This window comes from Coenobita brevimanus, chromosome 19 (genome assembly GCF_032717465.1).
Source record: "Coenobita brevimanus isolate Jiangsu-jjx chromosome 19, ASM3271746v2, whole genome shotgun sequence".
NCBI lineage: Eukaryota > Metazoa > Arthropoda > Malacostraca > Decapoda > Coenobitidae > Coenobita > Coenobita brevimanus.
This window is the reverse complement of record NC_136972.1, coordinates 30,368,882-30,440,970: the sequence shown is the minus strand read 5'-3', so window position 1 is coordinate 30,440,970 and position 72,089 is coordinate 30,368,882. Positions and strand designations below refer to the sequence as shown.

The following is a 72,089-nucleotide window of genomic DNA, read 5'->3' as shown; positions in this document are numbered from 1 at the left end:
GTAGGTCAATGGTGGTGGGTGTGGGTGGGTATAAACGGGTACGAGTGGGTATAGGTGATCTTGGATTGGTCTAGGTGTGTGTGGGTGGACGTAGATGGGTGTGGGTGGGTGTGGGCATTTGCAGGTGTGTGGAGGTAGGTGTGGGGCTGTGTTGATGAGTTTTGGTGGGCGTTAAGTGGGTGTGGTTGAGCGGTTGGGTGTAGGTGGGAGTGAATGAGTGTGAGTGGGTATAGATGAGTATAAGTAGATGTAGGCTGATGTGTCTGGTTGTAAGTGGTGATTATATGCATTTTCGTGATTATTTGCAGCTTTACCCAAACCGGTATAATGTTACAAGTTACTGAATGACAAGAAGAGAATAAACAGCTAACGAACGGGAACTTGAACTCTCCTAAGCTTGAGAAAATACGGCAAAAAGTCAGAAAGTATTCTCGGTTAAGGGGGATCCCTGACACTACCTCCTTACTAGTATTTTTCCTTACTTAGCACGTTAATATATCCTTTAGCATTATTTATCTGTCAGTGTAAGGCAAATATTGAAGACATTCAAGAAAATAAAAAGCTTTGATAATAAAAAATAGGTATTTAATGCAGAGTTCTAGGGATCCTGGTCACATAAGAAAAGGAAGGTGTCATTGGAGAAGGATTTACTAACATTTGAAGACAAAATATACACGGTGTGAGCAGAGTCATTGTGCACACTATTCTGTAATGTGCAGCACCGGGGCTCACACACTTCTCACTCTGCCACACTTCACACTGTCACATTTTCACGCTGCATTACCTGACTTTCATTTCACAGTCTCACACAATGCCACATTTCACATATATGCTTTGCCATCACACATCGCACTGCCACACATTCACACGACCGCGTTCCTTTCCTTGCGTGTCATCTCAATGCCAAATTTCACACGTCATACACTGCAGTCACGCCTCACACTGCCACACCACAAACTCCCACACCACACATTCCCACACCTCACACTGCCACGCCTCACACTGCCACGGCACACATTGTTATCAAAGGCTAACATTCTTTCGTCTGTGTTGTGGTGTAGCCGTTGCGATGCCTTAGAGACAGGAAATAGCAGTTTATAGGATGAGGGTAGGAACGGGTGTAGGGGCTGAGGCTCGGAAGGGTGACCACATTCTCTCTCTCTCTCTCTCTCTCTCTCTCTCTCTCTCTCTCTCTCTCTCTCACACACACACACACACACACACACAAACATACCTTCTCTTTCACCTCCTGATTTCCCATCTTTGGCAGCGTCTTTAACCCATTTTACAACAACGATGTCTTTTATATTATACTCTAAGCCACACTTATACAATTTTATTCAGTAACTTTATTTAACTATAGTGTGAAAGGGGCAAATTTTGGACGAATTTAGCCCCTCCAGTTCCAAAAATTTCTCCTTAGATGGAAAGAAGTTAAAAATCTATTATTATTTTATATATTTTTGCATTTTTGATAGAGAGAGAGAGAGAAAGAGAGGTCATATGGTTTGCATAGTAGGTTAGGTGTAAACTGTCTGATAACACTGATAAGAACTGATAACCGGGCAATGGCCTGTCGCAAGACTCACTCTCTGATCACCTCTGGATGAGATAATCGCAAGATGCGTCAGTACAGAAGGTTCGGTATGTGTTCGTGAGGTGGCATGAGAGGATGTGGGGGAGTCATGGTTAGGGGGGATTTTAATGTGTGTATTGTAGCGGCTGGCATGCACACGCTTAACAGAGGTTCTTCTCTACTCCTTCATGCTGTTTTTATGAGAGAGCTGATTTAAAGAGGACAGAGGCAGACCAAGGGAGCTATTCTCATACAATTAGGAAGCTTGCTAACACCTCTTCCATACCTATTTGTTTCTGATTCTGCTCCTTTACTGCATTCTTGTGTTTTATTTATGCAACCTGTGTCGATACTGGAAAAAGAAGGCAAACCAGGGAAAACTAATGAGTAGTTTGGAAAGTAAATCGTTAAGGAGGAGGTGTTAGAGAGCCTCCTTACCCTACGAGAATACGTGACCAAGAGCAAGACAGATTCCGACAGCAAATAAACTGAGAATATTATGTAAAATTACTTGATGCGGGAGCTTCACGGCCCCTTGGTTAATATTTCTGGTGTGGTGTGGTGTGGTTGGGTGATTTTGTGTGGTGTGGCGTGTTAGGGTGATTTTATGTGGTGTGGTAGGGTCATTTTGTGTGGTGTGGTGTGGAGTGATGTGGTAGGGTGCGTTCGTGTAGTGTGGTGTGGAGTGATGTGGTAAGGTGCGTTTGTGTGGTGTGGTTTGGTGTGGTATGATAGAGTGATAGGGTGATTTTGTGTGGTGTGGTGTGGTAAGGTGATTTTGCGTAATTCTTATCTCATCAGCAGGTATCAGTGCAGTTCACACCTTTCGTCCTCAAACCAACGCCAACCATAATGACAAGCTGGTTTAAATGGGCTGTTAATCTGTCCTTGGTTTGTCGTTTTGAAATTGTGTGTGTGGGGACAGAGGAAATAGGTTATTCTCTCTCTCTCTCTCTCTCTCTCTCTCTGTTCACTCCGATGACCTATTTAACATTTTTGCCTCTTTTTACTTCCAGACGATTTTATTCTCCTCAATCGTTAAATAAATGAATAAGCAAGTAAATAAGTAAATAAATGAATGAATAAACAAATATAACATCATAACAGCTCTGCCAAATTCCTAGAAGTGTCCTGCTACCAACTCGTTGCCTTGCGCGTCAATACTTCCACGTCCTCTTCCTTCCCTGTGCTACTGTTCTGCTGTTCTGTGGTGTTCTGTGGTGTTTTCTGTGTGCTTTTTGTGTTTTCTGTTCTGCCTTGATCTGCTGTGGCTGGCCAAGGACACATTACACGCGCGTCAATACTTCCACGTCCTCTTCCTTCCCTGTGCTGCTGTTCTGTGGTGCTCTGTTGTGTTTTTGGTGCTCTGTGGTGTTGTTGTTTGTTCTATAGTGTTATGTTGTGCAGTCTTGTTCTGTAATGGCTTTCTAAGAACATATTACCTTCCACGTCAATACTGCCGTCTTCACTACCTCTCTGTGCTGTTATACTAGTGTTCTGTGGCTGTTGTTTGCCGTTCTGTGTGGATTTTGTTCGCTATTTAGTGTTCTGCTGTGCCCTGCCTTGTTCTGTAATGTTCTCTTATCGTTCTTTCACCTTACCCTGGCCTGGATTTTCGTTCTTTTGCAGGTAATTTCACGTGTTTTGTTAGCTGTCTCTGGCTGTGTAGTGTTCTGCAGTTCTGTTTCTCATTTTGTAGCATTCTGTGGTGCTATGTAGTGATGTCATTTGTGCTGTAGTGTTCTGTGTTGTACCTTAATGCTGTTCTGTCTTATTCCTCGTTGTTATGCTGTTCTGCACGTATCTTATTGTTGTTCTTGTCTTTTCTGTGTCCGTAATTTCCTTCTATGTTCTGTTGTTCTATAATCGTTCTTTGTTCTGCCACGGTCGAGGTTCCGCATAATAGTTCTGCAGCCGTATTCATAACCTTTCTCAGGATACCGTAACCCAGCTCTCTAAGCGATTTACTCACTACGCTACCCCTTAATACCCGCTTGTACCGCTATTGATGCAGCTATGTCAATGACGAGACAAAGGTGTGATAGGTATACTCGGTAAAATAAATCGCAAAGGAAGAGATGTTATACGAACCTCCTCATGCCACTGAACATATAAAAAGCACACAAAGTCCCGATAGTAGTTGTAGTAGTAATGGTGGTGGTAGAAGTTAGTAGTAGTAGTAGTAGTAGTAGTAACAACACTAATAATGATAATAAAACTGCTATGAAAAGTACAATTCATAGCAGAAACTGGTCTAAGCTCCTTTATAAAAACGAGCCCTCTGCATCAAAATTTTCCTAGTTATGTACAGCCAGACTCAAAATGTGTCTCCTTTTGTCAGATTTCTTCGCTCTTTTTCGAATTGGATCTCCCTTGCCCAGTTCTGGTATATAATGTAACCTCTCTCTCTCTCTCTCTCTCTCTCTCTCTCTCTCTCTCTCTGCCTTTAAGTGGGCTGGTCATGTGGAGAGGATAAAGAATGAGACTGGCTAGTGAAATCAGTGATAATGATGATGATGGTAGTAGTAGTAGCATAGTAGTAGTAGCAGTAGCATTAGTAATAGTAGTAGTAGTAGTAGTAGTAGTAGTAGCAGTAGTAGTAGCAGTAAAAGGTTATGGTAGTTTTTAACCTCATCTGGCCTTTTTACGCTTCTTTGATGCACCAATAGAGGTGAGTCAGGAGCACATACAGCCCATAAAATGAAATGATTTGCATTCGCCTTCATAATATTCTTACGCTACGTGTACTAAAATCTACTGATATCTACTTAAAAAAACAAATTTGTTTAATTATCTATCTGTCTGTATTTATCTCTATCTATCTATACATCAGTCCGTCTGTCTAAATATCTATCTATCCATCTGGCTACCTGACTATCCATCTATTCATCCATCTATCCATCTATCTATCCATTTATCTGCATCAGCAGCCGCTACATAATCTCTTAATTCATTCAGCAAGCTGACTTTTTTCGCTGTCTTCTGTAGTCTCTCTCTCTCTCTCTCTCTCTCTCTCTCTCTCTCTCTCTCAGCACCTGGTACATAATTCATATCGCCAAGCTGATTTTTTTTTTTCGCTATTTTCCGTAGTTCGTTCACCTTTACTTGGCCCAGATTCTCGTCCGTTTGCAGCTTATTTCACGTGGCTCAGTGGCAGAAAAAGACAATACTACGGCTCTACATCCCTTCCAGAGCACTTCTTCGTGACTAGCACCATATTCTAAGGTTCGGTTCTCAAGTTGGAGAGATGGCAGTTTTAGGCCAAGTGAGAGAGAATAGCGTAAGGTAACAAAAGCATGTAGTATCAGTCGTCTAGTTACCTCAAATGAAAACGAATTGAGTACAGTGAGGTGTAACATGCAAAATAAATCGCTAGGAAGAGGTGTTTGTAAGCTCCCTTACTCTAAGATAGCACGGGCCGAGGTCAGACGATTTTCTTGACCTTGGATGAGGCCTCGCTGGCAGAGGGTCGATAAAGTGACATAGCCTGACCTGCCGAGAGGGATGTTGTCCACGGTCGGGTTCTGTCCTATTAACCCCTTCCTTACAGACGATTTTATTATTCCTGCCTCCAGACGATTTTTTGGTTTATTGTTCCTGCCTCCAGACGATTTTTTGGTTTATTGTTCCTGCCTCCAGACGATTTTTTGGATTAATTTTGCTGCTGCCTTCAGATTATTTTTGCTTATTTTTTGTCTCAGGATGATTTTTTTTGGTTTATTGTTCCTGCCTTCAGATGATTTTTATTTTTTTGTGTCTTCAGGCGGTTTTTGGCATACTTTTATCTCCAGACGATTATTTGCCGCCTCCAGACGCTTTTTCTAACCAGGGTGGCGTCTTTTTAGTGGAAGGGTTAAAGGGGATTACATCAAACACCTGCAGCCGCTAGTCTCCTCCACGCTGAATAAAATCGTCTGAAGGCAACAAGAATATACTAGAAAATGAGTAGTGAGACTGAAGGGGTTGACATTCTTCTATTCCGTCGATTCACTCGGCTAATTAAATCATATGGCATCAATTTAGAACGGAATACTAGAGTCATCCCGATCACTGAAGGGTTATGGTGAAGTTGTCAACACTCTGAGGCTGCTGCGACCTACTCTGAATGGAGAGAGAGAGAGAGAGAGAGAGAGAGAGTTGTCCCGACCATTAGAGGGTAAAACAGAAAAGGTTGAGTCAAGAAAATACCCGGCAGAGAATAATATTTTGCCTCGGCCGCATCATCAACTTCACATTGATTAACCCCCTCATGACTTAACTGTATAAAATAGATCTTAATTCTACAGAGTACGTATACAACAGAAGAAGGTGGTGGGTCTTGCTACACATCTTAAGTCAGTGGTTGCAAATGCGTGCCTGTCATAAAAAAAAAAAGAGAGAGAGAGAGAGAAAATAATAGTGTCTTGCCACAGGCCCTTTTTCAAATAGAGGCGCAGTAATATACACTTGCTAGATATGGTATATACGTTAAGATGTAAAGGAATTCATAAGATATATCACCTACAGGAGGGAGATGCGGCACCAGAGCGACATAGAAGCACATGGATAGCAGCACTTACCACAGCCTGGGATGATGACACACCACCGCCCTATCACTGGGTCGTATTGGGTCGGTGAGTGATGACAAAAACACCCACCTACACTGCAATCTCTCTCTCTCTCTCTCTCTCTCTCTCTCAAGTTCACAACCTTTTTTAATACCTGTCCCTCATTGGTACATTAGTGTTTACTCTTTTCAAAACCGAATTAGCATGAATTTTTTAGCCAAAAAATTAGTGCGAAAAAAAGGTACGACTTGTGGTAATAAATAAACGCTTTTGTGGATTTGTTTAATGTGAGAAATGGAGTTAGATAGTTTATAAATGCAATCTCCTGACCTTGGGATGGTTGCGTGCGGCGGGGTGTGTGAGCGTGTAGGAGGGAGGGTCGCGTGTCTTGGCTTGTATCTTATTTTGCTTTGGGGATTGATGTCTATTAATTAGCGATATTTATACGTGTTACTTGGCTATATTTATGTTTATTACTTAGCTATATCTGTGTGTAACTATTTTTGTGCATTGACTGACTGCATTAAAGTGCATTATTAATATACGAAGGGCCAGGAGACGTGGTGGTGCCCTGTACCCTGAGTGGAGTAGCTGCGGTGTCCATCCAGGGGTCAAATCTCCCCACATTTCCCTGCACCTGGTCGTGGGAAAGGCTCTGGTCCGACCATCGTGAGGCGCCATAAGGGGACTCCTGCCCTACACGGTGTTTGCCCCGTAGCTACAGTTGTTGGAGGGAGCCACAGATATAGTTGCTTTCTGTGGCGGACGATTTTGCTCTGCCAGACATCTACCGCTAGAGAATATAATCTACTTACGCCTTAGAATACCAGCGAAGGAATATCTACCGTAAGAAAAAATAATCTACTTACGTCTTCCAATATCAGTGTAGGAATTATCTCTCATGGACTTGTGTAATCGGTCGTTATCATACATCTCGTCCTGTTCTACATTACTCAGGTTTAAAGGTATATACTTATCAATATTCTTACCTCCTATGACTCAATCTCAGCTGACTGTAATCCTGGCGTTACCTGGAACAGAATACTAGAATTATCCCCATAGATAGATTAGATAGATAGCTAGATGGATAGATTGTGTGTGTGTGTGTGTGTGTGTGTGTGTGTGTGTGTGTGTGTGTCGGGGTCAAGCATACGGATTAACTTAGTAAATAAGCTTGTGTTGGGCATCTGAGTCTGGGATTTCCGTTATATATCTGATCCTGGATGCTGGCTGAGGGCTGTTGGCCTTGGAATGTCCTAGCACCTCTTCATTAGCGATTTATTTTGCTTATTGCACCTTAATAACCTCCTTGACGTTACTGATGCATAATATAATGACATTTTGAGGATATAAACAACGTACAAAGATATATCAAAGGCGTAAGAGGCAAAATTAATTGTTAATAGGGAAGAGGTGGACCGAAATCTATGCCAAAAAAACAATACCTATCCTATTTTACGCTGCAATGGCGTAAAGAAGAATATCAATGACTAATGAGCAAAGTAAATCGCTAAGAAATAAGTACTACGAAATCTTCAAACGAAATGGAAATACGGATGCCCTCTCCTGCGGCGACGGGACTTCCCTCCTTCGTGACGTCATCCACGCAGCTCTCGGGACATGAAATTTTCCTAGAAGCAAGACAGGTTTGAAAGAAGAAGAAGACGAAGAAGAAGTACACTCACTAAACATATACTCTGGTTTAGTCATATAATAAGTCAGAGGAAGAGATGCTGTTTTCTTCGTATTTGACGCAATTGAATTAGTTTCCCATCTTCAGGCTTCTCTCAAAAGAACATGGGGTGCAGTTTATTCATTCCTAATACACTGCTACTAATGAGTGCACTCGGACAACCAATCAGCTGCCATCTTTCAAAAGCTTTTAAGGCTCTCTTTCTCAGGTTAGATCGAATACACTATAGCATGTGATATTTCCTACAATCAGTTCCTCAGATTTAATTTGTTACACCTTAATCTATTTATCTATCTTTCTATCTATCTATCTACAGCCAGACACCTTAATCCCGTAAGGGGTGGCTAGAAACAAATCGCCTCCATGTCGCCCTGTCACCTGCCATTTCTCTGCCCTCCACTACACATACACCTTCCTTTCTCATATACCTCTCCATTCCTTCCCTGTATCTCACCCTCGGTCTTCCCCTCCTTCTCCGCCCCTCCTCCTCACTCACATACACTCTCCTCGTTATTCTCTCACTCTCCACCCTTTCCACATGGCCAAACCTTGATATTTCGTTTATAATATGGGCGAAACTTATGTCGGTTTGATAATTGCATGAAAACTGAGAGATTGGATTCATGTCGGTTCGAGTGCCATTATTTTTCGAGGTATTTCGCTTTCTGAACTAAAGCAAGGGAACGCGTTGGGCTTAAAGACGTAAAGCCTATGGAGAGATCATCTGAAAGCCGACGAAATGAGTGTGTGTGTGTGTGTGTGTGTGTGTGTGTGTGTGTGTGTGTGTGTGTGTGTGTGTGTGTGTGTGTGTGTGTGTGTGTGTGTGTGTGTGTGTGTGTGTGTGTGTGTGAGAGAGAGAGAGAGAGAGAGAGAGAGGACAGAAAGCAGGTTGAAGGCCAAGAAGATCAATCTATATGGTTAATGAGTAGGCCAGGAATGGAATCAGACATAATGGACTGATGCTCTCTCCCTCTCTCTCTCTCTCTCTCTCTCTCTCGAATTACTTTATACTGTAGTGTAAGAAGTGAGGCAAAGGAACTGATGCTTGATGAAAATGACCTCTCTCTCTCTCTCTCTCTCTCTCTCTCTCTCTCTCTCTCTCTCTCTCTCTCTCTCTCTCTCTCTCTCGAATTACTTTATACTGTAGCGCAAGAAAGTGAGGCAAAGGAATTGATGCTTGATGAAAATGACCTCTCTCTCTCTCTCTCTCTCTCTCTCTCTCTCTCTCTCTCTCTCTCTCTCTCTCTCTCTCTCTCTCTCGAATTACTTTATATTGTAGTGTAAAAATGTGAGGCAGAGGAAATGATGCTTGATGAAAATGACCTCTCTCTCTCTTTCTCTCTCACTCTCTCTCTCTCTCTCTCTCTCTCTCTCTCTCTCTCTCTCTCTCTGAAGTTGAATATCTCCCTTAGTGATGTTGTTTTGATCCTGTGCTGATATGGACGTAATCCCGGTAGACTGCAGGCTGAAGATGGCATTTTTCTGTAGTGCACCATTCTCCTTTCAGGGGACGGAGTGAGAGAGAGAGAGAGAGAGAGAGAGAGGGAGGGAGAGATAAGGGACGTGTCATTGCCCGTGCTACTACATGAAGGTGCTTCTCTCTTAGATACAGAAGGCTTCACTCCTCTCACAGTGACAGCGGCATTCTGTAGTCTCCATGACCTTCAGATAATGATAGTTGCCGATTATCACGCCTTATCTGTCTTATTTATCTTTATTATTTTCGACAAACATTGATATCAGAGAATATTTTTTTCCCGCCAAACGTTACAACAGCCACCACTAACGAATCAAACAGCGCAGCCCAGTTGATCAAAGTTGTACAAGCGTGGTTAACTAATGTCACCAGCGAGATCTCTGGCAACGCGCGAGTGAAAGTCAGATGTCAAGCAAAATCCTCAATTATTATCAAAACAATGGCATAATGCAAACCTTGTTTAACACTATTTTATTTATCTCGACGTTCTGAAGTAAACGAAATAGTCTACAACTCATTTACTTCCTGACCAAGATCCTTAACCACTCTTCTTGGTTAATGGCCACGTGTAGTCAGACTGGAGGGTTGTTCTAACCAAAAACTGTTACCTCTTCATATTCAGTGCTGAGTTGTAGCAATGATTAACACTAGAATATGGTGCTAGTCACGAAGAAGTGTGCTATGGAAAGGAGGTAGATCTGTAGTATTATCTCCTTGTCACTGAGCTACGAGTGAATAAGCTGCAAAATGATGAAAATCTAGGCCAAGTTAGGGAAAAGATTAGAGTAACAACTAGATTTCCAACCTCCTAAGGCCCACTGAATTTCATTTTACCACGACACCACCCAGCTTGTGAAAATGGCCCAGTTCCGTTACATGAAAACGGATCTATAGTTAGGATGTGATGTACTCTTCCTACCACAGCAGTTACCATGATTCATAGCCACCACAGTATCTATAACAACCGTGTGTATCGAATCCTGTAATGTGGCCTTGTTCACTGTGTTTACGTATTCAATATAAACATACCCTACGAAGTGACAGCGCTAGGCAAGAGTGAAGGTAAGATGACACAAAATATCATCAAGAATTTCCTACCAATGCAACCTCATCTCCGACCACACTTGCATAATACCACGGCTCTACAATCTTTCTGTGGCACTTCTTCTTGACTTGCACCATATTCTAGTGTTAATCGATTGCTATAACTCAATTGCCGTAAGACAATACGAAGGCTCTACATCATTTCCATAGCACTTCTTCGTGACTAGCATCATATTCTAGTCCTAATCTACTGTTTAATCTCAATGACAATAAGACAGTATGGTTCTACATCCTTTCCACTGCACTTCTTCGTGACTAGCACCATATTTTAATGCTAATCTCTTGTTACAGACTGACAGCGCTAAGGCTCTACATCGTATTCATAAGACTTCCTCGTGCCCAGCATTATATTTTAGTGTTCGTCTGTTAAAAGCTCAGTGGCAGAATAAGACAATCCTTTCCGTTGCACTTCTTCGTGACCAGCACCAATTCCAGCATTAATTTCTTGTAACCCCTCAGCATTCAAGATGGGGACATGACAGTTTTCGGCCAAGTTAAAATAAAAGGAGTATTACACAAGTCCTACACAACTTCTCCACTACACTTGGCCAGAGATTAATTTCACTGAACTGGCTCACGTGTATATCTGTAATTTCATATGCAGAGGTTACAACACTTGTGCTTACACGTACATATACATGCGCACTTAAATAGACATACATACATACATAAATACATAGATACACACACACACACACACACACACACACACACACACACACACACACACACACACACATCTGAATAATGATAATGAACGATGTGTTGGGTACTGGGGCCATACATCATTGTACAGGAATTTTAACCACACACACACACACACACACACACACACACACACACACACACACACACACACACACACACACACACACACACACACACACACACACACACACACACACACACACACACACACACACACACACCTGCACAATGATAATGAACTTTGTGTTGGGTACTGGGGCCATACATCATTGTACAAGAATTCTCACGGACCCAGAACTATTCTCACGGGGCCGTACCTATTCTCGAAGGACCGGAACTATTCTCAAAGGGCCGGAACTATTCTCACGGGGCATCTTTCTCCGTTGTACACAAATTCCAAATTGAGCATCTTTTGCTATTTTTCACCTGACCAGATTCATACCCATAAAAGATCATTACTGTGTGTATCTGACGTTACGTAGTCATGTTTTCAGATAAGATTACAAAAAATAGGTCATCGTGTGTTTGAAGTTACGTTGTCATGCTCTCAATTGTGGTCTGCCAAGGGTGCAATTAACCTCTATTCACACTCACCCACGTACTAATTACTAAGGCTATAAACTCAGTAATACTTGGTTATGAACACAGTTATAAGGTGTTCGATGAAATTAAAAGGTTAGGAAGCTTTTAGAGATCTATAAAGAGTATTGGATCGCTCGTTATTGTGTTGTAGGGCCGTATTCTCGTTGTCGTAGGCTTCTTAACATGTTTTCCCCGGCGACTTATTTTGTTTATTCCCTACCCTCTTTACCACTATGGCTTCTTATTACCTCTGTCAAGGAGGTTATGTTTTCACCCCTGTCCGTGTGTTTGTTGGCTGGTTGGTTTGTGAGCAAGATTACACAAAAACTACTGGACGGATTTCTGCGAAACTTGGTATAATAGAAGAATGGACCTTGGACCACAATACAACATTAAATTTTGGTGCGGATCCGGATAAAGGTGTGGATCCAGGATTTTTTTTTTTTTTCGCTTTCTTTAACATTGCGAAAAAGGGCGTTGGCGAAGGTATGCGCACTACTGAGTGCCATTCTAGTTTTTACTATTTTTGCTCTCTTCTAACAATTTTATTCAGCTTGGGACAGATTTTTTGATCTGAAGGGGTTAGATGCAGGCTTCATTAACCCCTTCATTGCCATGGATTTCTGATCAGCTGAATAAAATTGTCTGTTACATTCTAGTTCGTTCACATTACCTTGGCTGCAGTTTTCGTCCTTTTGCAGCTTATATCTCTTTCCTCAGTAGCAGAAAAAGGCAGTTCTACGGCTCTACCTCCTCTCCATGCTCTTCTTCGTGACTATCACCCTACAGTAATCTACTGTGAATCTCTTGTGACAGAGCACTGGCAGAACAAGACAGTCCTACGGCTCTACATCTTATAACTTCTTCGTGACTATCACCCTATTCTAATGTGAATCTCTTGTGACAGAGCACTGGCAGAACAAGACAATCCTACGGCTCTACATCTTATAACTTCTTCGTGACTAGTATTATATTCTAGTATTAAGTTCTTGTTACAGTTCAGTAGCAGAATAAGACAACACTACAACTCTACAACTTCTCCGTAGCACTTCTTCGTGACTAGCACCATATCCAAGCAATGATTCCTTGTTATAAATTAGTAATCGAGACAGAGATAAACTTAGGCCAAGTAAAGGTGAAAAAAGTTTTGTTTTCGGAGTTAAGGTGGAGAGATATTTTTGGCCAGGTTAAGATGGAGAGAACGTGTGTGTGTGTGTGTGTGTGTGTGTGTGTGTGTGTGTGTGTGTGTGTGTGTGTGTGTGTGTGTGTGTGTGTGTGTGTGTGTGTGTGTGTGTTTGCCAATTTGGGTGCAAAGAGTATATTTTTGGCCAAGTTAAGGTGGAGAGAGCATTGTGTGTGTGTGTGTGTGTGTGTGTGTGTGTGTGTGTGTGTGTGTGTGTTGAGGGGGTGCATGTGTTTTGCCAAGTTAAGGTGAAAAGGGTACGTCTTACTTCAGTTTTAGCGAGCGTCTACCACACATACACAATAATCGATTACACTGTCGCCAAATGCACTGCTACTATGGCATTTAAAACCTACCTCAGTACTACTACACCGTCTGTATCTAGTCTTACAAGGTCCTTAGATAATTCTCTGAGGAGCATTCCGATTATAAGACCTTGAGTACAGTATATCGCATTTCCTGTTTTTATTTTAGATTGTACGTGGATCATGAAGGCTTAAATCTCATCGCAAAGTGGAGTGCAAGCCCTTATTTTATGAAGGTCTTTTACGAAACGCCTGTGGTTATTGGGTACTGTTAGCTTGCATCCCATATTACAGAATGCAGTTAGCAGCCACATAGCAGGGCCAGATATGTTCCTTCATTGTCAGTTACTTCAGAAATTAACGTCAGAATTTGGGGCCTGTTCATTTCAACTTTTGGATGTCAATGTCACAGGGTAAAGTCAATTATTCGGCCTTCAGACCTGTTGGTGGGCGAGGGTGATTCATTCTCTCTCTCTCTCTCTCTCTCTCTCTCTCTCTCTCTCTCTCTCTCTCTGTTTATTATTATTCGTGTATGTCACTTAGGACAGGTACCGTTACTGTTTGTGCTGCGTCACTGTAAAATCACCATTGTTTTCACTGTTTCCCCTGTATCACTAGTGTTATTCTCTGTTATCAGGCACTGTAACTTCTTCCTGTATCACTGTAGTTATTCACTGTTACCAGGCACTGTTACTGAATGTGCTGTATCGCTTCATAATCACTGTTCCTTCCTTCTATCGTGACGTCAAGCTAGTGATCACGGAAGCGCGCATCACGGTGACGATGTAACTTGTGATACATGCACAAACTCTAGGTGACTGGGGATTTCGTGACACTTCTTCCTTAGCGATTTATTCTGGATAATTCCTCTACATTCACTTGTATGTTATTTGTATCTTCAATACTGACATGGTTTACATCAATAACAGGGGGTATGAGGCTGGTTCACGTATCCATGCAGCTCAGGGAAGATGCACTCCCCCACCCTACATCATCCTAGGTCACCCTTGGGCAAGATGTTATCACCCATAAGCCCACCAGAAAGGTGGATGGTTACCACGGACCGGCAAGCTACTACCATGGAAGTGACGAGGAGGCAAGGCATGGTTGCTGGCCTTGCGCAACACTTCCGGCGGGGAACTCAGCCACATTTACCTGGCTGGGACAGTATACACAACTCATCCTATTTGGAGCTATGCCTCCTCCATTTCACCTGCACCTCGCCATGTGGAAGAACTCTGTTCCGGCCCTGGTGAGGCCCCATCTCCCAAAGGAAGGAGGCTGCTCGCTTGAGATCGATGGGTCTGCTCGGCCAGATAGACCAGTAGACCACGGAGTGTGAACAGGACAAGGTGGAACAAACTGAGTACACCAGTCTGATCAGGATTTCGTCTGTGTGTGTGTGTGTGTGTGTGTGTGTGTGTGTGTGTGGTACGAATGAGAACTGCTACCAGGTGCCTTCTTTATAATCTAAAATATCCTGATGTATGCAGCATTCGAACGCGTGCCAGAAAAGTGAAAAAAAAAAAAAATGAAATACCACACCAAACGCTAAGGAACTAAAATCTGGAAAAAAAAAAAAAAAAAAAACTTAATCCAGCCTCTTACCGACAAATCTGGTATTATGGACTGTTTCTCCACACTTGCCTAAATAAACTTGGCAATGATTATTTTTATTATTATTATTTAGTGGGGGAGGGAAGGGGAAGAGGAAGGGGACATCTAGGCATGTGTATTCTTAATAATAATGATGATAACGTTGATGATGATGATGATGACGATGACGATGACGGTGATGATGATGATAAATACAGTAATATGATGATTAGTAGTAGCAGTAGTAGTAGTAGTAACAGGGCAGGATTAAAAGAGAAGGGGGAGGGGTATTAGGAGTATAGTCCTGGACCCGCCCCCCTAAAAAAAAAGGCCCCCCACAAGCAATTTCCTGTCCCTAAAATAGAAAGAAATGCAGACATCGCCGTGTGGGCTGAAAAGGCTGGTGTAGCTTAAAATGCAGTGAGTCTATGGAGAAGAAGGTGGGGTCTAAATATTAAGGACATTTCTTTACTGAACCTTGGTGCCCCCTTCTCCTTAAAAAATATATATATATATATATAAGTAATAAGTACTATATTGTTCCTCAAGCTCCTATTACTCAGTTTCAGCCATATAAAAGCCTCTGGAGTTATCTGAAATAGATTAGTACTGTAGATTGCACACCATCATGAGTCCTTTACACACTACACTCATATCTTTTACTTGAAGATAATCATTTTTATCTCCTGCCCATTTGTGTAATTATTGCGATATATATTTTTACAGGAGACCGAGGACGACGTGGAGGTATGGCGTGGTACTGGAGTGATATCTGAATGAAAGGGTTTGATCTGGAGAAAGGGCAGACTGATAGCGAACGACAGCGTGGCATGGTGAAGTGTCCACCCCTTCCAGGATGAAGGTCTCTGGCTATAGATAGGCGTAAAGGAGAATCAGCTTTAGCTTCTAGTATGGCATGACGTATTTTAATGATTTATTCTTGCAGCATCCGGACGATTTTTGACTAATTAAGAGAGACTATGAACTGGAGAGGTTAGATGTACAGTAGCCTACATTTACCCTTTGAAGATCGGGACAACTCTGATATTTCAATCTAGCCAACGCTAGACGATTTATTCCAGCTGGGTCATAGGAGCCTCGTATTAGCCCGTCGCTGTCAAGAAGCTCTCCCCAAAGCTGAATAAAATCGTCTGGAGGTAGCAAGAATGAAATATAAGAAAATTACACAGGAGATACAAGATTAAGTTAATAAAACCTGTGTAAATGACGACTGGAGGTTATGAACAGTGAAGGGAAAGCCGCGTTGCATCACCTGCAGTGACTCGGGAGAATTTTAGTATTGTTGTCGGTCTCCTTTTCAAGCTACCATTCTCCTGCTTCCTTTTTTCTCTCGGCCATTTTCCATCAACAGCAAAATCAATTCCATCAACAGAGGAATTTAAAGTTTACAGTTTTAAGCAACGTTTATCATGGTTAATCTGATGGTTTTGTTGCAAACCAGATTATTCATTAGGTGTAGCCACGTTTCTTGTATCTGTTGTTAAACAAACCCTTGTAAATGACTTCCATGCATATAACATGGGGATGAGAAAAGCAACATTGACACTGAACTTATTTCTTTGATTTTTCTCCTTAATCTTTGGATTTCAATGCTTTTCTTGGGAAATGGAAGTAAAGGCAGATGGCGGGAGTTCTGTATGTTTCTTGTTTTGTGTCTTCTGCTTATGAGCTACTATTTTTTATGTTCATATTTTTAATATAAAATAGTATGATTTTCCCAAATAATACGTTTATAATACAACAGAATGATATATAATGAAAACAAAACAAATTCATGAAACAGACGCAGCCCGTCAGTCCCGCAGGGTTTGTTGCCAGACGAGAGAGAACATCTACGCCATCTATATACTAATTTCATCTTCCGTACTGTTGTCATATGGGAGATGGCCACGGGTTGTGCTTGCCTTATGCATTACATATAAGCGGATGGCAGTTTGCCTCAAGTTCCCACGGGCTGACATGGGGTGTATTAATGTAAAATATTGAAATTCGGTGGGAGTGAGGGAGTCCTGGGGGTTGTTGGGGGTGGTTAGTGTGCTGTGGTCCGCGTTGCTGTGAACATCTCGTCCTTGCCCACTAACCTGCCCTCTTCTACTTTCTCTTTTCCCCGTAACAAACAACACACTAACTCGTAACTGCAAGCTCAAGTGTCGAAAGTGTACGTAGAAGCCAAACATGGAATTTGAGGACTATGAGACTCTGCCAAGTGGGACTGTTGGGGTGCATATGACCGCCGGGGCCCTGGCAGGAGTGATGGAGCATTGCGTAATGTTTCCAATTGATTCAGTCAAGGTGGGTTCAGTCAACTGTCAGCAGCGTGGTGGAAATGTTGGCCAGGATTAATGACATTTTTTCCCAGCAGGAGGAGTGGATCCTGAGCCTTTAGAGGGAGGCACCAGTGGTACGGTGGTCAGGCCCACCATTTGCAATTTCATACGCTATTTCGAATTTGGAGGGAGAATAACGCTGAATTTGATGACAGATTCATTGTTTTTTGTTTCAAGATCAGTTGTTAAATCATAGTTAGTTGTGGATGTATGGCAAACTAATGCTACAAGTTTTTGGTACCAACATGTACTGGAGGTGGGTTGTCAGTTGAGTAGATAATATTTCCACGACTCAAGTTTAGCAAGGACTCTGATTATTATTGCTTGATGATGACCTGGATGTGAAAATGTGACATATTACAGTGAACAAGCCCAGAAAATTATAGAACTGAATGAACACCTATGTATGTGTGCTTGTGAATTGGCCCAGAAAATAATACAGCCGATAAACAGAAATGGTACACTGCAATAATGTGATTGTTGATGTGAGACTGGCCCAACAAGAAACACAAGCTATATATAACAGACGTTAGGAGTGAGACATGCTGAAATTTTGTGGAGGCAACGCTGCAACATTGCAGAGTGAACTTGTGTACAGGTCACAGTCAGATACACACGAGTCTGTGCATTAGCTTATGTAAATTCTTCTTGTGCCAGCTTGTGATACCATGCAGTTATTTCTATGCTGGGAAGTTAGACATTGCTGACAAGATATTCATGCAAATACTGTATACCATAGTTGATAAGCTTCATGTGTTTGAAGGAATCATGTCCCTTTTCAGTGTACAGTTGTGAATTGGTAAAACTGTAGTTGGTCTGTGTTCACATGACAGAACAGGCCATTTCTACAGCTGGAATACCATACTTTTGTGGTGGTGTGAAATAGGATGAGCTCAAATTGTAAGGTAGAAATTGTCTCCAGTTTGGAGTTAGGGATCCTTGTCCAGTTAGGTCAAATGCACTAGAGTGGCTCATCAACCAGCACCTTAAGTTTTATATTTTTTCAGTCTGTTTGGCTGGTCCCAGATTTTCAGCATGATCAATCATCAAAACTATGGGACTGATGTTTCCTTCATTATTTTTTTTATTTTCACAGGGGGATCAGCCAGGTTCTTAATACTGTTCTGCACTTTCCTGGAACATACAGTACCATAGCATAGTGTCAGCCAGGAATCAGCAGTGAATATTGTGCTTTTGAAGATGATGGTTGGAAAAGCAGGTCCAATACTGGTATAGGGTCTTCAGTGTAGAGTGCTATAGATTTTTCAAATGGAAGAAATTTTACCCAGCTGTTGAAATAGTGTCTTACACGGAGGATACAGTTTTGGCCAGATGTAGACCTTCTTCCTTCTCATATGAGAGGAGGGTCATCAGGCCAAAACTGTTGTATATACTTGAACTGATAAATATACAATGCTTGATTGTTGTGGTAATGGTGGATCTGCTCAAAGTTGCTGGCCTGTCCCCATGGCAAGAAGCTGGTGCATTACTTGGGTGTGGGCCAGAAGATAAACTTATTTGTGGTGACAATAGTGCAGTGAACCAGCACAGCTATATACAAGGCAGTTAATAGCATAGTATTGTGCACTTGTATAGTGGTTTTTGGCCTTGGTTTACATTGATAATTTTTACATACCAGTACTTGAAGTTCTGTTTCCCACTGAAATGTTTTGGACTGAAAAGTCTGGCAATAAAATTAACCCTTGATGAGCAGACTCATGTAGCCTAAGGTAGTTGGGCTTCCCAGAGCCATTGTTCGTAGCCAACTAGTGTAAATGTACCTCATGTGAGGCAGGCAGCTTGGCTTGTGCAGACCTTCATTGTGCATCATATGAGGTCTGCAGCTCAGCAAAGGCTAATTCCAGTGCAGTAACACTTGGTTAATTGCAACATACAGTACAGGTTAGATGCCTTGTTAGTACATTGTGTTTATTATATAAGTGTGTGTGTGTGTGTGTGTGTGTGTGCTGCTTATGAATGGTGAACAGGATTTTTGAAGACTAGTTGAGAGTCTTGTGAATGTCTGAATAGTGGAGTATGAAAGTAACTGTACTGTATGTAAGAATCATGTGATGTTAAAAGAGAAAGATTACTCAGGGTGTAATGTGTTCCTGAATAGAGACAGTTGAAGTAGTGGACAATTTAAATCCTCCACTTCTTTTATTACGGCATTTATTCTTCTTTTCCCTGATCAGTGTCAATTGATTCACCATATGGTACACTGTACATCTAGTGACACTTTAGTGCCCTTTGATGTGATAACCATTATAGTAATGTGCCTGTACAATACACTTAAATATATATTCTGTTGTTTGCAGACCAGAATGCAGAGTCTGGCACCATCCCCTGAAGCAGCATATCGATCCATCCGAGAGGGGTTGATGAAGATGGTCAGTTCCGAGGGCATCATGCGGCCACTGGGAGGTGTCAGTGCAGTCGTACTGGGGGCTGGACCAGCCCACGCTCTCTACTTCTCAGCCTACGAGGGGATTAAGGCACGATTTAGCTCCAACAACTCTTTCCACAACCACATAGTTAATGGTGAGTGGCCAGCTTCCTTACTATATAAAGTTAGCTACAGCTGTATTGTGTAAAGGTGTAAGCAGATGCCTAATTTTAAAGTAATTTTTGAAACACTTGGAGAGGTTAGTTGTATTCAGCTTATATCCCACATCAGTGTAGTCAGCAGTTATACAGAAAAGTCATTCACAGGTATGTTCTGTTATCATCACATGCTTCAGAAGTTATCCTCAGAATTTTGGGGGTTTTCCCACACGTTCACACACTTCTGTCTTTGAATATGACCCAAATTGCTTGGAAACTTGCATGTATTTTGTGCAGTCCTTTAATGTAACACTTTTACTGTGATGTTTGAGGGTACACATTTTAATCTTGAACCTTTAAACAGCTTCTATGGTCGTCCAAGAGTATGAAAAGCACAGATACTCTGACAGTATGTGGAGGAATGAGAAGTAAGAAAGTTCACGGTGTTGGCAGTGTATTTTCAGCAAAATTTTGCTGATGAAAGTGCAATGGATTTTTTTTTAATACAGTACATTAAACTCAATTATCCATTGTCACAATATCCAGCACTTCTGGCTCGGCTCTTAGAGCAATATCTGGTGCCAAAACAGGGCATAATCGGCAGTGCTGTTTAATATCTGGCATTGAAGTGTATCAACCGGCTCGTAAATGGTTGCCAACCGGTGCTGTATTATGTACTGTATTGTTATTTTATTGTATTTTATGCTTAATTTTCATCTTTTACTCAAGGGGAAGTTTTTATGATAGAGGTGTGAGATGGATAGTAAGACAATATCCGGCCCTGACACAGAATATTGAGCCGATGGGGAGTACTATGCAATATCCGGCCTTTTACTTTAATCAGCATTGGGCTTGGCTGAATTACGCTGGATAATTGAGGGTTTTCTGTAATGATAATGTAGTAGCAGAGTTCTGATATTTCATGAAGATGTTGTACTGTTACTCAGCTGCTAATAATTGTATTGTGGTTCTTAACAGCGGGTGCCGGCTGTGGGGCGACAGTTCTGCATGATGCTATTATGGTCCCTGCAGATGGTAAGCTTTTTTTTAAATTTTATTATTATTTAATCATTATTATTATTATTATTATTATTATTATTTTTTTTTTTTTTTTTTTTGCACAGTGACCATATGACATTGCAGTTATGAGATTTATAAATTCATTATTATGGTGTACCAGTGATATGATGTGTACCTCCTTGCTCCACAGTGATCAAGCAAAGAATGCAGATGTACAACAGTCCATACAGCTCATGCTATGACTGCATGCGGAAGTTGTATCGCGTTGAGGGTGTGGGTGCATTTTACCGCTCCTTTACCACCCAGATGGCCATGAATCTCCCTTTCCATGCCATCCACATTGTCACCTATGAAAAGTTCCAGTCTGTGCTGAATCCAGATCGAGAATATAACCCAAGAGCACACATGGCAGCCGGCGCAGCAGCAGGGGCAGTAGCTGCTGCCTGTACCACACCCCTGGACATGTGCAAGACTGTCCTTAATACGCAGGAAGCCTCAGCACTGGTACAGCTCCAACAGGCTCGGGTCGTTGGTATAGTAGGTGCATTCCGAACCATCTATGTTATGAATGGAGTGGCAGGGTTCTTCAAGGGGATCCATGCCAGAGTGCTCTATCAGATGCCTGGCACTGCAATATCCTGGAGTGTGTATGAGTTGTTCAAGCACCTTATGACCAAGGACCACACTAGTGAGAGTCCACCTCCACTGTGGGACTCAGAGATTTTGAAGGATGGTGTAATAAGAGACAGTATGGTTGATGATGCCTCTGTGAAGAACACAAGTGAAGGTAAGGTTGCAGTGCTTACACTAGGATCCACCACAAATAAGACAGTAGAGCGGCTGAGATCACTTCATATGCCAACACTCACTGCAAACTGTGCTGCTGCAGAAGACAATTGGCTTGGCAAGTAGCAGTAGGAACTTAACATAGGAACCCAACAAATTATTGCAATGTCCTTTGTTGATATATCCAGATTGTGCCTTCTGTTTGCAATGAAACGGAATTATCTTTCAAGACTACAAAAGTAACAAAGTTGAACTCATGTTACCACCTTTTACAGCACAAGGAATTACTGTATGTACAGCACTGACATCACTTGATGTACAACACTGTCATGGCTGGTACAGCTTTTGAAAATAACATGTCAATGCATTCTAGTCAGTATGTTTTTGCATTAAATTTAATTTTCAAAGCCCCATCATTTTCAAAAGCCATTAAAATAGCTAGTATGAAGGGGCAGTGCAGCACCATGCTACCAGCATCACATTCACATGTCTCTAGTTTAGACTGTAATTCCAGGACTTTACTATAATGCTTGATCAAAAGAAGTTTGTGTATAGAGGAGTTAGTAGGAACAAATGGTGAGCTTTGAATCCAGTGGTTGGAGACCTATGTGATTCTGTCTACCTAATATACATGCAGTACCTACAAATTGCGTTTTCCAGAGTGTACATATTTTTATAGATCGGTGTTTGTGGGGCAGCAGCCTTAGTGTAGATATCCTGGTGGTGCTTTAATCCATGTGATACTGGCTGACATTTAGGTGGGAGGCTGCACCTTGCACTGTTGAGGAGGTCACTGTGGATGGGAGTATTTTGTAAAGTAGGTCTTGAAACATATTGCCTCACAAGTTGTGATACCTTTACTTTTATAATTTGATGTCTTAGTCCATATTGTCACCATTGTTGTTTATTTTTAGTTTTATCTATAATTATTAATACTAAGAAATGGTTAAACCTCAAAGTGGCGCGATGATCCAGGGTGCATGTTGAATCACCCAACATTACTGTGTATCAGACAGAGGCACAGTACCCATTTTCAAGTCTTGTATTACTGTACTTGTTTATGATATGCATGCAGTTTCCTCAATATATGTAGTCATTGGCACAGTCAGTGGTATGAATGAGTGATTATTCGCATTTAATTTCATGATCACAAATGCTCTTCTACACTAAATGTGTGAACCTTTATACTCATGAGACAGCTTTTACTTTGATTTTTTTTTCCTTGCCATAACCTCAGGCAGGTTAAAGTTGCAGAAAAGCTTCGTGTTAGACGAGATGACATTTTTAATCTGAAAAGATACCAGAATAACTATAGGGAATGTATTGTTTGCTTTCTACTTTTTGGTTCATTGTTAATTTTTGTCACTACCCAGTCATTGTTCCATGCACACGTATCCATTATTAGTATTATTATTGTTACCTATTTTTATTTCACATTGGTTCACCCTTTGAATCCAAGCAACTTCCTTTTTAAGTTATTCTTGCTACTACTAAACTGTTTTATTGAAGAGGTTTATTAAAGCTTTATTTAACACTTCCATTTCAGAAAATGTATTCTAAGCTAAATAGTGTCACCAGGAACTAGCAAGACTAAAACTTAAAAGATTCTCCCATACTGAATGAGTTAATGGTTCCTACTTTGTATGCCTGTGATGGTGCCTAGTACTGGTATGATTGGACATAGCTAAATTGTGTACAGAATAGCATGTAACCGTTCTATGTCATCACTGTTGAAGCTACTGCATACATATTGACAATAACCTATAAGAGTCATCCCAATTTAGAACGAGTTGCTCTAATTGGAGAATTTCATCTATGCTGACTATATATATACATGTATGGTATATATACCTGTATGTAGCAATAGCATAAGGTGTGCTTGTCTTAGTTTTAGCTCTGCCAAGTTGTGGTAGTGGGTATCCATTTTGATAATTAAATTCTGTATGGTATTGGCTGACCACTGGGTATTCTAAAGTTTACATAGTGGCCTGTGTTCTCGTCAGCTTGGAGTCTTTCTGGCACCTCTTAAGTATTTTCCTTATTTGTTTATTATTATGCTGCATGTTATATATTTCATTATGCCAGCAAAAACTACATTAGTAATAAGCAAGAAACTACTAATCAGACTTCTATGATTTGCTGGTCTGCATAAAGCTGTTTTAGATTAATAAAGTATGAATGGCCATGAGAGGATTAATGATGACACTATTAATGCTAAAGCTCTTGTGACTCACTTTGTTGAAGAATATCATATGGGGTTAGCTGGTACCTAATACAGTACTAGATAAGACACCTATGTGAAGGTGTACACATTCAGATGCAGAAGTAAGCTGGTTAAAGACGAGGCATTAGGAAATCCTATTTGACGAGAATACAGGCCTGTCACACCAGCTGATTGTAGAGCTTTTGTTGATGTTCAGGGCAGGTGGCTCTCTCAGTTGTGCATAAGCACAACAGTGAAGATATTTCCAAAGCTCTCAAGTTATCAGTATATGTTATCCCAGAGCAAAGTTATATTTCAGTTTTCTTTTTTTTTTTTCCCAATTGCACACTTTTGTATTGCTTTAGGTAACTTTTTTTGCTTTTAGTTTGATGTGTAGACCAGTTTAAATCATTCTTGAGTCATCATTTATGAATGCAGCTGATTCCCTGGCATTTGAATGCTGTGATTATGTGATGAAAAGCTTGATAAGGCTTTCATTCATTCATTCATCTTCTAATCATGCATTAATTGGAACTGTTGACCTCATGACATCATGCATGTTAACCAGTGATTTTTTGTAGCCACATCTTTAGCTACAGTGCTGTCTGATAATGATTATTGGATAACAATGTTCAAGAGAGTATGTGCTGTATTGTGTTATTCAAGTGTCAGGGACTGGTGAGGTTTTGAAATGCTAGTAATGGTTTATGTAATGGAGTAAACATACCTGCCAGATTTAATGAAGGGGTGCCCTAACTTTGAGGCTTGTGCTTTAGTCTTTAAATTTTGATGAGAGAAGAATACAGTACATGTAATGTCAGGTACCTTATATTATTCTCCCAACAAGAAACATTTGGTGTGTAAAGTTATATATGATGATGATATAAGGTTATAGTGTAACCATGTAATGGATGTTTGACTAATATATATATATATATATATATATATATATATGGAGCCTCTGTGGTGCATTGGTAGAGTGTGCGTTTCGTACACGGGTGAACCAGGGTTTGCGCCCCGCCAGGGTAATAAACTTTGGGAGTGTTCACCCGGCCACGCACTGCATTGGCGGACACAAGGGGTCCTGTGGTTAAACCAGTGTCGCATACTATAAAGTATGCTTGCACCCAGTCGGCTTGTGCAGGCCGATTACATTTGGTTCACAGACTACACACACATCCAAAGCCACTCCAACACTACAATTACACTTACAAGCACTTCTCACCCTACATACAATCTCTACTAGACATCCTAAGCCACTCGGTAGAGATACATTGGCTGTATTGTCCCGACTTTGGTCGGGATAGGCTGGCCCTGCAGTGGATACTCAAACGGCTGATGATATATATATATATATATTTTGCAAGTATGTAATGTTAGGTATGTTATGTTTGAATGAACCTGCAATTAAATGTGAGGTACAGTGTGTATGAAGATGAGGATATTTAGTGTTCAGTCAAATGCATTTGAATGTTTTCAGAATTCTGGCAGGTACTGTAATTACATTCTCCCTCTGACAGATAATTAGTCCTTCAGCACAAGTCTTTAATGTTAGTCCCTCAGGCAAACTGCTTTATATTATTCTTGCTATCTAATGATGATTTTGTCCATGGATAAGCTTCTCAAACTGGAGATGTTAGATATAACCCACAGTATTTTCTTCATTATGAGAGGTCTTTCCATGTCAGAATAAAATATTTGGTAGTAACAGCTGAATAATTAAAAAAAAAAAATTGAAGGTGGTTAAAGGAAAACAATATGGCAGTCATGTCTTCTCTATTCTGAGGTCTGCACAGTGCGGCAGTGTTTAGCTAATATTTCTTTGGTAACCTTTTTTGTTCTGCAGCTGGGGACAGAAGTTCACCTCATATTTCACTTTTACTTTACACTTTCCTTTGTTGGCTTTTAATCCTGTAGTGAGAGAGGCTTGATTTGTTTGCCAGTGGGTAATGCTCCCTGTTTCAGTATGCCAGGGAGAAAAGTGACAGACATGCCCAGAGAATGGAGTTGACAGTGAAATTATTGGTAAACTTTTGTCCCTGCCTGTATGTTTAGGGATAGTAATAAAGCATGGAAGCAGAATCCTATCGCATCATCATTCAGGACATGTGGTAAAAGAAGGAAGAGGCCCAGACTTGGTAAAACATCATTTCCAAAAGAAGATCAGTATACTAGGCCTTTGTGTGGATATTGTCTTTTGTCATTGTCAGCTGATGCACACAGCCATGTGTATGTGAATTGAAAGTGCTACCCAAATCCCTGTTTCAGGTTGGGTTTCTTAGTTGCCTTTGCTATTTATGTCATGACTAAAATGAATGTATCTAAGTGGGTGTCACTGTTATTTCAGGAGTTTCTTCTCTAATTATATTACTCGGTACTCTGCTGTAATATACTCTTATCCAGTACGTTGTTTATCATACTCGATATTTCGAAAAGTATTGTATAGAGCAGAGTGTTGTGCCATGCAGTGATAAATAAGCCGTACATTACTGAAAAACTATGCAATGAGTACATAGCCAGAATCTCAGCTACACCTAAAGCTTCATACTTTAGACCCATTGGAATATACAGCTGATGGTGACAGAGGCAGTACGCACACAAGATTCTTCAATACCCTTGGAGAAGCTTCAAGCCCAGGGAGGTTTAATCTTTTCCAGTATTGTTGTTAATCTCAGTTGTACATAAGAACTATTTAAATGAGAAATATATTTACATTTTATACAATCCTTTTTTTATTTTCCTGGTGGTGGTGGTTGATGAAGTGTTCTAAATTTAATCATGTTCACTTTAGTGTTCTAAATTTAATCCTTATCAGTACAGAGATCATTCTCTCCAACCAATCCCAGACATTCCAGAAGAGGTGACTACAAATTAATGAGCTGAAAAAAAAAAAAAAAAAATGAAAATTCATTAGAGGAAGAAGAAGAAAAGTCTCCTGACGATAATTACAGTCTTAGGCATATACATAACGTTCACATTAAACCATGTGAAGGTCGAATTTCCCGACAAACTCTTAGGTTGTCAAGGAAGTTGAGAACAAGCTCTGAGCTGGTTTACAACAACAGATTACAGGGAGTACACCACAATCAATATGCCTGTATTGCTATTCTCATTAATGTCTGTAGCTGAACTATGAAAATATGTATACAGTATATACATCTTTAAACTAAGGCATTCTCAGTTTTATATATTTCATGGTAGAACCAACCAATTAGTTGTTAAAAAAAAAAAAAAGCATCTGCTATTTATCTTGCTGTAGTTGAGGGCGTAACTCTGTAAATATAAATAACTTTTTGACGCCATTATACGCCATATTGGTACTACACTCACCCTAGATGAATCCCTCTGACATCTTAATCTGGCTCAGGTCTGAAATAAATGCATTGTTTGTGATTGTTTATATTTTTTTAAAAAATCTGAATAAGCGATAAAAATCCGGAACGCTATATAATATTTAATGCAAAAATGGTGGTGATCAACATCTAGTGAAATAAGATGGCGATTTATTGCTTCAAGATATAACAATAAGGACATAAGGCTTTTGGGCAAAAGATTGGCATTTTCGTTGTCTTTGTATTACATAAATTGTATTACCCGAAATATTTACAAAATATAAGAATGTGCATATTTATAGCAGAAACTCTTGTTTGGTTTCCATCAAATGTATCAAAACACAGCTGTCAGGGAAACGAGGGGCCGGTCCTTTTACTAACTTTGTTACATATCTTATTATGGAAGTTATACCCACATATATGGTACGTATAGAGCTCAACAGTCAGTTTATCGTTTATGAGAGATGCAGATGACACTAATTGTCCCAAATCATGTTTGTCTGGGCAAGGCAAAAGACACACGCAGTTACCGCCAGTTAGGGAGGTGCCTGTGAGAACGCAGTTGGCATATTTGAACATTATTCTTCTACTTCAAACATTCTTACACTTTCCTCGTGTTTTATACCATGATTCTGCAACAGAGTTAGTCATCATTCATATAGACGCACGGGCCACCAGTACAAAGAGAAATTTGTCCTTGATGATTGGGGTCAGGAAATTTGACAGACGATTATTTTTTCCCCTAGAAATTTAAAGAGAAGGACAGTGTATTAATAATTAGATAAGTGAAAATTGTGAAAGTCTAGGAGAGCTCCCATCTATATAATAAAATATTTTTCCTTTATTGAATATAACCAATATAACCAGTAATATTTGAATTCTGAAGTTGCAGATGTGCATTTTGAAGTTAGGCTACCAGTTACAAAGCCATCAGTTTTACATACGGTCAGGCCTGACAGTTGCTAACCTAAACCTTGAAAAAAATCGTAGTCAGTCTAAAAGCTTGGTACTGCACCATTAATTATTGCTGCAGAATTCTGGTGCCATAAATGAATTACACTTTGTTGAAATTGACTGAGGTGTTTACAAGGGAACTAGATGAAGACACCATCTGTAACATCAGATTATAAAATCCTTCTCAAAGCCATCAAAATTACCAAAAACGATGTTTTATAGAATTTAGAAAAGTTGAATGGTGAGTGAATGGAAGCGTGGCCCATTGGACTGGGCAAATTTGGACTGTGTGGACATTGCTACTCCTCACCCTGCCCTTGGGTGGGAAAGGAGGTCCGGATGATGATGATGATGATGATAGAAAAGTTGAAAGTGGACAAGTCGCCTGGACCAGACAGTATCCATTCCAGAATTCTTAAGGAGTTGAAAGAAGTTACCAGTGAAATACTTGTACAGATCTCAAGTACATCACTTAGGGCCAGTTACATGAAGATTGGAAAACTGCTAATGTTAGTGCTGTAAGAAAGGAGACAGTTCTGAAGTAAGCAACTACCATCCAGTGAACCTAACAACCATTGTATGCAAATTACTGGAATCCATGAAAAGAAACCACATTATGGAGCATATGTCACAAAATGGTTTATTATCTAGTAGACAATATGGCATCATACCAGGCAAGTCAACAGTGATGCAGTTACTACAAGTCCTTGATGAATGGATAAAAATGCGTGTAATTGCAAACTGTCTAGATTTTGTAATTAGAGTAAAATGTTTAAGATGTCATGGAAGAGAGAGAGAGAGAGAATCACTACCAGAATGTTGGTATGCAACTAACTAGTTGTTATCCCCATCAGGATGTGGAACACAGCAGAGCGTACATTGATCAACTCTACTCCAATGATTCTCACAAGTGTTTCCAGGCAGTCAGGTCAGAATCATCATTTTATTTTTTCCATAGTAAACTGGTATGGTATTGGAAAGATGTTTTATTTGAATTTTCTGTGATTTTTATTCAGCACCATACTAATATTGGTACAGTAATATATATTGATAATATCATAGTGGTTGGGCGCATCTGCCTGCAGGTAATTATGCATTGAGTGATGAGTGGTTGTCTTGAGCCCAGGAAACCATTTGCTGTGTTGGGTGGTAAGCATATACAGTAACCAAATGGTGCCTGGTGATCCAGTTTGTTAAAGCACTTCAACAAGATGGGGTCCATACGGGTTACGTCCAAGGGGTGGTTGGGTTTATTTCTCACATAATGCCTCCCAGGAATGAGCAAGACTTGTCATCCTAACAATCATTGTCAGGGCTGTGTAGCCTAACCTAAGGCCCCTGTGCTGCTGATAAGTTGGGTTGATACTGTATTTTGGATTTTGTGGAGCTACTGTATATATTGCATGTTTTATGATGTAGTTCAGTAAAAAGTTGTGTTTGGGGGATTATTCATAGGGGGTTTGAAGCTAGTACAGGAGATAAAATATATATATATATGTACAGAATAAAAATTTGAACATTTCTTCTGTTTTGGGCTATATTACAGGTTTTCTGTGACTGTGAATGTGTTAGAGAAAGGGTTAGTTTATTAGTTAAGTAATGCTGAGCCCCTCACTCACTTCTTACCAAGAAATGGCAGTAAGATATCATAATTATAGGCAGTACTGGATGAGAAGTGCATACGTAAAGAAAGGCCTGTTATGTGGAGCCAGGATTCCGTGGTTTGAAATATATGTGAATTATATGGCTCATTTCACCAGATATGCTGTTGATAGTTCTCCCTCTTTCATGCTTTTTCTTTTATAGTTTGTTGAATCCTTCCTTTCCCCATATTTAGGTGGGTAAAAGTGATCAAGGTTATGATGTATTGATTAAGGATGTGCAAGTAGAAAGGGTTCATTGATTGGCAAGGAACAGTACTACAAATCTTCCCACCCCATTTGATGATAGGAAGTAGATATAAGTAGAATGATGATGATGATGATGCATGCTGAATTAGTTGCTCATTGGAATTATTGCTGTGAGCTGAAATTTGCAGTGACTGGGAGTGTGCAAGAAGAAGGAATGGTTTATTAGCCTAATAATGCTATTCTTGCTTGGCTGGAAATAAAGTTAAGAAGATGATGATGTTGTGTTACAAATACTAATCCGGTGATCATTACAGTGAGCTAAAGTTCGCGGTGATTGGGAGTGTGCGAGAGAAGGGTTCCATCATCGAGCAGGGTGTGGTGGTACGGCTGCTACAGATTCTCCGTGCCCCAGACCTTGATGTGCTGCTGAAGACCGAGGTGGCCACTGTCCTCAACTCACTGGCTAAGGGGTTGCCTGAACATGCCAATGCTCTAGTCCAGGCTGGCCTTCTGCCTGCACTGTGGGAACGTTAGTGCTTGAACACCTCTTTATTTCAGCCCACCCAATATTTTAGTGAACCTAGTCCCCATATGCTGGCCCTCTCAGTAATCTAGCACATCATCATTGTAGGATTCCTTCACCACAGCCTTTTGATTTTTGTGTAGTTGCTTTTTCTGGTTCTATTGTGCCTTATATTTTTAAAATAGCAGTCTTTTTGTACTAGGTAGGAAATTAAAAAGATGAACTAATGGAACTAAGCTTAAATATAGACATTATTCATACTGTATATGAGATGAGTTTGGTTATACTGCCCATATAGTATAGTATAGCACATGTAAAATTCAATTGAATAGTGGCTGTTTAGTCATCTGGCCAATCCATCCTAGATAATGAGACATTCAGTGTAAGAATTAAGTATCCCCTTGGATTTTATATGAGCCATTATTCTACAGAGTTGGATGCTTGTTCTGGGACTGTCAGCAGCAGCGGTGGCAGCAATACTGGGGCGTATACTCAGATGTTACTATGCTGCCTGCGCTCCATCTACCGTCATGGCTGTGCCCCACCACCCCCAGCCTGGGATCACAAACTGTTGTCCTCACTAATCCAGCATGGTTATCATCCTCCCAGTAACCAGGAGTGTGTGGCTAACATCCTTGCTCACGCCTGCAAGGTACCCACGGTTTGTGACGCCCGTGCTTGTCTCTGATAATTTTAACATGCACCTACCTTGTGTTTACCCATTGGCTTGATCTAATTGCTCTTTGCAACCAGGGTACAGATGTCTCAGGGTAAGGAACAAGTTTGCCAACTTGGCTGATAGGTGGACAGACTGAGATTGGTGTTTATACAATTTAAATCCTTTAGGAGAAGTATTTGAAAATCAGAACTTACCGTACCAGTACCATATCATATGGATGGTTCATGTTCCCCCATTGTATATCCTGTGTACAAGCTTCAAAGCCAGCCTGTCAAGGTCGTTGGTAAAATGAAGGTTGATGATTGTTCTGCCTTCAGTGCTGATTGTCCTGTGGTGCTTTTCTAATGCATCAGTATTGATGCGTTCTAGAAACACGATAAAAAGGGTGGATGAGAGTAGAGATCCTTCTTGGATCTGACTGTTGTTTTGAACCACTGCCCATTATAGGGGACTGTATTACTGTAATGGCCTTGTCATGCAGTAGGTGTTCGATGATACTGACAGGGTTGGTGCTGAAGTTGCATTTCCTCATAATTCCCCATATTGCTGCCTGCAATAGCCTGTCAGAGGCTTTTTTGAAGTTGGTGAAGACATGGTAAAGATGTTGGTGCCACTGGTATTTCTCACAGGATTCTCAAGTTGAAGTTCTTTTCATTGGTTCTCTGTTCTGCTTTAGAGCACACCTGTTTTTCAGTGAGGTTTGAATCTGTTCTTTACTACTTTTAACATAACTTTTCTTGGATGATGAATGTGGCTTATTATCTGGTGGTTATGGCACAGCTGAAGATTTCCTTTTTAGGGAAGTGATAACCAAGGACTACGTCTATGGTGCAGGCCATTCTCCTTGCTGCCAGATCATGTTGCAGATGTTAAGGTGCTGATCATCATTAAGTTATGATTGCTTCCAGTGTCTGCCTCTGGTACACTACTTATCTTGGCGGCCTTTATACTTGTATTGAGTAGATGGGTTGTACTGTATTAATATAGTTCAGTACATATATTACAGTATGTGAAGAGCTTGATGTTCTAATAAATAACTCTTGTCCTCTTTGTAATTATATGTTTTCTAATTGTTAACATCGGTGTTTTAAAGTTTGAAATGTACCTGATTGAATGCTATATTGACATAGATATTCAGTGTTTGTTTCCTTCATAGACGTATTTGTTATTTACAGAATATTAGTTGCAACAGATTTATAGAGTGGTGTTAGTTTTTGTTGGCTGAATTTGGCAAGGAGCAGGATAAAAGAATCAAGCTGTTTTGGCCATATTGTTGCCAGTTGTCCGTGTGAAGATCAAATTAATGCACCAGTAAACTTGCCAGGTAAATGCAAGGTATGGTCATTAAGGTTTTGTATTACTCGTATCCACACATTGGCATAGCTGGGAGTTTTTAACCCATGGGTTGCGAGCCACAGTTCAGGGTGGGTAGCATGGCACTGCAAGCCACATCTCAGGCTGTGCTGGCCGTGCATCACAGTTAACTACTCCACTCCACTCAAACTTACGCATGGCACTACAGAAAGACGGGAGAGAGAGAGATTTTTTTTCCTTTCACCCGATGATGCCCTGCGTGTTTACCTTCAAGTTTATGATAAACAAAAACAACAAATTTTTTTTTTGCTTTTTTAATCATTTTTTCACCACTCCCCTACGCAAATTTACGCATGGCCCAACACAAAGGTGGAGAGAGAGAGAGAGAGATTTTTTTTTCTTTTCTTTTTTTTCCACCAGATGATGCCCTGGATTGTTTAGCTTGGGGTTTATAATAAACAGTAACTAAAAAAAAAAAAAATCTTCATTTTTTGCACACCATGGGGGGGGGATGAAGAAAGCTAATTGCACAATCCACAGATTAATGAGGTACAAAGGGGTGGCCAGGCATATTTCAGGGGTCATGTTACTTAATGTCCATTTTTGTTGTAGAGGTCACATTACATGATTTTTTTATTTCCCATAATGTTTTGCAGTTGGTATTCATGAAGAGTGATTCATATAGTTCATTTACTTTAACCTTTCCAATTTTTTTGTCTTTGCAGCTTATTTTGTGCAGCCTCGTTGGCATATAAAGGCAGTACTATTGCTGTACATCCTTTCCATAGCACTTCTTCGTGATTAGCATCATATTCTAATGCTGTTCTTTTGGCACAAGTTGGCACTGAAGATAGAGAGACTGCAGTTTTATGCCAAATTAAATTGAAAATTATGTAGTAGTAGTGTGTGGTGTTGTAACTAGTTATGAACTTTTATTTAGATCGGTTTTAGACGGGTTAGGTAAAGGTATGCCTCACAGAGCCAACACTGGGACTGCTAGTAGTGTATCCGAGTGGATCTTGTTACTGTATGCTATGTTCATTCAATGGTAAATTGATTAATACTGTAGTAGAGATTTTGGCAACAGAACCCTATTGTTAAGCTTGTGATACCTGTATAAATTTAGATAATGATCATAGATTAAGTTGTAATAGGTCTTCCATATATATGCCCTTTTTGGGGGGGATGGGAGTACATGTAGGTGCTGTAGAGAACACTTTTTTTCTTGTCATAAGTTCTGATAATCAAAGGATATTTCTGTCAACCTTCAGACATGTGAGCAACAACAGCAGCTGGTGGATGCAGGTGGAGCAGACCTAGTGGCATGTATGTTGTGTTCCCCAGTCACCCGAGTCCAGCTGCCAGCGCTACACTGCCTCACTGCTATGTGCTATAAGTATGAGGATTCATTATTTCTAGAGCAGTATTAGTGGTTGCAATTGCAGGCATATCTGGACATAACATCAATGGATTGCAGGAAACTGGCCACATTTAGTCTAATAGCATTCTGGAATTGGCTCTAACATCTTCACACCAATGACAATTTTTCATTATATTCTTACTATCTCTAGATTTTTTTCCCTTGGTTAGTCTAAAAAAGAAAATCATGTTTATTCCCTTAAACTAAGTGTATTATATCCTTGCAGATTTGCCCCATTTATTTACTGTATACTTAAATAAGATAAAACTGTTGTACAAAGAAGATAATGAAGGGATTAATTCAACACTCACATTCTACTGTCAAGGGGTCTGCTCAGCCAGACAGACCAAGGTAGAGCAACATTACCATCACATTTGTACTCTAACCAAAGAAAATACAAGTGCAAAAATACTACATGGAGGAGCCTCAGTGCCCATGGGTTAATGCCCTTGTTGTGGTGTGGTGTGGGAGAGAGGCATGGTGTTTTGGTAGTGTTGTGTAATGTTGATTGGTAAAGTCTGTGGGAGTGTGGCAGCTCACGTCTGAAAATTATTAATGAGGGAGAGAAGGGCAGAGCTACTCATAGAGGTACTTCTGCCTTTGAAAATTGATCCATATAGAATTGAATCTTTATAGGATTGGACTTTACTGTGGTATATTTAGATTGTTTCCTGCCAGGTGTCTACATGGCTGAGAGAAGGTGTGAGTTGTATACAGAGAGGCCATTGTGTTTGTTGTTACTGTTATTTTGGCCCCTGGCACATATTGTCTGGAACCTGTTGTTGTTGCTCTGAATGACATGGATGTGAAATTGTTGGACTCCAGTACACGCAGAGATCTCTTGGTGCAAATTAAAGAATTGTCTATTGTAAGAATGTATGGCGAGAAATATGAAAGTGCTTCATATAAGAGCTGATATTACAGTGAGGCAGAGTGGAGTATTTGTGAGGTGTATTTTGTCTTCCCATCAGATACCGTGTTTCCTTGATATTTAATTTTGCATATTTAGTTTCTCTCTTACATGTCCTTGATGTACAGCAACTTGTTTATACTTGGAACTGAAATGGGGACCTGGACTGCAAAGCCCATGAATGTGTCGGTCTTGGGGAAGACTGAAACATAGGATAATAAAATGTCTGGCTTAACCCCATAGCTATGATTTTTTTTTTTTTCTCAGTTGAATTCAGCTTCAGAAGAAACTTTTTGAACTGGAGGCTTTAGATATAGCCTGCATTAATGCCTTCACTATGAGATGTATTTTGCAAGTTGATGTAAACCACTTGGTGGCCAATATGTAAGGTCTTTCCTAAGTTGAATAAAATTTTCAGTTAATACGCAGTTGTAATCATCAGGTATTAAGCTAAGTCTTCTTATTTTAAAGTAATGAACGAGTATCAAGCATCATGGCCACCAAGAGCTATGGTGGTAAGGCAGTGCCAGATCTGCTGGCAGGACTGATGGCGCGGGACCGACCGAGGGAGATGCAGTTGGCAGCAGCAACTGCCCTCACCTTCCTTCACCGCGCTGGGGCTCTATCAGCTGACGACCCAAAGATTATATACAAGACATTACAGTGCTTGGTCAGTTCTTTTGCCTTTCTCAGTTCTTGGCCATACTTCTGCTTGTGTTGCAGTAGTATAATAATACTCAATGGACAGCCTTACAGCCCTGCATTGTTGATCATTTCTAATTACATTGTGACTATTAGAATGTAGTCATATTAGGTGTACTGTGCTATATATTGACTGCAGTACCTGTGGTATATCCGTTGAGTTCTTTGATTGTGTTGGTAGTTGGGTAAATACTGTGTCCAGGTTAAGACGGTTTTGACATGTTTAGAGGATAAGGGAAGGTGACTAGCCTAGCAGGGTCTTTGTTATGAATGTGGGGTGCAGAATGTCCAGAGGTAGACTGAGGAAGATACGAGATAATCTTCAGGGGGAGATTGAAGGTTTTTCAGTCATCTATGCAGCCAGGTTGTATAGGCTGGTAATCTGCATTTAAGATTCAGAGGGGTAATGTCACAATTTATTTTAGCTAATGCTGGCTGATTTTATTCAGCTTTGGGAAAGCTTCACTGCTCAAAAAGGCAAATGTATTAGACTAAAGAATCTAAGCTAAGGTCCCTTACACCTCATAAGGGGTACTATTTGATTGCTGTATCCCTTTTAATTTGATTTCTTTTTCATTGACAGGTGCGAATGTGTCGGCGAGACCGTGAGGTGTGGGAGCGAGTGGAGGCAGGTAACACACTGGCGTACTTGACAGAACGCAGCATCCACCTCCAACGCACTGCAGCCATGACTGACCATCTCATTCACACCATGAACAACTACCTCAAGGACACCACACCATCCACACCACCACCAACACCCACACCAGCACAGCCAGTTTCTGTATCACCCATTGTGAGTATTTACACACACCATACACACCACAATACACCATCACCACCACCACACTGCACTACACCATACTCCACCACACACCTTATCACATTGTGTCACTCCCCATCACAACACACCACACTAGTGGCCCACCACACCACACTTGTAACAGGAATTGGTACTGTATTTTGTGTAAAAACTGGCAAATTTGGTTTATAGGTAAAACAGAATTTTTGTGTTATTTATTATGTACTTAATAACAAACCAAAATGTCAAAAGGTGACTTATAATCAGGACTTTCTGTAAAACTATTTTTTTTTACCCATTTTCCCCCAGTCGTGCCGGCAGTACGACAACCCCAGCACGTGGCCAGAGCTGATGCTGGAGGCAGCATTGAAGGTGTATGCGTCCCTGGCAGCCAACGATGAAGATATCCGACAGAGAGTGATCAAGACTGACGGCCTCATGAGCACCATTGTCACCTCACTCTCAGCAGCCAGTCCCCCAGTCCAACTTGCAGCTGTACGATGTCTGCACTCACTCTCGCGCTCAGTCCATACACTCAGGACCACTTTTCAAGTGAGTGTTCCCTAGTGGGGTGAGTTTGTGTGGGATTTGGACATTGGATGAGGTTTCATTAGGTCAGGTCAGTTCATGTTGGATTAAGCTAAGTTGGGTTTGGTTAGGTCAGGTCAGTTTAGGTCAAACTATCTTAGATTAGAACTGGTTAGGTCAGATTAGGTTAGTTTAGGTTAGACAATCAGTCCTTTGGTCCACATGGAAGCTGCACAATGCCATCATGTTTAGACTTGGTTCATAGCCTACAGTCAGCATCACAGTTGAGGTCAGTATTATTAGGTTCATTTATGTTGGGTTAGTTTGTTAGATCAAAGTTGGGTCAGATCTGTTGTATTTTTCCAGTACACAGCATTTTTGTATATGGATGTAATTTGGCAATTAAGGCACTCCAATTGGAATGAGCCGGTGCAGGTTTATATCCAAGGGGTGGTTAGGGTTTATTGCCCACATAATGCCACTCAAGGATGAGTGAGGCTGGTCACTCTCATCTTAAATGTCAGGACCAACTTTCCTAACCCTGGGCTTCTATGCTCCTCATGAGGCAACACAGGATTAGATGATGAATGAACGGATGAAATGAAAATGGCTGTACTTTGTCCATTATATTAGATGAGGTCAGTTAGAGTTGAGCTGGATTTAGTTGGGTGTAGTTGTTTTATTAGGTTAGGTTGGATTGGTTTAGAATAGGTTGGAGTAGACTTTTGTAAAATATTAAGGATAGAGACATTGAAGATAGTGTAAGATAGTTTAGGATGGAGTAGATTAGATGTGGCATGCTTAGGATAGCTTAGCTTATGGAAGTTTAGGTTAAGAATGAGAAGGTTAGGTTAGGTCAAATCAAATCATGTGAGGTCATATGGTGAAAGTAGGTGCTGGTGTGTGATACTTGGGGTCAGAGAAGGCTGTCTGGTCTCTACAGTGTAGAATGTCATGTGTAGGCTGTAAAGCGTCATTACGTTGTTTAGCATGTCAGTGTTTCTCCTGGTGGCTGTTATTATGTACAGTATAATATACAGTAACCAGTATCAAAATGATTCAAGACAAATTACAGTTTATTTTGTTTATTTACTAAATAACTAAATTCCTTCTAACAAGTATGTAATTGGATCTAGTACCTATATCAGGATTTTTTTAAGAGTTAGTGAGAAGCTTCAGATCCAAAGATGGCTTGTCATAAATTGCTAGTGTTCCTGATTATGATAATTTGTAGGACCATATGGTGTGGCGGCCGCTAATGACGGTGTTGAAGACATCCAGTAATGAGGAGCTAGTGGCAGTGTCGTCGTCAACACTGTGCAACCTGCTGCTGGAGTTCTCGCCATCCAAGGAGCACATACTGGACCAGGGCGCTGTGGAGTTCCTTTGTGGCCTCACCCGCCGACCCCACCCTGGTCTCCGGCTTAATGCTGTGTGGGCGCTGATGAATATGGCATTTCAGGCAGAGCATCGAGTCAAGGTGGGGCTCGCTGATTTTAAGTTGTTTTGATTTATGACCCATTTCACTGGATGTGTTGTGGATTGCTTCTTTTTCTATCTATCTGTCTATTGCCAGACGCCTCAATCCCGTTTGGGGTGGCCACAAACAAATCGCCTCCAAGTCGCCCTGTCCCCTGCCATCTCACTGCCCTGCTCCCAACTCACACCCCCCTCTCTCATATACCTCTCCACCCCATCCCTCCATCTCATCCTCGGCCTCCCCCTCCCTCTTCCCCCCTTCTTTTTCTATAGTGTTTTTTTCGTTCTTTGCTTTCTGCCCTACACCTCACCCCATTTTTAGCTGGGAAAAAGTTTGGGATGATTATGGTGATGTATGGTTGTGCTGGTAGAAGGCTCACTGTAACGGCTTTATCATTACCATCATTTTCATTGGCATCTTCATCACTCATTGTTATCATCATCATCATCATCATCAGTATCGTCATAGTTATCATCATTGTCACCAGCACCACCACCACCATCACTATCATCATCATCATTATCATCATCATCATCAGTATCATCATAGTTATCATCATTGTCACCAGCACCACCAGCACCATCATCATCATCATCATCATCATCATCATCATCGTCATCATCATTGTTGTTGTCGTCATCAACTTAATTATGAGTGTAATTCAAGGGAGGACACTGTTAAAGTAAGACACACTGATGCTTAAAAACACAAGGCAGCAAGTGTGTGTGAATCATTTATTACCATCACCATTTATCATCACCGTCATAACCCACTGAATTATTATTTCAGTGGGGTGAGTAGTATCAATAAGAAATAAAAAATAAAAAAGTTAAAGCCCTCAGCAGACTGTCATACATCAACTATATTTACTCATCTATTGTCTTCACTTCTGTTTAGCATATACAGTAATTATACATGCACTCAAAATCAATAGCTAATACTGTAACCGTCTCCACTCAAAATTCATCCTAACTTTACAGTACTTAATTCTGTCTCACTCACCCATTTTGCATATACACAAGCAGGAGATGGTTTGAGAGTGAAATGGGGCAACAAGTTTGGTAGGTGGTCTCACAATCATCACTCTTCAGCAGGAAACTAATCTACAGTTAAACAGAGCCAAAATTCAAGCTGAGACTCTCCAATTTACAAATATTTTAGAGTTTAGATTTATTTTCTCCTAGCAGTTTCCAGTAACACATCATTGTTGTAAACCCATCAGATGTCATTTTTCTTTGTTTCAGGCAACATAGTACTATCTGTCCTTTATTGTCAGCTTTCCACTCCCAAGTTTGTTTCTCATTGTCCACTGCCATCATCTTCTGTTTCATCCACAGCTGACCACTACATTCCATCCAGCCATTATTATCCACTACTGTCCACCCACAGGCTTACCTGCTATATTACATTACATTTATGCAGGTACAGGATGTGGTGAAAGTTTTTGGCATATCAGATAGAGCTAGGATTCTGGGGGCTTGAATGATGAGTGAATGGAAGCGTAGCATATTGGATTGGGCAAACTTGGGCTGTCTGGCCATTGCTACTCCTCACCCTGCCCTTGGGTGGGAAAGGAGGCCTGGATGATGATGATGATTCCATCACATTCCAGCTGTATGCTCTGTATGCTACTGTCGATCCACAAGTTGTCTACTGTTCACTATTGTCCAGTTGCTTGTTTCTCATTGCCACTATTCCCTTCCACTAGGCATCTTATTAGTTCATCCACTAGTTTGTGCTAGTATTCACATGCTAATTTATCCACATTCCTCCACCTACATCACAGATGTCAATCCTGCATCACCTTGGGACAGACCAGATCTTCCGCCTGCTATCCGACACTGATGTCAACATTCTGATGAAGACGCTAGGCCTCCTTCGCAACTTACTATCCACTAAGGCCCACATTGACCAGATCATGCAGAGCCATGGCAAGGAGATCATGCAGGTACACAGTCATATTTCTTTACTAATTATTTGTCTTACAGCCTATGTAGGCTAATACAGTATAGGGTGTACATGTACATTAATAATCAAAATTGTCATTGTATGTGTGGTAATCGTATGGTATCCTTACAGGGTCACCATTATTTGTTGATTTTTTTTTTTTTATCCATCTTTCCTGTTATTGCCGTGTGCTTCATATTTCTTTCTAGCTTACTTAACTCTTTCATGTACCGATGATGGCTTTGACCGTCATCAGCTTCTGAGGTTCAGACGTTCGGATTAAAATACTGCACAGTTGAAAATGTGCTAAAGCCATTGATAATGTTTGGAAAAAATGGGTAAAGGTTGGTTTAGAGAGGGTATGAGGGTCAGATTTTGGAGGGATCTGGTCTAGTTCCAGATTTTTTTTTTTTTCTTCTTCTTGTTTACCCTAATGTAAAAAAAAAAGTTAAGTAGGAGGATGTTTGAGCGTATACAGCATTCCCAGACCACTTGCTCGTGACTTTATGTAGAAATCATTTTAGAACTAATTTAGCAACTGTCTTTGCTCTCAAGGTGGGATCACATGAACAATTTTACTGGTGACTTTTTCAAACCAGCTTGATCTTGGCAGTGACCTTTTCAGGGTTATTGCCAACTTTTCATGGTGACTGCAACTGCAGTGGCCTGTGTGGTTGCCAAGAGAATATCTCCAAGATGGAACTGCCAGAGGAAAGCATCCAGGAAAAAAAGAAAAAAAATGTAAATGCCACATTTACAACCCAACCTTGTACAACATTGTTCATGCTCTGAAAATCTCCATCCCCAGGCCATTATCCTGATCCTGGAGGGTGAGCATTGTGCAGAGGTGAAGGAGCAGGCGTTGTGCATCCTGGCCAATATTGCTGATGGAGATGTGGCCAAGGGTGCAATTATGTCAAATGAGGATGTACTCAAGAAACTTATGAATTACATGGTGAGTTGCTATTAAAAACTTATGTATAGTTGGTTGGGCTTATATGTGTGATTACAAATGTGAATGATAACATACTTTATTCTATTCCTCTACAAAAAATTCAATATATACGAATTAGTTGAGAAGGTCAGGTGAGGGCCATGTGGAATACAGTACTATACAGATTCACGTTAGGCTCAGAAATCACCATGCAGTGGTATCTATAGTAATTTCTGAACTTGAGGAGTCTGAAATGAAAGTTAGGGCTGCTTTTGATAATGGAATGGTAAGAAAGCTAGTCTTATGCACACACAAAAATATATATCCTGATAGTTAGGCTTTTGAGGTGGAGCCAGAATTCAGGAGACTTGAATGACGCGTGAATGACAGTGGCCCATTTTACTGGACATGCTGTTCATACTTCTCCAACTTTTGTAGTGTCTTGCCTATTTTCCTGGATCTGACCTCACCTCATCATGAGGATGGTGATGATGATGATGATGGTGTCGTCTCTCTATTCCCAACTACCATACTCATGTAACAGAGCGATGTGATTGCTGACAAATCCAGTGTTGCAGATACTGTTTTCCCAACTGCAAAGCTGCAGGTATCTGGCACATACCTTCCATTTTCTTTGTTACTGTTGCTGTGGCTGTAAGGTCATTTGCACTTAAACCCAGTGTACTGGCCAATTCAGCAGGTTGCTTCCAGTGATAATTTAGTTAAGGTTTTGTTGAAGGATTGTGTGTCTGAAACCATGGTGATATATTGACTTATCAACCCAACTTCACAGGTAATTCCCAATGTGAAACTGCAGATAGCAGCAACCTTCTGTATAAGTAACCTAATATGGAATGTGGAGGAGGGTGCGGCAGAACGGCAGAATAAGCTGAGAGAAATGGGGGTTTACAAGCTGCTTCAGAACCTTATGACAACCACTGACACTGGACTCTTTGATAAGTAAGTAACTGTTGTGGGGAAATGTGAACCAGAGTATGTGTAGGAGATTAAATTGAGAGAAATGGGGTGTGCTAGCAGTTGCAGAAACTTTCCTGGTATCATGTAATATGCCTGCATGTTGCAGCCAAGAACTTTTTGTGTTAGCCTACCCACAGCTTGCAGCTAGTGGTTAAAAAAATTAATAATATAATAAACCCAAACAGTTTTGATTTAAATGTGTGTAAATGAAATACTGCCTTTCTGACCAAGAGTTTTTTTCCCCCAGAGTGAAGACGGCCTTGCAGCAGTTTCATTAATGATGAAGCCTAGTGGAAAGTATACCAGATCTATATTATACTAGGTAGAGTGCTACTGTGGTCGATGTACTCCACTCTGGACCCAGATTAATGGCTTGACACTTGTGGTCTTGTTGTAGGTGGCTTTGGAGATTTGAAAACACTTCTTTCATAGTGATTTATTTAGCAATCTGTATTACACCTGAATATCATCTCATTGTGTTGTTACTGCAAACTACGTCGATATTAAAATTATATAAACAGCAGATGGGAGAATGTGAAGGTGTAATGTATAAAATACATAGCTAAGGGAGAGGTGGTAAGAAGTGTCCTTTGTCACCCAGAATACAACCCTTACTCCGAGTACCGGTGCCACGTTGTTCCTGTGTTGGGCAGTGCGTAAATTATATACCGTATATTATTATTTTATCTAATTTAAACACACGTCTGTTTCAGTTTTATAGCTTTGAATCTAGTGGATATTTTGTAATTAACTGTGTACATATTACTGTATAACAGATGTTGCTGACATGGAGACATGCTAGCCATTAACAGAAAGTTTTTTGTCAGCATGGAACAAGTTTGCATTGGAGTGGAATGTGTACCAAGTTCAGTAACAGACGGCCATAATGATTTGTGCTTGATTTTTTTTTTTTTTTTTTTTTTTTTTTTTTTTATTAATGAGATTGATATGTTGGTGACATTTTCTGAAGGAAGACGTACCATTATATTATTGTAACATAACTTATTATAACAGACTAGTGTATATATAAACAAGGACATTTTTTTTATGATTTCCGGTGACTGTGGTGGCATGACTGCAGTGAAGAGAGTGTGGCAGTTATTACGTACAGTACAAGGGTATGAGTACACCCTCACAATAAGGATACCATCCTTCCATTAATGTTTGTTTAGTAAAAATAAAGTATTCTACAGTGAGCCCTTTATATAATGAACTAATTTGGAGGAACAATGGTTCATAACATCCAAAAGTTCACAAAATATGGTGTTTGAGTTATCTTGCTTTATCAACCCGTGTTTGTTTTATATCCACCTTAGTTTGTCAGATCCATGATGATACCCTGAGCATTCATGTATGTTATTTTAATTTTCAGTAGGCTTAATACGGTACTTTACTATGCAACTCAAGCCAAGCCATCAAATAGCCTCATCTGCCATATTCTTGGAACCCTTTATGATATGTGAGCAGATTGTTTAGTTGTATCAGATAGCTCTTTAAAGCTGAATTTCAGTATAATTGAGGTTCATTATAAAGAGGATTTACTGTATTTTACAAAAGACTTGCCTCCATTCATCATATGTACAGTTTTGGGGTTGTATTCATAAAGCTTCCCTAGCTGGAGGTGTGTATAAAATTGCTTGTTTTATAGTATTATTTACACTGATACACATACTAGATATTTCATAGCCATAATAAGCTTGATAATAGTAGAAAAGCGCAGTAAACGTTTCTTATAATTAACCATTATTAGGGGAGAAGTATACCAAAGTGATTTCTGATGATTAACTTCTTAGAAGACTTTGTTGTAGAAATTAGCCAGGATCCTTTATGAAGACAAGCCCCGGTTAATATGCACTTGGAAGTCACGTAGGATAATATTTAATTTACAGTGGAAGTCTGATTTTTGAAATACCTAATTACCCAGAGGGCTTATTTGGCGCAAGTTACAAGTATATATATTTTCACTTGCATATCCCAACTCTGTCTAAAGTCCTGTTAATCACTTTACCATGGTGTTTATTATTTTATTATTATTTTTTTTCTGCTGCCAGGCTATTTTATTCAACTTATGAAATCCTCCAGTAGTAAAGGAGTTGCTGAAGACTTGATCTAACCAAACTAATTTGAATAGTCTCTCCTAAACTGAATGAAATTGATTAGATACCGGTAGCAAGAATAAAAAGAAAAATATGTTAGTGGATTGGAGGGTGGAGTTGGTGCCTGTTCATCGTCAAATTGCACAACATTGGCTCATTTTCTTTCTGAGAGTTCTCTTGTTACCAGTTTATGTGCTGAACTCTGTGGAACACAAAAATAGGGTTGAGAAAGTGATTGTAAGTGGCAGTGTCTGGTTGTTTAGAAATCAAGTCATCCAAACTGCCTCAGGAACTATTCAATATGGGTAACGAGTTACAGTGTAAACCGTATTTTCAGCAGGGTGTGTAGCAGGCAACACATTAGTATTGTACAGTATATGTTATGGTACAGATAGTGTGGTAATTCTGTACAGTGTACCAGTTACCTGTGCTGGAATATTGTCATTATAAAGGAAAAGTTGTCTTTGTATATTCATGACGAATGTTAACCCTTGGCCACAAAGGAGTTTCTTTCTTTTGAATTTAATTATCTGGCAGTATCCAAAATGAACCAGTGAATGTGGAATTAGCCGTTACAGGATTAAGACTGCTTTTACATGAGGGGTTTCCATGGCGGCGGTTTTACCAGCTTGCTCGGATGTGTGATTTTGGTTAGCCCTTCACGTGGGAGGTTTTAGGTGCTGCGTGTCAGTCTACTAGTGTCTCTTCATGATGGAGGATTTGAGGAAGAGAATTGTGTTTGTTTATTTAACAAACATGGTCGTGAATGAAAAGAAACGTCGGAAATTCTGGATCCATCCCTTGAACGGTAGGCGACTCCTGCAGGGTGCATTTTACACTCTGTATGAAGACCTGAAAGCTGATGATGCCACGACACAGTTCTGCAATTTAAAGTCATCAGTGTTCATAAAACATAGAGCTACAGGGTTAATAAGTCTGTAATTATATACACTAGTACATTTTGAGTATTAGAGCTACAGGGTTAATAAGTCTGTAATTATATACACTAGTACATTTTGAGTATTAGAGCTACAGGGTTAATAAGTCTGTAATTATATACACTAGTACATCTAGTACATTTTGAGTATTAGAGCTACAGGGTTAATAAGTCTGTAATTATATACACTAGTACATTTTGAGTATTAGAGCTACAGGGTTAATAAGTCTGTAATTATATACACTAGTACATTTTGAGTATTAGAGCTACAGGGTTAATAAGTCTGTAATTATATACACTAGTACATTTTGAGTATGAAGTTATGAAAAAAATATTTGCATGATTATAGTACATGCCACCTATTGACACTGCAGAGCAGTTGGTTGGGTGTTGTCCGTCCCAAAGCTGAAACCTAACTGCCACTGCGGGCAAAACCGTTCATGTGAACAGACCCATAGCAACGCGTGGCCTCCCAGCCTCCCGGCAGTTTTATTGCCGCCACGGTGTAGCGATCCAGGCAGTTGTTGGCGGCTGCCGCAGCGACTGTTTTGCCACTCCCGCCTCGTGTGAACGGTTCCATTGGACTCGGTGTGTTTCTATACCGCATGGCAAGAACCGCCGTGGCAGAAACCACTCATGTGAAAGCAGCCTAAGCAAGACTCTAACCCGTCGACTGCTAGGGGTGTAGCATGTGGCAGCTGGTATAATCGGCTGGTTTTCACCTGACAGAACTGGGTCGTTTCCACAACCTAAATACTAAGTTGTGGTTCTGTGAAGTTCAGTGAGCTTTAGCTATGAGATAGGAATGAGTCTCCTTGGTTAATAGTTAGATTGGCACTCCAGTCTGACGATACACCACTGTTAGCTAAGTTGAAAAAGGCTAAGCATCTTTGTTATGTGAAAACAAACTGACTATAGTTGCCAGAATATAAAACAAGTACATCATTAGCAGTTAATACTCTCAGGATCTTCACTGTTAACTGGATTAATAATCCAACCTTAGCTGGAATAAAATACCAGAGTTGTCCTAACTGTGAGAGAGATAATGGTAACATTAACTCAATCATGGCTCCGGTGAGTCACTCAGCTGATCATATTCATCTGGCATTAGCTGGAGTAGAATATTTTATCCTAATCTTTAGAGAGTTGGAAGATTATGAGGAAAGATGTATAGATATAATGTAACTGGGTAAATAATAACTAAAGTTGTTTTATATATTTGGGCCATTAAGTAAACTGCTGTCAAGTGATTGTTGCCAAAACAAAATCTTAGTACTTGCTGCCAAAACAAAATTCTCTTGGAGTGGGATTGTATATTTATTTAATGTTTGGATTGTTTTTCCTGTGGGTTACTGTAGATATTCAGTACACCTTAGCTGTCAGTTCACAGTGCAAATTTCTTGTTCATATTGGTAAACAACATTGCAGACTTGGGCAATAGGTAAGTATATTATAAAGGAAGATAGAGAATTAAAACTTATAATACCAACATGGGAGAGTAAAGAGTTAAATTTGCCCCTGTTGTAAAAGTAAGACCCATATTCCTGTCTTCATGTGTGTTTCAGTCCTTCACATCTGTCTTGCTCGATCCCTTGGTTGGTAATGAGGTTAGTTACTGCGTATAGGATTTATTTATAACAAGTACTGTCATTGAGAAAATTATGTGCTGAGCACAAACTTAGGTGGCAGTAGTGTATTCTTACCTATATGTTTGTGTTGTGTTTGGTACAAATGTGTTACGTTCCGGAGCTCCATGGCTCAGTATGTAATTTGCAGATACATAATATATATAGACGAGTATATACATTGTTTCCTCTTGCAAATAACAGTAAGCCCTCCTTATTTTTGCCCGTTTATTATTTATACACTTAGCTCACTCTGAAAGTGTGTTGTTTCTCATAATTTGGGTGAGTTATACAGAGCATACAGTATATTGGATATGCTAATGTGTAGCAAAGAACTCTACCCTTATAATGCTCATGTTTAAGGGTCAGCAATTTATACAGTGGGAAGACAACCTTCAGTCTCACCCTTTAGTCAGTATTTTGGCACATTTGCTAACTTGGTTCCATTTTCCTGGCAGTTGCATTGTCTGGTGTAGCACATGAGTGAGGGGCAAAATAAAGGGGTCTTACTGTCAGATTCTCGGTCTGTTCCCAAGCCAGTCACCTACATCTGGCTTGCCACCCCCACCTACTTATTCCCTTGCAAACAATTTGAAGCTTTAGCAGGAAGGTTGCTGGAAATGATACGACCTAATATTTTTTTATACAGGATGAAATATATGGGAGTGCATAGAACTGTGTACATTTGAAACAGATTTTCATTAAAGATATTTAAAGTTCTGTGATGTTTGTTTTGCATGAGACTAGAATACAGAATTTTGTTTTGAAATGATAGTATTAAACATAAATGAAAATTCAGTATTTATAACTTACTGAGCCTGTGGACATCTTTTTCATTTTACTCTTGCTTTCTTCTGATTATTTTCTTCTGCCTAAGATAGTCTATTTATAAGTGGAGGAGATAAATATTACTGTAATAAACACCTAGAGTATAAGAGGCCTTTCCTGAGTGGAATAATAGCTTCTTGATAGTAGGAAGAATAACTGCAGAGTCACTCGTACATCAGTCAAGTGGATGGTGGCTTCTTACCACACCACTCTGATGACATTTATCTGTTTCATTATTGATATCTATAAAACAGTCTTATTTAGCTTAGGAAAGACCTCTCATGTTCAAGGGATTAAAGAAGGCTAAATTTAATTCCCCATGGTCATATGCCTGTCATAGATCTTGACTCCAGCAACATCATATTTTGTTCATTTTGCTTCAGAGAGAAACACAGGAAGAGTTAGGTACAGCTTACCCTAACTCTCATTTCTAATGTGTGTGTGTGTGTGTGTGTGTTCAGGTTGAATAAACTGTTTGGACATGGCAATAACAAAATCTATATCTGTCTATTGCTAGATGCCTTAATGAACATACAGTATTTTCACAGTGAATGAATGCAATGATACTTGTTTAGGTGGAGCTAAACTTAGCCATTACTGTGGAAATTATTACACCATTCCTGCTAAACACTTTCAGTGCCCTAAAAACTGCTGCTCTCTACAAATCATTCAGTGTCAAAATACAAAATACAGTATTACACTGCAGTAACTTTGGGTCTGAACCACAATTTCGCTACAAATTGTCGCCTAAAGCTAATATATATCGTATATAGACCCTAAGGGGCGTCCACGCCATTCTAGCCATTTTCAGTTATTGGTAGGGTGTTATAGGCGTAACCCTCCTCTGTGTGCTGGTATAAGTGTCATTGCAATTCTGGACCATCTTCCCCTTCTACCGAGAGGATAAAATAAAATAGATGCATTTTAAACAGGAGTTTGGTAGAACATGTCTCGCGGCTAGAGGGGCTAATGACCGCCCGGGTAGGGACCTCAACTCCTATTCAGCCAATCACGTCTCAGTTGCCGCGTGATTTTTGAAGTGGTCAGTGACGTGTGCCTTCCTTCTATTAATTACTATTACTCCTGTGGATTTCAGTGCCAGGATGAGCTCATTCAGTGAGGAAAGTAATCCACGATTACCAGGAAGCGCCAGATTCACCGAAATAACTGGATAAAGCGTGATAGGAAGATTCGTGACTGTGGCATGGAATAGGCCTACAAGTCTGTCGGGGAAGTTGGTGGCGGCGCGCACTGTTAGACCTGCTTGCACGTATCCTAGGTAGTGCTGTGACATTGTTGGAAGGGAGACCATCAACGAAGTATTCAGTAATTACTGAGAAATGGCCAGTCATGAGGCACAAACTAGTTACATCGTGATGATGCACAAACTATAATTGTGATGACGCACAAACTAGTTGCACTGTGATGCACAATCTAATTACATTGTGAGTCGTGACATCTGTTCATGCTAAAAGGTCCCGTATGAAAGACAAAACTAGTCGAATGTTGCGTATGATGAAATACACGGTGATGAAAGGCGAAGCGGACATTGATGTACGCCGCACGGCATTCCCTAATATGCACGGTGTGTCCGAGAGGCTTGTGCGAAGTGGCCACCCCTTGCGGGATTATGGCGTCTGGCAATAGATAGATAGATAGATAGTGTCCGAGAGGCTTGTGCGTAACGCAGAACAAGTAATGTTATTCCTGATCAGAGGGGGAAGCATGTGCCTTCTGCTAAAGTGTCTGACAAACGGAGAAACCTTGTGAAGGGGGCGTTGCCTGCCCAACTGACCTCCTAGACATCTAACGCCCCCTCCTACCCCTCATACACACCCAGGCCTGCCGAGCATCACATCATGATCAAGGTAGGTGAGTATTCTCAATGCTGTTATATGAAAATGATAACAATTTTGGGTTTTGTATTGGAAAACTACGTCCAAAATACGAAAACAAAACTTTTATTTGGCAAAAAAAAGTAGGTATCATCAAAACTCAAAATTATTATGATTTTTATTTCACTACTTCTATAAACATTATTCCCCATGTATTTGTCTCCGAAATTTATTACATTATGTACACTTGAATGTACACCTAATTATTAGTACTGTACACACACACTAGGTGTGTGTGTGTGTGTGTGTGTGTGTGTGTGTTGTTCCAGACGATTATTTTGGTATATAATACATGATTATTTAACTATTTCTAGCGAAATACTCTTAATATTAAACATGTCATACTTTGGAAAGTAATATTTGGTGTGGATTCCTCTTTGGTTCTAGACGCCTCATATCTGTTAAATTATGGAGAGATATCTGTCAACAAGGATACTTCTATTGTTGGTAACATTGCTAAACACAGTTTTAGCTTTAAATAACGTTATTCAACTGTACAGGCGAGAAATGAGTTATGTGGGTGTTGTCATCGCCGTCTACCCTCCCTCCTGCTCCAAAAAAACAGTCCTAAAAGATGAAATAGTGGATATATTGCCATTTTTAAGTCTGCTACCGAGGCGAGATTTCGGTCCAGTACGGTAGATAGGGAAACAAAATATTGGTCTCCATGGCAACGCAGACTCTGAGTTGTGTCATAGTTACAAATCTTCTTTAGTGATTTATTCTGCAGGTTACATTTCGGGATCCTCTTGTATGTTATTAATACAAATCATTTCGATATTCAGACATTATAAATAACGTACAAAGGAAAACTAAGCTGAAATATGAAAGAAATGTCGCTAAGGATTGAGATGTGTGGGAAGAGGGAGGGTGCAAGTGGATGTAGGTGGGTGTGGGTAGGTGTAAAGGTTTGTAGTTGGGTGTGAGTGCCTGTAGGTGGGCGTGGGTGGGTGTGGTTATGTGCAGGTGGGTGTGGGTGGGGTGGGAGTTGGTGGGTGTTGCAGTTGCGGGCAAGGGTTAATGTGTTTAATACGTGTGCGTGTGTTGGTTTAATACGTATGCGTGTGTAGGTTCGTGTGAGTGAGTGTGGGTGGGCGTAAGCTGATGTGAGTGGGTGTACATGGATGTGAGTGTGGTTGGGTGTAGGTATATGTGGATAGGTGACGGTGGTTGTGGGTTGAAATAAGTGGGTGTGGTTGATATGAGTGTGAATGGGTGGGCGTCGGTGGATGTGGGTAGGTGTCGGCTGTTTTTAGTATGCTAAAATGGGTGTGGGTGGGTGTAGATGGGAGTGATTAATCTGAAGATGTGTATGCCCATATGCACGAATATCTATATATATCCAAATCCACCCACTCCTTTACGCATCCCCTCATCTTCTTATACATCCACCTAACGTTCTATTATACGTTTATCTTCACTTGTTAACTAACACTTCACAACCCAACCAGGGTGAACATTTAAGCGGAAAATACGATGAAACAGACGATTTCTGTCAGTATTCACTTCGGTAGAACCGTTTATCGCAAGAAATAGATGACATTTTAAGAATGGGGTCTTGGCAGCCCCACATTCCTGGGCGACCTACAGTTACCACATTACAGTATTTCCCAGGAAAAGAAAATCTGCTGAATTTGGCTGTTCGAGACACGAGAAAATTTACAATGTGGTTTGAGCTTTGGATATATCATTACCTAAAAGACACTATTAACTAAAATAGTGAAGAATGGATATCGTGGTTAGTTCTATTTACTATTGGAAGAAAATCAAACGGTCGGGGTAGGCTTACATTCATGGTTGGGAACGCTGGTCAAGCCCATCATATTAGCCTGAATTATCTTACTTAGCTACATAAGCGAGAAATTGATTATGCTAACATGTAGCAAATGGTTTACTCTCTTGCACCAAAGAAACAGTCTTGAAGATGAAATGGTAGAAATAGCCTATCACTAATTGTGGAACACTTATAGTTATTAGTTGCGATTAGCTTGCACCGCACACTATAGCATGTAGTTAGCAATAATAGGCTAGGAAGATTTTTTTTTTTTTTTTTTTTTTCAACACAGAAATGATCCCCCAGACTGCTGGGGGTTGCCTTCCCATTCTTGATTCAAGAGTTAAGCAGAGAATCATGAATCGTGTTGGTGGCCTCTGTACTGACCCCCGTGGAGCTTGAGTTATTTGACTAAAATCCTTCAGGTTCATACCATTTCAGCAGCCATCAGCACTTGTGAGCGATTTAGTAGAATCCCCTCCCCCTCTTACAAACCTGGATACGCCCCTGAAGTTCATGTCACTCCAGCAACTGTCGATCAGCACTGGTCATGAGAGCCTTCACTTCTCCTTCCAACCATCCAGTGGTGTATTTCATTCTTGCCATTATCAGATGCTTATTTCCGGCTTAGGAGACTTTTCACACAAGGAGGGTTAGATCTGACCTTCATCACCCCTTTTCTATAACAAATATCTTTTCTAAGTTGAATATATTATTTTAAAATAACGTAATAGAAGTTGTAGCCCCAAGTTCATCTGGATGTGAACCTAATGGGCTACAGGCTGATGTCGTTCCTCTCCTGCAGTCCAAAATCCTCCTTCATGGATAGGGAGGGATTTAAGGGGCGTTTGTATAACCAGTCACAGGAGCTGCCCAGCTATATCAGTCACTCTTTCCAGCATTGTTGCAGGTATAAAGGGGTTATTGCTGTGTCACCTATATCATTGCTGTAAGCCGTCTACTTATACACGCAGTTCTCATTGAGTCAGGCATGTGTTAATTATACCCTTCTCCATAAAACAGACTTTGTAAATAGCGGAAACTCTCAAATCAGTTTTATAGGCAGCAGTGGAACTTTGATAGGCATATTTTGTATGTACAGTACCGTGAGTTGACAGTGACATAATGGTGAAGGGTAAAGTCTCCCATTTAATGGGTTTCAGTTCATGATCTCAAGTAGGCTGTTGATTCACATAAAACTATGGACCTAAACAGAACATAAAAAAAAGGTGACCACTGTTTTGCACCTTAACTTGGCCCAGATTTGTATGTTTTTGCAGTTTATTTCATTTAGCTTAATGGCAGCAAGACAGTGTTATGGACCTATATCTTTTCCATATATACCACTTCTTGCTGACTAGCATCATATTCTATTGCTAATCTATTATAACTCAGCATTCAAGATGGAATGATGGCAGTTTTAGGCCAAGGTGGAGTAAAACAAGCATTGCACGTACTGCATGACAGAGAATGACACTACAATTCCTCGTCTGGTGCTAATAACTGGTTAAGAAACACAATTAACATGGAGCTAGTAAGTGGTTAAGAAACACAGTTAACAAATATGCTTTATTTATCTTGCTCCTGGGAGTACAGGAATATTTCCCACTGCTCTGTATATTGGCTACAGAAACTGACAAGCCTTCCATAACCCAACTCCACTACAGTAAAAGAGTGATTTGGCTCCACTAACTGCTCAGTCAAACCTAAGCACAATGGGGGATGGAGTCTTATCTTATGAGACTTTCTACCACCTCTTCCTTAACAATTTATTGTACATATGATGTAAATTACGTGGAAATATCTAGGAGTGTGAATGTGGAGGGAAGAGCACCAAGAGGTAGATCTATGAATACTGGGGATGAGGTCTGATAAAATGACCTCAAGATCAGGGAACTGAACAGACATGCTGCCAGGGACTGTGTAACATGGTAAGCTGACATCAGGATAACATGGCTAACACATGTACAAAAATATAGTACAAAGATATTCAAAATAAAATGAAATGAGGTTATTATTTTCATGTACATCATTTATATCTTTTTAAAGTTAAGAGACTGCAGAGAATTTTAACACACTACTGTACATGCATATATAAACTACCGTACGAAGGATGAGGTGTTAAAAACCTCCTAAACTGACAAGAAAACAGGTCCTGATCACATATGCAACAAAATCAGAGATCTCACCACTTACATACGAATAAACAAGAACACAACAAGATCAGAGACAAGAATAGTACGGTAGCAATAATGTGACAAAATCAGACCAAAAAATGCTGAATACAATTTTCTAGCTGTAACAGACCAAAATAAGAGAGAATCATACTGAAGCTGTTGATTATATATGGTGATGCAAGCACCATCATAGATAAGCATACCTGTGCAGCTGTAACTGAGAATATTTATAAATCCTAATACTGCAGCACAAAAATAAAGCTAAATACTGTATACCCAGGTCCCTCTTTTCAAATTAAACAGGCCAAAGTACTGTGATAAAGGATGGGGAACATTAGCCGAGTTATTTTCACCTAATCTGTAACCAGATGCTTATTATAATTAATGTGGCAGGCGGGGATGCTTTCCATCCACTCACTCAATGTACCTGCACCTTTGGGTGACTGTGCACTGAGTGACAAACCAAATACAGAGGAAGCCATTCACTAAGCTAGGAGGAAACCATAAAACCAACAAATAGATACCTGGTGATCCACTAGGTTAGGTTAAGATGATTCAACCAGATTTGGCTCATAAGGGTTGAGTCCAAGGGATGCCTGAGGTTTTTGCTCACATAAAGTCACTCAGGCAAACATATCACCACTCTCACCTTAAATGTCTGGCCTGAGTAGCCACACCCTGGTCCGGGCAGCAAATTGGATGAAAGATATATAAACTGATTCTTGCTACCTCTAGATTATTTGATTAAGGTATGACCTCTTGTACTGAAGGGTTAATAAAAGCTACATCTAACCCTTCCGGTTTAGTCTCTCCTAAGCATAATGAAACCTGGAGGCAGCAAGATTAAATATATCATATATCCTTGGGAGAAGGAAGCTAAAAGTAGCTACAAAAATAAAGGCAAACATAACTAGTATATATTTCTCAAGTTACAAGAATGTGCTGTACAAAAACTACAATATCAATGGAGATACTTTACAGTTAATCTGGTGTAACAAATACTAGTAACGATATCGGCTAGTTACATTGGCACCCCTTTCATCTATTGACAGCTGACATTAACTGTCTGACAGGAGTTGAGGAGTTTATCTAAACAGAAAAAAATACTGTGTATACAATGAGTGTTTTTCTAAACAGAAAAAGAAAATACTGTACAAAAAGAAATGAGTGCAGACAATTTGGTCTTGGAGGTGGTGCCAGGATTTGGGGGGCTAGAATTGTGTGTGAATCAGTGACCAACTTCAAAGGGTTTGCTGTCGATAGTTCTCCCTCTTTTGTACTTTACCTTTACATGATCATGTCACACTTACTGGGATGATCGCTAGCAAAATAAAATCTTCAACCCAGTAATGGGCATCTTCAAAACACAGCTTTTTTATCATTCATTTCAAAGATACAGAGGCTTACTAGTACTTTATCTTTACTTACGTATTTTGCGTATCAGCCTACAGTTTATTATTTTGTTTTTTCACGGTCTGTATAAATAGCATACAAGAATATACAAATCTATATGGTATACCAGATACAGAAATAAACTATTAGAGGAAGAGGTGCATACCAGTACTTTTTACAGACATACTGCACAACATCCATCCATCATCCATCACCCAACAGTATTGTTCCATTAGGAGCACCAGGGCCCAGCACTAGGCTACTCAGTCTAGACATTTAAGGCACTAGTAACCAGTTGCTTTCTTCCTAGCAGTACTAACTGAGCAAAAAACCTTAAACATCCCTTGAAATGCAATTCATTGGCAATGCTTTGACTCATGAGACCACCAAATATCTAAAACCTGTGAGGGAAGTACGGCTAATGGACTAATCAGTAAGCAGCACAAAATCCAAACCTTGACCTTCCCGCATGCAACAAAGAACTATCCCTTAAGGAGCAAAGAACTCAAGAATGACAGTGGAACTGCATAAAGGGCAACCTGTACAAAGAACATATTATCATATGATACAGAAATAAACTAGTAAGGAAGAGGTGCTGGGGATATACTGGTAAAGAAGTGGTGATAAAGAGCCTTCTTATCCCAAGCAAATATGTCAAAAATCTGCCAATGACCATACCATCACTTATAAAGCGCCTTAATGGTCAAACTCGGGATTACAGAGTTATCACCTGCTTCCTACAGATGCAAAATAACACCACCAGAGGAGACTAATGGCCATACTAATAAAACTATGAAAGGAAAGGTTTGCAATACCCATATTTAGATGATCATTAGTGTACAAGTTATATGCATAAGGTGTGGTTAGTCTGCATACCCTAGTACATGTATATGCATAAGGTGTGGTTAGTCTGCATACCCTAGTATATGTATATGCATAAGGCGTGGTTAGTCTGCATACCCTATTACATGGCTCATTCCAAAGAGAGGTTCTTGTTTCTATGCCTATTAGGAAGCAAACCCACTGGACTGAAGAAACTGGCCACCTCAGCCAGGCATCCCCCAATATCATTTACTGAGGTTATACTGAGGGACTGTCTGCCTTGTGACTGTGAGGTGCATGATGAATAAGTGTGCTGAGGTGTAAGAAGCTGCATTACTGTGAGGGCATACTGGACTCTAAGAGATACATTTTGTGTTCGCAACAAAGCAGGAATGGGTGATGGACATATCTTTCTGGCTAGATGCACTCACCTCTCTGGGTTATGGGAAGAATGATGGGGATTCATGAGGGATGCCGTTTGGCTGTATATTCTAAACAGATGATGTGTTTGTGAAGTGGTGTGTTAGGTGGAAGAGGGTTGATATTGAGGCTTTCTACAGTGTTGGAAAGATGTTAATTTTTTATTTCTTTGTGACTAGGGTCATGCAAAACAAAGATGCTTGAACAGAATCATGTGCTAAAGTGATTATCTGTGTTTCTTTCATGCTCATGTGGTCCTTGACTGGGATTACTTTTGTTTTTCTGCATGTGTGTGTTTTTAAACCTTTCCATATTTGTCGTTGTTTAAGGGAAGGGGGCTTGTGCTTTTCAACTGTAAAAACACCTGTCAATGTTTTGAAGGGTGTTAGGTTCACAAGAGGCTCTTGCATCGATGCTGCATGTGTACTGAGATGCCAAGTAGACATCTTGAATACGTCCAAGAATTGTGGGATGTCTCTCTACAAGGAATGCCTGGATAAAGGTGACATGTGGGTGCATTCGATATTGGTGTCTGTCTGCGGTGATGAGTGATGGTTGACTGTGCTGGTTGAGGTCATATATATGGTCATAAAAATATGGAGACTGTCTGCCCCTTTATGTTCTCAGTTTTAATAATACAGCTGTTAGATACTGTATTTACTATCAGAGCACTTCCCTCCGCTTGCACAAAAAGTAGTGAGATAGCAAAAAATTAGGGACAATATGGAAGTTATCCACATGGGACAATCCACATTAATTTAGTTCCTCCCCAGAGTAGAGTATACAAAGCCAAACAATAATTTTCACATTTATCATCTAGTATTCAATTATTTTTTTCTGGAATAGAACATCTCAAAGAGTTTTATGACTCGCCAATATATACTTCTCACTAATTTTCTCTAAGATAGGCAAGCCATTCCTCCCTAAGAGTAGAGCATAAAAAGCCTTATTATGTTTTTCACAGCTATTTCCACGAGTTTAATTTTTCTTCCACGAGTAGAACATCTCCATGGGTTTATTGACACGCCAATACTTCTCGTTGATCTGCTCTAGGGTGTGGGAGCCATCGACAGTGATGTAGTGGTCCGGGGTGGGTGCAATGTAAATGCAGAAGTTGTTGAGGGAGGAGGGAAGTTCGGTCTCCAGCTCACCCGTCCGGTTGGCTAGTGTCAGTCGCATGGCCAGATATTTGGAAAGATGGTCGACTGTAAAAGATATAGATATTATTAGTGACAAAGTATCGTATGCAGGAGGAAAAGGCCTCATGCTTAGTACTCATGTGCCTATAATACAGGCTTTGCTTCTATGTTCTATCTATCTAGCATCCAACCCTTTACTGTCCTAAAGGACTGTAAGGCACCTACAACTATGCCACTTTGTTCCACCATATAAGACAAGGATAACCAGCTGCTTGCCCCTGACAAGCAATGTATGAGCAAGAAACACATACCACCCCCACGATACAAGCCCCTATGGCATCTACTAAGCTATATAGACTAGTAAATGACTTCCTGAACTAAAAACACCATCTGGCTTGTTACTTAGTTTGGAGCCACCTGAAGATAGCTCTTTAATTATGCAGGTATACCTTGTAAACTCCTAAACTATTCTTTTATAATGTAGAGGTATGAAGCTGGGCAACAGTAGTCAAGAATATTTAGGGAGAGATGACAATTTTTTCCCCTTGGAAGTATTACTGGTACTTTATTATTATTACTGTAGTTTAGTGGTAGGTGGGGGCACTCACCATCCACTCACTCGATGTAGTGCTGCTTTGGGTGTCTGCCCTTTCCTCTCTTCCTCTTCTGTCTTTCTCTCCTTCATTCTTTCCTCTTCCTTCTGCCTATGGGTTACTTTAACTCCCTCTTCTGTCTTTCTTTCCTTCATTCTTTCCTCTTCCTTTTGCCTACGAGGACTCTACACTGAATGACAATCTAAATGGCTTCCTGTACACCAGGAAACCATTTACTATGCTGGAAGGTAACCATATAACCAAATTATGGCACCTGGTGGTTTAGTGGGTGATTGAGATGCTCCAATCGGACTGAACCTGTGTAGGATTATATCCACGGGTGGTTGGGGTTTATTGCTCACATAATGCCATTCAGGGATGAGTACCGTAAGGCTTGTCACTCTCATCTTCAATGTCAGGACCAACTTGCCTAGCCCCAGGCTCCTATACTCCTCATTTGACAACACAGGATTGGATGATGGATGGATGGATTATTGTAGTGCTCAGGAAGAGTATATATATTCTGAGGAATTTCTTATTTGTTTACAATTCTCAGAAATACTATACTGTATTATTTGTACTACAGATACTATTTCGTGTATGGTAAGGCAAATCAATACTAACAACCAAGAAGATGAATACAGATAATTCTAGAACATAATAAATCAACTCACTGGTGGCATTGGCGGTAGTCTTGATGTAGCGTATGGACGAGTCTTTCAACTCACGAATTAGTTCATTGTCCTCATTCATCTCCAGCGGGTGAGGTCTGAACACTAGCTCAATCTCTCCAGACTCACTTGGACCCTCTGCCTCCTCCCCAGGGTTACCATCGTTACTGGAACCTGCTCCGGATTCATTCTCCGAGGTTCTCCGGGGTTTCTTTACCTTGGGGCCGAGAGATGAATTTGTGGGGGTTGTGGCACTGGTGGGGGTGGTTGGAGTGATGGCATTAACCCCACCTGTGTTGGCTGTGGTGGTGGGGGTGCTGGGGGTCTCGCTGGGTGTTGGGGTGGATGGGGCAGATGGGGTTGGGGTTGGGGTAGCACCATCCTCCTGCATGTTTTTGCGGTTCTTCTGTCGGCTCTGGATCTGCAGCTTGATGCCCTCCTCGATGGATGTGATGAGGGAGGCGTGGTTGTGGTTCTTGTTCAGCTTGGCAAAGACTCGCTCCTGGTGCTGTTCATACTCATCCCGGCTTGGGTAGATTTTGGAGATAAGCGTGTCAAAGTTTGGATCTGGACGCAGTGACCGCTTAGACACCAGCTTCTTCCGGCAGGTGGGGCACTCCTTGTTGCCTGACCTCAGTGCTGTGATAATACACTCCTGGAAAAGATTCATCATTACCATCATCATCCTGACCTCTTTCCCACCTAAGGTAGCATCCAGATGGCAAGGGATGAGGAAAACACAATAGGCTAGGGGAAAATAAGAAAAGATTCACATTATTCATCACCATCATTATCTCTTTTTCCCACCCAAGGATGGGATAAGTTTCTCTCTCTCTCTCTCTCTACAAAAGAAGCAATCTGACTTCCATGATAAGGGGAAAAAAAATCACAGGGACCACAAAATTATAATGCAATGGGGAGATAATGCACATCCTCATCCTAATCCACATGCCCAACGATATACAGGGTGAGAGGGTTATGAAAAACAAATAGCCAGAGGACAGGAGTAGGTGATAAGTGGGTGCAAGAGAGATGTGGTGGTATTAAGGGCAGACTGTGAGATAATGATGATTTCATGTGTGTGGTGTGTCAGGGAGAGCACATGGAGATTGTCAAGCATGAAAGGACTGAACTTGCTGGTGATTTTCTTGAGTGTGTGGAAGAGTTTTGTTATTCACGAGACATGTTATGACTGGAGGCGGGACTGGAGCTAGCTCTGTTGCTAGAGTGAGGAGTGGTTGGAAGAAGTTCAGGGAGCTGTGCCTCTCCTGACATTGAGAGGGCTCTCCTTCCATGCTAAGGGATCTTTGTATGCAGCATGTGTTAGGAGTGTTATGCCGTATGGTAGTTAGACCTGGGCAGTAAAGGGCGAGGATATTCGCAGGCTCAAATGTACAGAAATGACAATGATTAGGTGGATGTGCAGTGCATCCCTGAGTGTGTGACCTGGGGGGACTAGGTTTATGATGGAAGAGTTGAGGGGTAGGATGGGACTGGAATGTATTGGTGTTGTGATGAGGAGAGGTAGATTGAGGTGGTTTGGGCAGATGGAGAGAATGGGGGATGATAATTGGGTGCAGAAACTAAGAAGTGTTAATGCTGGGGGTAGGGTTGTGAGAGGTAGACCTAAAAAGACCTGATATGAGATCATTGTGTGTGACCTCAGGGATAAGGGGCTGATTAGTGAAGCTGCCAGAGATCGAGCAGCATGGAAAGCCGCCATTAGGTGACCAAGGCCAACACATGCAACCATGTTGGAGCCTTCAAAAACGAAATGAAACAGGAGAAAAGCTGAAGAATTATCAAACACATCACACAATGAAATGGTCCACATATCTAATCACTCAGCTTACAAGCATTCAAAACTTCTTGGCACCATCTCACAGGCCATACAATCCCCACAAAGCTGCACAGATACACTGTGCAATAAATAGTGTTCACATCACTGAATTGGAAAATTAAACAAGATGATAATATATAACGGTCTATGATGAAAAAAAAAAAAAAAACAAGAAACCAAAAAATCACATGGCCAAAAATGCACAAAACAAATCTGCATAATGTGCATCTGTATTTTCCTATGGTCAATTTTGCATGGTGCTGAAAGCCAAAGGTGCTACAACATCTGTTATTCGGTACTTCTTTTTTGTATTACAACAGTAAACAATAATAATACTGGTATAGCCTATGTTAGTATGGAAAAGTGCCACGGTACATACTGTATATACTGCCCCAACATATATCTTGCGTCTGGGGAACTTGGGTGATTATGATAATTAAATACTTCAGAAAATTTAAAAATCTCTCTCTAAACACAATACAGTACTTCAACCTCACCTACCTGACAAAATCTGTGGAGACACTCCTTTGTGGTCATTGTGTTTTTGAGCATGTCTAGACAGATGGGACACATGAGCTCTGAGTGTAGCGAGCGTGGAGACACAGCGATCTCTGTGTTGTCTGTGATGGCCTCCTGGGGTGTCCTGTGCAGCTCATACAAGGAGAGCTCCCAGGTCTTGTTGACAGCATTCTGCTCTGTGGCAGTCATGGTGGTGGTGTGTTGTGTTGTGTTGTACACCTGACACTGCTATTGGCTGCCCTCTAGTGGCCACCCATCATACTGCTCCAACACACCACTTATCCACTTGCCAGGGTCAAACCACCAGTCTTCTGTTCTGAAAGGAAATATCAAATAGTACAGCAAAGTTTAATGACAGCAGTCTCTGCAACTTCACGCTAGGCTATACCCAGTGGATGCAGGAAACAAGTCATTTTGAAAAGGATTAAAAAATATATACTGTGCAATATATATACGTCATGTTCCAGTATGCCGTGAGCCAGCATTAATACAATACACATATCAGTACAAAAAAAACTTGTAAAACTTATTTATTTATTCAATGCAATGATACTAATGACACGTAATTACTGATTCAATACGATGATGCCTTAATTCATTTTAATCTCGTTATCTCCAAGTGAATATTAATAGGCTTAACCCGCCCCATCCCGACGTTTTTGGACCTTTTTTTTTTATGCCCAAACATCCGCTTTTGGTGAGAAACATCGAAAATTCATAGAGAAATCGCTCACCTGAGGTTTAAAATACGCGATTTAGGTACAAGTACTTCCTTACCTGACTGGGTTTTCTAACAGGCTGGCACCAAAGAAAACGAGTTCTATGGGAGGGTAACTATTTTATCCACTCATAAACAGTATTTATTTATTTACTCGGTATGAATTTATATGTAGTACAAGAATATATTGGTTTTCAAACAGAAATATAGGCATTATAAGCATTGTTTCACTCACTAACTCATCACCATTCATGACCTTTTCTTCCCCACATTACCTGATCATCATTTCTGACTGTTTCTCCCTCTAATGCTATGTAAACATTGTCCTCCACATTGTCATCGATTGGGAAATCACTCTGGCCCTGAATGTCTTTATTGGCCAGGTCACTGGTAATAGGTGAATAGCCGAGGCAATGGCGTGCAGGGGGGGGGAGGAGAGATTATGCGGTGTAAGGTATTGTTCCTGCTTGGCATCTTGTAGAGGAATAGAGGAAGGTGTCCCGTGTATACATGCCAAAAACCACTCGCGAAATCACTTGCGAAAATTGAAAATTGTGCAAATTAGGGACCTTGCAATGTTGCCGCGTTAATTCACGTCGCCGGGACGGCGCGGGTTAACAAAGGCTTTTCAAACTGATAAAGTTTGATATAGCATTCAATAACTCCTTTATTACTAGGGTACTCTCCTAAGCTAACAATACTTCCTGGTACATAATGTAGCATTCATAAAATGGTGACACTGAGGGGAAGGTTGAACATCTCATCATAAATCTGGCAAAGCTCTTTCCAGACAACATTCTTGTTGTGGTAGTGCAGTAGCTGGAACCCTAGGCTCAACTGAAACATGAACCATGCTAACTGCATGAAGCTGCCCTCATCCTGCAGTTTACCATTCTCCCTTCAAGGGATAGGGAGGGAGTTGAGGGGTTTGCATAAACAGGCAGAGGATCTGCTCAACTATATTAGTGCCAACACCTAAAAGCATCCCTCTCTGGCAGCACTACCATATACAACTGAAAGAAATAATAAATATACTGTAGAAATTAAAATTTCAAGATAATAAATCTAAATGGCAACAGTACACCAGCAAAATATGCTTTCATGTTAAAACCGACCAAAATGTTAAGGCAAATAATTATCAATTTACCTTGCAGTTTACCGTTCTCAGAATTACCTTTCGTAATCACTCAATACTAACACACACACAACAAATAAAACGATTCAAATCAGTGAAAGACACTTTCAGCAATCCTACACTAGTGGGGGTAAAGCTCTAAATACACACAATACACTGACAGGTGTAAACACAGAACTTCCCTATCCATTTCCTTTCACAAACCTCAACAGACTTTCTTCACGTATGAATTATAGGAACCGGTATATTACACATTAAATAGGAGACTCGATGCCGCATCTTACCTCCCCTGAGCTCACTCTGCCTATCACCAGTGCTGGGATTAATTTAGACAAGAAGACCCACAGCAGAGATGCGACCACTTTGTTTACGATCAACACTAACTTCATAGACGCCAGAATCCGAGGAAAGACGACTCAAAAGTGTCTCTCAGAATATCCGATCCTATTTAAAAGATACTGAGTTCACCAATACGTTGCTCATTTGTCTTCTACATTTTTAAGTATATCAATCAATGTTGTATAGTTGCTGAAGTACTTACTAGTATAACCTATCTGTTAGCAAATGTCCAGAAAAATTGCTTAATCATCAGAGTTTCCAATGCAGACATGCAAGCTAGGGAAACTATCAATGCTTTTTGGATGTAGGAGTGTCTGTACCTTACTAATGATTTCGGACAAGACACATCCCTGTTTCAGTCCAACATTCAGATAGAAGTAGTCACTTAGTTCACTATCCACACTGACTGCAGCCTTAGCACCCTCATCCATACTCTTCAAGGCATTCAGCAACTTCCCAGTTACTCCATATATTCTTAATATTTTCAACATTCCTTGTCTATCCACTGTCATATGCATTTTCAGACACCATGAAGGCCGCATATAACTTCTTTCCCTTCTCTAGGAACTTTTCCACTTAAGGCCTAAGGATGAATAGCTGATCTACGCAACCTCTTCCCGTCCCTAAAACCCTGTTCTTCTACAACTAGTTCCTCTGTTATTTCCCTGACTCTGTCAGTATCCTACCATATATTTTTCCTATTACACTAAGAAAACAGATGCCCCGACGATTACTACACACTTCTTTTTCCCCTTTTCCTTTGTGCAGGGGAATAATAATTATACCTAACTTTCAGTCCCCTGGGCCTATACCTTCCTGCCACGCCAATCTTCACATCTAAATCCATTCTGCTACCTCTCGCCCATGCATCAGCATTTCACCACACACTCCATCAATTCCTGGGGCTTTCCCCATTTTCACTTTTTTCATTGCTTCCACTACTTCCATCCTACTGATCAATTCCTCCCTTCTCACCTCCCCCCTGAAAGGAAAATGGTGGACTGCCAGTGGAGGACAGCTTCAACCTGCAGCCCACTGGGTTCACATTTCAAATGAAACTGGGCCTACTAGTACTATTACTGCTATTGTTGCCGTTACTGCTGCTACTGCTACTACTACAACTGTTAGCTACTGCCACTACCACTACTACTTCTACTAAACCTGGTGTCATGTTTCTCCCGTGCTTTATTATGATTTTTTTTTCTCCTTTTTCCCCCCACTGTATGAGAGCAAGTCAGTTTCACCCCAAGGTCATACCATTTGGAAATATTTGAGGAAGCGAAGAAGCATAACTGTATCCTTAGTCTTGGTTCAGGCTCCAGGAAGATTTTCACCTCCATTTTTTTGATTAAGGAATACCGGTATACCGATCAGGTGTACAATAGATTTTATACCTTCAATACGGTCGTGTAGTTCTAATGTCTTGTATTCAATGACGTACAGTGCTTTATTCTTGCTAGTTCCAGATGACTATACTCACCTTAAGACAGATCTCTCATGGTAAAGGGGTAAATGAAGGCTACAGGCTACCTCTCCAGTTCCATTAGTCTCTCCAAAGCTAAATAAAATCATCAGGAGGTAAGAATGATATGAAAAACACATCAGCGGATTCAAGAGGTTAATTTGATTGTTGCTACCCACCAGACAGTTTATGTCAGCTGAGAGAAGATGTATTGTAGTGAAGTGGTTACTGAGGAGGCCTGCTGGTGTGGGCCCGGGTGTGACAGTGGGAGTAGGAAATGAATAAATGATGCTGGTATGGGCAAGGGTGTAGAAGTGTGAGTACGAAATGAATAAGTGATGCTGGTGTGTGTGAGGTTGTAGCAGTGGGAGCAGGAAATGAATAAATGATGCTGGTGTGGGCGCGGGTGTGGCAGTGGGAGTAGGAAATGAATAAATGATGCTGGTGTGGGCGCGGGTGTGGCAGTGGGAGTAGGAAATGAATAAATGATGCTGGTGTGGGCGCGGGTGTGGCAGTGGGAGTAGAAAATGAATAAATGATGCTGGTGTGGGCGCGGGTGTGGCAGTGGGAGTAGGAAATGAATAAATGATGCTGGTGTGGGAGCGGGTGTGGCAGTGGGAGTAGAAAATGAATAAATGATGCTGGTGTGGGAGCGGGTGTGGCTGTGGGAGTAGGAAATGAATAAATGATGTTGGTGTGGGCGCGGGTGTAGCAGTGGGAGTAGGAAATGAGTAAATGGTACTAATGTGGGCGAGGTTGTGCTAGTGGGAGTAGGAAATGAATAAGTGATGCAGTATAGACACCGATAACGCTGACTAAGCCGTGCCCACACCGAGACGTAGCCCAGTGGAATGGAAGATGAGTTTTATAATTGGACCCTCCTGTAATCAAATACAACCATTCACCTCTCCAAACTCTATTTCACTGACGGATTGACAGACCCTTGATGGGTAGTGAACTGAGATGTACAGTGTAGTTAACGTGGATGAAAACGCACACCTTTCTCCATTACGTATCCATCAAGTATCTCCAGTGATGAAATAGAGGCAGGAGACGCAAACGAATTTCTCTATTTGACTACGTATATACTGGAGAATTCACACCAGGTAATTCTTGGCACTTTTAAATAAAAAGAATCAGTGGTAAGTTCATCGCTCTCTATTAATCCATATTAGTTAACAAAGAATCATACAAAACACCTTCTAAGATTAACAAATTTTTAAATACAAGGAGGAAACGATAATCCCATCATGCAAATCCAAGGGCGGTATTCTTGTACGGGTAGGAAGCTGACTTGACACCCCATCTTTACTGATTTACATCTGATTTTGCTCCGTTACTCTTTTCTTGTGTGTTATTCGAGGCAAATCTATGTCGATATTGAAAAGATATAAGAGGCAAACCAGGGGATTATTGAGTAGTTTGAAAAGTAAATCGTTAAGGAGGAGGTGTTGGGGAGCCTCCTTACCCTGCGAGAATACAGGCCAAAGTGAAGACTTTAGACTACACTGCCAATCTGTTAGAAAAATACAGACTTAGATTACTATATGTTAAATGTAGCCTGACTTTTGTTTATATTATTATGTGCATATAACAAAAGCTTTTATACGATAGTAAAATACCTCTCACGACGTAGGCATGTTATTATTCTGTTCACTGTTCTATAGAACTATCTCAGAACAAAAGCTTAAATCAAATAACACTAATATAACTCATGAACTAAAACATATTGGTAGTGTTGTGCTTACTGTTCTTTATAATTATTTACGTAGAACAAAAGCTTTAATGCAATAATACTAACATAACTCTCATGAACTATATCAGTGCTGTTCTCTGTTCTCTATAACTATTTGTACAGAACAAAGCTAAAAATTAGACAATACTATAACATATCAGTAGTGTCCTGGTTATTGTTCTATTTCATTTAAAACAAGGGTTAAAATAAAACATATTAACTCTCCTGAACTAATAAAACTAAGCAACGCATTCTTCTTAGCGCCTATTCCTTAGCGATTTAGTGTGCATGTTACACCTTACCATTCTCTTGCATGTTATTTATATAGTTTTAATACCAACATAGCTTCCGAGGTTACTGAGGTGTAATGCTGAATAAATCGCTAAGAAAAATGTGTTACGAATTCTCCATTATCAAGTAACTGCAAAAATATATATATATAGGCCTAAATAAAAAAAAATACAAACTATGAGAAGGCAGTGGTTCTCATTACCTTAGTCAAAATCAAATCTGTCCTTCCACTGCTTCTGTCACTCTGCTTAATCTTCCCGTACTCATTCGCTGCGTTTCAGAGATAAATAGATAAGCTAGATAGACTGACTGATTGGCAGATATAGTTTTCGATGCGTCCACACTGGTCACAGCTAATCCTTTGGCAGTTGTGGTGAGGTAATTCAATAAGATGAGACCTGTCCAACACAGCCTCCCCTCATGGACAGGACTCAGGTTCATATTCTGTGTAGCACTAAAGGCTTCGTAACTCTTCACCCTAAGCAATTTACAGTTTATTCCACCCTGGCATTCTCTATCATGTTATTTATACAGTTTTACTATTGACAAAGTTTGCATCAGTGGCATACACGAGGATACTGAAGTGTAATATTCAGAGTAAATCGCTAAGGAAGACTGTGTTACGAAGTTTCCAAAGCCACTTATAATCATCAGACTGATATTGTCTTCTTGCCCACAAAGCCATATGGTAGTGTAATGCCGAACTGAAACGCGGGCTTTTATACACCTCATTACAGTAGCACCGGAGCCCTTGTTCTTGTTGGTTGAGGAAGCCCCCTAACACCTTTTCCTAAGAGATTTATTCTGTTTACTGCACTTTACTCCCCTCGTCTACGTTTCATAAATCTTTCCAGTATCGCCATACACTGCATAAATGACGCAAAAAGGATATTAACCAGCTGTATCAAAAAATAAACAGTCAAGGAAGAGGTGTTAGGGAGCTTCCTTAATCAAAGAGAATACAAGCCTGGATGACAAGGCAAGAGCGTCATGAAGTGAGGGGTAAACAGAACATTAAAAGGTATTAAAAAATCTGAGTCAATGAGATTATGAGTGACGTCAACATTGTTATTTCAAACTGCCCACACATCAACTGATTAGGCCATGCAAACAATGCCGGATGATAAGACATGATCCCCGTTACTTCATCTTTCACCGTGTTGATTAACCTGTTGCTATAGTGTTTGCAATCAGAAGAGGCACCCTGATGTGATGCATGAACTGTGCTCGTCTAAAACGTCAATTCAAGAAGGCCTTGTGGTACAAAAATACTGTTATTTGTCATGATTCGTGGTCTCTCATTAACGCTAAAAATTACACACTTTGTCCACTGTCCATCTATCCCACTTGATATTAAAACAGCTTCAAAAATACTATATATACTTTAGAACTCAGGTTTTTCTTCATTTAAATACTACCGTACTTAAAGATTCTTCACAGTCTTATCAGGCTGAAGAGAACACTAATCCTGATGAATCATACCCACATTTTCAAACATTCGTTTTGGTCAAATTTACAAAATCATTGTCTGTTGACCCTGTTGTTGTGCTTCTGAGTTAATTTAACTTCCCAAGAGTAGGATATGTAAAAAGGGCCTATGTATTCTTTCTAATAACAATTACAGAATTACTTTACTTTCCACTAGTTATTTTAAACGGAACCATACAAAACATATCCCTTCACATGTTTAGGAAGTTCAGTCTTGATATTCAGCGAAAGAGATGACCTACTCTTGCCTTCTGCTCCTCCATGTTAATACTGTGTTGTAGTCTCACTGGCACTAGAGAGTTCGTAGTGCCCTTCCTTTGTGATACACTTGGAATACTGACAATTTTATCATTATTCTCTTGCACGTTATCTTATCTTTTAAATACTGACATCATTTGCATCTATAACAAGCAGCAGGACACTGATACAAGACAAATACAAAATCACTGAGGAAGAGACACTACAAAATCTCTTACCCCAACGACATTCAGTTTTCATTTTAAATCTATCACTGTTATAAACACACACTTTCACCGACAGACTCCGACAAACTACATCAATTCTGAATATACATATATATAAGGTATATATACTGTACACCATTCATAGTAAAAATATACAGCAAAATATAGTATGTAAAGGCAACTGATACATACAAATTACTTCTCCATTAACTACGATGAAGAATATTTGGGCCAAGAGTGAAAGAGCAACATCCTGACCCAACAACACACCGTTCAATGCCAAGTTAATTTTGTCAAGTGTTCAACCATAATTCCTCTAGTCTCCTAATGCACAAAACTCGGTACAAGCTGGCGAACCCGTATCTGAGGCTGAGGTGGGATCTGGAAGTGAAAATTCAGTTCACTTCTCCTTCCCAGATCTCCGGTATGGTCAGGGGCGGTATAAACTCTTTGATTGCTTGTGTATATGTCTGTCTTTCCTCTTACAACGACCAAACATTTCACAAGCAAATCAGAGACAATATTAAGGTAACAAAAAAAGAAATCTGGTAACAGTTACCTCTGATGGAGGCTTAATTGCTTAATGGGCTTTTTAATGTGAACCCCAGTAGCTATAGTTAAATCTATTAAGCATGGTCTGATTCTGCAAGCTAATGGCAGCAACAACAGTATTAATGATGTGGTCCAATAGGCTTATCTTCGTAAAACCCGGTGACCTTGTTTTCAGAAGTGAAGCCAGGGGTAGGTAAATAAAAATAACTTTCCAGAAAAATCTGAAATTAGCCTCTCCTTCTGGTAAGCTGATTCCAGCATTTAATCCAGTAAGCCAGCCTGATCCCAGCTCTGATCAATGTCTAACAGTACTCCCACATATGAAGCGATAGCACCAAACTGTATTATACTTTACGCACTAATCTTCAGCCTACACTGAGCCGGGGAGGAACATCTCATTCAGGGGCACAGGAATAGTATTTGTGGGAGGGAGGGTGTCAAGGATAAATATCTTATAATTTGCTGGGTACTGTATACAAGTTTGCTGTGTGTAATTTTTAAGCTGAGCAGGAAATTTGCTTTACCACTCTAGGCTCAAAACTACATAAAAAAGTTGTCATCCCCGTGTTCCGAGGTCGACGGGAATGTGACAGGTTCTACTCTCGCACGTGGCCCTTCCAAAGTAGAGCCTGGGTACTCGAGGCACCTTGGAATCATTGAGACCTGAGGTTTTGGTGTATGGGTGCAGGTGGTCCCTTAACAGCTGCAAAACATGCATCTTTCACCCCCAACTTCTGGGTGTATCTGGGTTAGTCCCTTATATCCGATGACGTCTTTTCCATTTCATCCTTGCAATGTTAAGTTTTGTCTCACTTAGATTTTTTTTAAACTGAAGGATTAAGACATAACCTCCAATAACCATTAAACTACTCAGGGCGTCTAATGAGCTCAATAAAACTGTTTTATGGTAGCAGTGAAATAGGTAACACGTCATCGGACTGAAGGGTTAAGGGCTATTTACAAAATTTGGGTTGGGATGTCTAAAGGAGGTGATTGCATAATAGCTCATTCTCGGGAACACCTTTCTGTGGTAAGGCACCGCGGGGTATGATAAGAATAAGATGCTTGGCTGTTTTACTAGACTGGTTCGCATAAAGTTTGGTTCAGCAGCGTGGGTGGGAAATGGACCACGCTAGACCCATCCATATTCAGTTTGGTTCATAAGCAGGGGGTGTAGAGTATATCAGATCTGGACAGGATTAACGAAAGCCCAGCCCATTCTTATTCAGTTCACTTCATAGGTAGAGGAGTGAGGTGAAACATACTCAAACTTCACGAACGAACATCTGACTGGTTCATTTTGCTTCAGAGGCAGAGGGTGAAATAAGACCCAAACTGCATGAATGAATCTCAGAACCCTCAAGTCTTAGAGTCTAGCTACTTTGGCACATGATAATTTGAAGTTTAAAAGATATAGGCATCTGGTCCCTAGATTTTATGTGGATTTCTACAGAACACTACTCCTCCTTCAAGTGGTCTGTGGATGTTTTTGATGGTTCCTGATTAGTGACGACTGTTGATGGGGTGGTTATGATGCCGCCTGCGGTGGTGGCAGTGACAGAGTAGAGTGGTTTACACGGAGAAGCAGCTGTGGTGGTGGTGGTGATGCTGAGTGGTTGAAATGGAGATGGTGATATGGTGGTGATGTGGAGTGCTTGAGATGGAGTGGTAGGTGTGGAGGTGATAAGGTGTGGCTGTCTGGATGTGGTGGCAGATGTGGTTGGGGGTATGAAGAACGATCTCTTCTTTAACAAGCAGTACGTCAGGGCCAGGACTATGGACAAGTTGACGAGAATGAGGAGGGGCGTAGCGAATTTGGCCCAGGATGGAGACGGCAGCCAGTTAGCGGCCTCGAGGGCAGGTCTGCGGTGCTTGAGGTCGAGAAGAACGGCGTGCATCTGCTCATTGGTACCCAGGATGCTGAATACATGCAAGATGTTGTGCGAATGTCCTACATAGTCGAACCTACCAGGGGCCAAGCGCTCTGGAAAGTGCGACCCATAGAAGAAAGACGCAACGATGACGCAGACAAACTGGCTGGCATGGTAGATACGGGATTCACCACAGGATTCACTGGCTGTGTCGCAGGTGTAGAGCCACAGTAGCAGGGGGAAGGAGTCCCATATATACGGCTCCACAAACGCTGACACCCTGAGAGTCTTCTGCAGCCCTGGGGTACGAATGAAACGGGAAAGGCTGGCGAAAAGGGTGGCCATAACGGAGTTGAAGGCGGCCACAGGGAGGAAGATTCGTGAGAACCAAGTATCCATGAGCTGCTTAGGGAAACAGTAGCTGTAGTAGAGGCATGCTACGGCCCAGCTGTACATGGCAATGGCTGTGTAGTCAATAAAGAAACAAATGTGGGTGGCAGTGGGAGAGAGGCAGGAAAAGGCATGTGCTAGACAAGATATGAGAGGGTAGCAGCAGGCAGCAAACATGTAGCAGGTGAAAGGGAAGAGGTAGGGATCCTCAAAGACTGGCATGATGGCTGCTAGTGACGCCAGGAGCCACATGAAGTACAGTGTGGCCAGGAAGTGTGTCCAGAAATTAACTGTTTCATTGGTTGCATTGAAGACCGAGGCAACTGCCTGGATAACGGAGCAGTTCTCATGTCGATAGCCGGTTATTATACCTGGTTCTCTCAACGTCTCTGAAACCTCCTCCACTCTCTTCACTCCCACTCGGCCAACCTCTCGTAGCCGGCCGGTCACCTCCCGTGCCTCCCGTAGCCGGCCGGTCACGTAGCCAATGTTGGGCAGCATCACGAAACCCCCTGCCTGAACATAAACCTGGATGCCTGAGGAACCGGATAGTTCTCAGGCAGCTAAATAAAAATGATGGTGCAAGTGGCGGTTGCGTGATGGTGGTGTTAGGTGTAGGCTAGTGCAGACAGGCAAGGATGGTAATAACGGCGGTTGTGGTAATGCTAGACGTTCTGGTGATGGATGGGGCTACGAAACTATGATGGCAGTAGCTGCGATGATGACTGTATCTGTGGTATTTATGGTGGAGTGAAATTGTGTTTGTGGCAGCAGTGAAGGAGTGCCACGGTGCAAGTTGAGGTGACAGCGGTTATAGCTGAATGAAGCAGTAGTTTGTGGGTATCTTGGTAGTCTTGGTGTAGCGAGGCAGTGGTAGTTGTGGTAGCAGTG

General features: G+C 40.7%; 4 protein-coding genes across 5 annotated transcripts; 2 read left to right on the top strand and 2 right to left on the bottom strand.

The window, feature by feature from the left end:
- Window positions 1-16,842: 16,842 nt before the first annotated feature.
- LOC145391758 (mitoferrin-1-like) lies at window positions 16,843-24,002 on the top strand. The gene is made up of 4 exons (XM_080266296.1): window positions 16,843-17,084; window positions 19,438-19,660; window positions 20,642-20,698; window positions 20,874-24,002. Exons 1-4 carry the CDS (start codon window positions 16,968-16,970, stop codon window positions 21,593-21,595), a joined length of 1,119 nt encoding a protein of 372 aa, XP_080122422.1. The 5' UTR covers window positions 16,843-16,967; the 3' UTR covers window positions 21,596-24,002.
- A 3,350-nt stretch (window positions 24,003-27,352) lies between these two features.
- On the top strand, window positions 27,353-42,912 carry LOC145391678 (armadillo repeat-containing protein 8-like). 2 transcript variants are annotated; one of them, XM_080266226.1, is made up of 13 exons: window positions 27,353-27,427; window positions 28,813-28,886; window positions 30,123-30,337; window positions 30,763-30,983; window positions 33,596-33,720; window positions 35,126-35,324; window positions 35,940-36,152; window positions 36,468-36,710; window positions 37,921-38,166; window positions 39,953-40,114; window positions 40,922-41,068; window positions 41,841-42,007; window positions 42,273-42,912. In XM_080266226.1, exons 1-13 carry the CDS (start codon window positions 27,404-27,406, stop codon window positions 42,301-42,303), a joined length of 2,067 nt encoding a protein of 688 aa, XP_080122352.1. In that variant the 5' UTR covers window positions 27,353-27,403; the 3' UTR covers window positions 42,304-42,912. The 2 variants fall into 2 exon arrangements, with proteins under 2 accessions (XP_080122352.1, XP_080122351.1); XM_080266225.1 differs by having other exon boundaries at window positions 30,763-30,992.
- A 13,992-nt stretch (window positions 42,913-56,904) lies between these two features.
- On the bottom strand, window positions 56,905-62,911 carry Sce (E3 ubiquitin-protein ligase Sce). Its single transcript, XM_080266224.1, has 4 exons — window positions 62,891-62,911; window positions 60,736-61,069; window positions 58,398-59,049; window positions 56,905-57,196 (listed from the first exon to the last, which is right to left on the bottom strand). Exons 2-4 carry the CDS (start codon window positions 60,940-60,942, stop codon window positions 56,970-56,972), a joined length of 1,086 nt encoding a protein of 361 aa, XP_080122350.1. The 5' UTR covers window positions 60,943-61,069; window positions 62,891-62,911; the 3' UTR covers window positions 56,905-56,969.
- A 7,428-nt stretch (window positions 62,912-70,339) lies between these two features.
- On the bottom strand, window positions 70,340-71,731 carry LOC145391676 (membrane progestin receptor gamma-like). Its single transcript, XM_080266223.1, has one exon. It carries the CDS (start codon window positions 71,697-71,699, stop codon window positions 70,395-70,397), a length of 1,305 nt encoding a protein of 434 aa, XP_080122349.1. The 5' UTR covers window positions 71,700-71,731; the 3' UTR covers window positions 70,340-70,394.
- Window positions 71,732-72,089: the final 358 nt, after the last annotated feature.

Excerpts from the sequence above, each read along its gene's own strand:
- LOC145391758 (XM_080266296.1), top strand. The coding sequence starts at position 16,968 with ATGGAATTTGAGGACTATGAGACTCTGCCAAGTGGGACTGTTGGGGTG. Across the intron at positions 17,085-19,437 it reads TTCCAATTGATTCAGTCAAG|ACCAGAATGCAGAGTCTGGC; the intron begins GTGGGTTCAGTC and ends TGTTGTTTGCAG. Across the intron at positions 20,699-20,873 it reads TATTATGGTCCCTGCAGATG|TGATCAAGCAAAGAATGCAG; the intron begins GTAAGCTTTTTT and ends CTTGCTCCACAG.
- LOC145391678 (XM_080266225.1), top strand. The coding sequence starts at position 27,404 with ATGGAAGTTATACCCACATATATG. Across the intron at positions 28,887-30,122 it reads AAGTGTTTCCAGGCAGTCAG|TGAGCTAAAGTTCGCGGTGA; the intron begins GTCAGAATCATC and ends TGATCATTACAG. Across the intron at positions 33,721-35,125 it reads CTCACTGCTATGTGCTATAA|TAATGAACGAGTATCAAGCA; the intron begins GTATGAGGATTC and ends CTTATTTTAAAG.
- Sce (XM_080266224.1), bottom strand. The coding sequence starts at position 60,942 with ATGACTGCCACAGAGCAGAATGCTGTCAACAAGACCTGGGAGCTCTCC. Across the intron at positions 59,050-60,735 it reads GTCTCCACAGATTTTGTCAG|GAGTGTATTATCACAGCACT; the intron begins GTAGGTGAGGTT and ends AATCTTTTCCAG. Across the intron at positions 57,197-58,397 it reads GACTACCGCCAATGCCACCA|TCGACCATCTTTCCAAATAT; the intron begins GTGAGTTGATTT and ends TATCTTTTACAG.
- LOC145391676 (XM_080266223.1), bottom strand. The coding sequence starts at position 71,699 with ATGCTGCCCAACATTGGCTACGTGACCGGCCGGCTACGGGAGGCACGG.